Raw genomic sequence first — 72,089 nt, forward strand, 5'->3', positions numbered from 1 at the left:
AACACTGAATTCAGCTCAAGGAAGGCTGTAAAAGTACTGCTTTGGATGGCAGCGGGAGCCCGTAGAAGTCCGCTGCCATCCGATCTCTCCAAATACACCCGGAGGAGCGAGGAACACCGCGGATGGGCGTGCTTTAGAACGTTTCCTCCGGGCTCGTATGCAGAGGCGCCGGCGGGCGCCGGGAGAGAGACGCGGAGCGCTGGCGGCCGCGGCGCTCGGGCGCCACCCAGTGGGAGGCGGAGGCCGGGGCTGCGAGCCCTCGGGGGCGCTGACCCACGGGGCTGCCGGGCGGCTCCGAGAGCCGCGGTGTGTGCGGGGACGTGCTGGGCCCCGCGCCCCTCCTGCCGCAGAAGCACGCACGCCATGTGTGGCGCAGCACACGGTGTGGCTCCTGTCCCCTGCCGGCCAGGGCGGGGCCCGTCCCCTCACGGCAAAGCCGGCAGCGCCGCCGCCCCTCCCGCGCCGTTGCCAGGCTGTTGTGTGACCCGAGTCCGTGACAGCTCGGGTCTGCCGGCTGTGCCTGCCCGGGGCTGGCACGGACCGACCTGTGCCCGCTGTGTGCTTGGGCACGGGTACCCTCCTCGCCGCCTCCCCCCGCCGCCCGTGAGCCGGCAGCCCCGCCGCGGCTCCGGCGGCAGCGCCCCCGGCAGCAGGCCGCTGTTGCCGCTTGCGCTGAGGGGATGGTGGCAAATGGCGGGGCGTGAGGCAAGCGCTGTCCCCAGCGCGGTGTGTGGCCTCGGGAAATCCTGTGCGCCACGCGTGCCTCAAACCAGCCCTGCAAAAGCTCTGCTGTTGGGAGGGAGCCAGGCTGGTTGTTGGGAGCCACTTGATCCATGTGTTTCCTTGGAGGCAGCCGGTACCTGGCTTGTGCCCTGACCTTCCTAACCTGGTGTTGCCCCAGCTTGCCCTCCAAATTCCTACTTCCAAGCCCGCAAAAGCAGTTCATGCATCATGGCCCAGAGGGGTAATTGCATCATGACACTAGCATGATATTGTTTTTAGTGAAAATATCGAAGACTTTCAAAATGTTATTGCTCAACATTAGTTTGCAGCCCAACACAAATGAGTAGACAGTACTCGGAGACGAAACAGATTTAGTATTCTTCATGTTTACAAATTCTGTTTTCATCCTCATTTGGTACAATGCCACGGTAAGTTTAAAAATAAACACTTTTTTATCATTCCTTCTGTATTTTGGCATCAGGTTGTGATGCAAAATAGAGCGATGGATACCTTATCTGTGTCATTTGATGCCTCACATGCTGTTGGCTCTTCAGAGTAACTCTTGATGAGTATCAGACTTGTTCAGGATGTAGTGCTAAATTTTATGTATATTTCAAACTTCTTGCCCAGTAGGACTTGTAGTTGTGCGAGGAATACAGATTTATAGGCTCTTTTAAAAGTGCTTTAAATTTAAAAAATATTTTTTAAAAAACAGGAATGTGAGAAAAGGATTGTTTCACAACTGTAAGATAAATCATATTTTAGTATGTATCAAATATATAATAATATTTTGGGAATTTTTTCTTGCCCTTTGGAAAGGCAAGCCTGTATTTGACTCTTCTAGGTGTTTTGGTTGCTTAAGTCCTGCTTTCACAATCCAAGACTATTGAGTAAAATATAAAATATTTCTTTTATTAAAAGAGATGAACTTGAAAAGCTGCTTAGTAACTTGGTTAAGTGGATTATAACAGTAGGCAATAGAAGTCTGTCAAATATTTTATGTGCCAGTTGACATGCAAATCTGTATTTCCATGTGCTTTTGAAAACTGGAAAACAAACAAACAAATCCTGTAAAAACATCTTCCAGTTGTTCGTACAATTTCTTCCGAGCTCTGGAATGTTACTTTGTTGGTCTCAGAAAAAGACCCCTGGTATTTCAGTTTGACTATCAAAGCATGTGCCAATGAAAATGCTTCTAAAACAACTACTCTGGCCAAAGATCTGCCTGTTTCATAGAAATACTGTGATGTTACCCGAGATGCTTTTCTATCTTTTCATTAGGTATGGATTTTTGAAATTGCATATTGCACAGCCACGCAGTAGCTTTAAATAGTGTCTCTAAGAAGTGGCAATAGGAGAACAGTTTCACTGCTTTCAGGGACAGCAGCACTGCTTATACTCCAGAACGTCCTGGGAGGGGGGTTGTTACTTCTGCTAAAATGCAGTACAAAGACCACACTGAGGAGAGCCTAAATTGCGATCTGGACCACACTGAATAATGGTTCCCCGTGTAACCTAATGGATTAATCACAATAACACAGTTTTTCCAAATTAGAAAGAAACATGCAAACATTTAGAAGGCCATCATTATAATTCTTGACAACGACTCAATATCAACTTTTGCAAGTGTTGCAGTTGCTGCTGCCTTTTTTCCCACAAGGTAGCAGCACTGTAACTGTGAATGAGCAAAGGGCTTGTGAGCCCATCTCACCAAAACTCAGAAAGGCCACTTGGTTTATTTACTCTTTAGGAATCTGCAGCTTAGAATCACAGGAAAAGTTTCCTAGACACCAGGATAGGGTGCAAAAACCAATTAAAAGAATAAAAATCTACATTTACATTTTACTTTAACAGACTTATTGCCATATGTGAAAACACATTAGGTGTGTGCAGAAACCATCTGCAAAACTAAAATGCTATGTACATAAATATATTTGTGTGAGTGTATTTGTGTGGCTGCATTGCATACAGTAACCATTTTGTCTTGTTATTGCATATAGCAAAACTCTTTTAAGTGGTGATGTGCTTGTTTATGCATCCCCTTGACTCACCTGGTTTCACCACTTTTCCTCATGTTTTCAGCTGTTCTTATTGAACATCATTGTTCAAAAGTGATCCCTCGATGGAGGAGAAACCTCTTTGCCAGCACTCAGCAATTGCCAAGGGGAGATGAACTCCCCCTGTATTCTCTCTGTCCTGAATGATTGTGTAACCCACATCAAACTCTCCTAGTGTAAATATGTATGTATACAGTAATGATTGGGGTTGGGTCAGGTGTGCGCCTCGGAGGCAAATCTCCCAATTGCCCCAGCTTGGCAAGCTTTGCTTCACCATGTACCAGGCATGGAACACCTGGTTACGCTTTGGGAATATCCATTGCAGAAGCACAGCCAAGGCACTGCAGCCACAAATGGGCACACAGCCTCTGTGATCAGGCTGGAGTTGGCAAAAGTCAACCCGGGGCCAGCATGGATGCCATGGCATCAGCACCAGCTGTTTGGCCCTGAGACCCACTCCTGTCAGTGCCCACTGCTTGCTAATGGACACAAAGCCTTAGTGGCCTAGGCGGAAACTTGAAATCAGAAAGGAAATTTTTTTATAAGCTCACAAGTGGTAGCAGAGAAGAGGGACAGAAATGCTGGAAGAACAGATCACATTGCCTGGAAGATTTTTTTTTTCAAGTGAAATTGCAGACATCCTAGGGCCATTAGGCAATATTTACTGGAGGTCATGAAGGAGCATGCTGCCATTTGCAGGTGGAAACAGTAAAGCTCTTTAAACACTTCAGTATGCTCTGAAATAGCAGAGAAGCTGTTTTACAGAGAAGCTGAAAAAAGGACACTTTTCATTCAGTAAAAGAAAATACAGAGGGTGATGTGGAATATAGTGTGTACACACACATCTATATAAAGAGTTTGATTCTTTTTGAGTTTTGACTCCTAAGGAACATATACGTATACATGTAAAATATGCATTTATACACGCATATTTTTTTTCTTTTTATGACTTTTCATTTATTTTTCCTCTTTTTACCCAGTCACTCCAAGGACAATTTCTCTTTGTGAAGAATTTAGGCAGTGCTCTGGAATTACATCGGATGTAGCCTTGCTTATTTTTTCCTACTGTTGTCAACACAACATATACAAACTCTTTTGGGCTGCCAACTCTCATCTCTTACAATCAAGGAAACTGAATCATGTACCTTGGCCTAAAAATATTAACACAGTTTGTATAAATGTATTTTGATAATGTCATTGAGATGCCTGAAGACACAAAGAAGCAGGAACAGTGTGTACATTTTTTTTTCTTTCGTTGTTTGAAATGCCATGCCATCAGTGACCACTTGTACTTAGCTGAAATGGCAGCACTGGATCCTATCAACACAATAAATAAATAAACAGATAGTTGTGAGTGCAGTTGAACTAATGAAACCAGGTTTCCTATCAGGTTATAACTTGTAGTTCTGTTTGTTCACATCTGATAAAATGTGAGCTCTGTTTCAGTGTTTCCTGTCCTTGCAAAATGCTTTTCTCCTGTGTGCATTCTCAGTTGTGCACCAAGGGATAAGCAATCTTCCCCATAGCAGTGACTCTAATTCAGGGATTTCTTCTTTAAACGATCAGTGAACTCAAGGAAATTTGTTTGAGTTTCTCTGTTGAATTTGACTGAGATTGGCCAAAGATTCAAAAATACTGGGGAGGAGAGAGAGGTATAGTTACAATTGCATATGCAGAGACATAAAGGCAGAGGCAGCCTCATCTGCCCAGGGAACTGTGCTAAGCAGTATATCTTTATTTCAAGAAAACAGAAACAGTGTGCTATTACCTATCTCCTTTTAACTTCAATCGATTAATTTTTCATTAGGGCCACCGGACAACTGTTCAGGCCAAAAGCAGCAGAGAATACTGACAAGTCTGACAATGAGAGGTTCCCTTTGAGGTAAGATATAATTTCCTTTATTTCTTTGAGGTAAGATATAATTTCCTTTATTTTTATAGCAAAAAAATTCAGAAGAATTCAACCAAACTCGACAGAACAGTGATTTCTGACTCTTCTGATATCTGGACAGGATTTTTGGCAGGCTGGTTGCAAGTGTGGTCAAAGGTATTTAAGCTTTCACAATGTTTGGTGACATATTAACAATATTTGACTTTACGCCTACAAACCAACTGCTGAAGTAGTAAGTATGAATTGCTACTTACTCATTAAAGGTTTCTGTTTCTGTATCTGTTACAAGCAGCACATTAATCTCTTGGGGGCGGGGGAGGGAGGGGCATTTCAGAAAGAATAGCATGTCACAAAAGAAAATGGACAGAAGAATCACAGCTAAAGAAAATTATGAAAATGGTAAAATACAAATGCTTTCCATACAGAAATGAAACCACCAGTAGATTATGCTACGCCTTGTCTGGAAACAGCATGCATCCATTACTCACTATGTAATGGCTTTCTGATCCATTGAACACAATCACTCAATAATGTGCTAACTTTTCTAATATGACAAAAAAAAATGCTGTCCAAGTTCAAAATTTCCCAGAAGACCAGTAAACTGCCTGTCCTGGTTTTACAAAAATAGTGTTGTAAGAAGGCTGGTGCCCTGTGCAGGTGTGTCAGTGTTGCAGCACTGGTGTGCTAAGCTCATTCCTCTGCATCTCCCTGGGGCTAGGGGTGGAGGGAGGCAGGATGTTCACAAGATCTTGCCATTCCAAAGCTGCTAGCCTTCTTGAAACTACCTGGAGTGGTCTTTCAATACTTCAAAGAGTCTACAAAAAAGAGGGAAAGAGGCTTTTGGCTTGGTCAAATAACGATAGGACAAGTAGGTTTAGATTAAAAGAAGAGAGATTTAAATTAGATGTTAGTAAGCAATTCTTTCCTCAGAGGGTAGCGAGGCACTGGAACAGGGTGCCCAGAAATGCTGTGGATGCCCCTTCCCTGGAAGTGTTCAAGGCCATGTTGGATGCAGCCTGAACGACCTGTTCTAGTGAAATGTGCCCCTGCCCATCACAGGACAGCTGGAATATGATCATGATCATGGAATTTGATACCTTCCAACCCAAAGCACTCTATGATTCTACAATTCTATGATCTTGACATATTTCTTCTGTCACAACTGGCTGAAATTAAGCTCCATGTTCAGGAGCTACTGGCCAGAGAAAGTGTCATGATATGGCTTGTCAGAAGGACAACAAATAGACAACTTGGAGGCATAAACTTGGTGTTCTTAGGAAGTAAGGCTGAAAATACATTAAAAGTATTTGGGGCTAACCATTTTATAACAGATGGTTGTCTGGACTTGTTTTTTAGGACTTCAGGTACAAAGTTTCTGTTGAACTAGGAAAAATCCATATGCAGAAGAGCAGTACTTTTCAAAAAACATTTATTTCAGTTTTTTAGAACATATGTCATATTTAGGCCAATTGAATTATGTCAGATCTAGGTAAATTAATGTTTATTTCTCCAGTTGGAAAGCTGCTGTGTTCCAGCAAGTTTCTACATATATGCAATAACTTCTGTGATTCCATGCTGCTCTGCCTGGGTAAAACAGGCACAGGTAAAAAGCAAACAAGGAGTTTGGCAACAGACAGGTGACCCGATTTTCATAGTTGCTACATATCCAAGCAGCTGTAGATGTTTTTTCTCCTGGGCCATTATTTTTGAAAATAGTTCTCCTTGTCTAAGGCCTGCAGCCTGAAACGGTCACTTTGGTAAATCTTTGAAAATACTCACTTAGCTTTTTCCACCCACAGTATTTTGTTTCAGCTCTGTGCTATGTTTGCCCTCCAATTAATTCTCTTTTAAAAATCCTTTCCTGTTTTAATTGGCTTATGGAAAGATTTTGGCAGACTATACTAAAAAAAAAGCCCAAAATTAAAGGTTTTCCAACACACTTATATTACTGTTCCTGAACACTTGAAACACTATCAGAATATGGAGATTTCTGTTTTCTTGTTCCATTTTAAAATGTTGAGGGATTGTGCATCTTAAACCCACCACTTAAAGTGAAATTTGTTAAAATAATTTGAGTTTAGTGAAGTTTCCATAAAATTGAGGAGATTTCCATCCAGGGTTTAAAAATTTCAAGTTACAAACGTAAGAACAGATTATACATTTTGTTATTGTTGTATTGTAACTGGGAAACCTGTAAAATACTGAAGCAAATTTCTACCTTTGTCTCAGATTGTAGTTTGGTCTCATAATGGTAATTTCATCCTCAGGTTCTTAATGAAGAATTAGTTTAGCACTGTAATTGTTTTAAACTATATTCTTTGGAGATAAATAGACATTAGACTGATTTACAATCCTAATTTGTACTAAGACTGAAAATTCTTGAGTTCTTGGTACCTGGTTTTGGTACTTTTTTTTGTTTTCACCAGCACTCTGTTGACTTTCTAAAGGCAATTAGTGTTTTTTTTAAGAATTGTGTTCCTTTGTTTCTGATTGATATGGCTGAGGACAATTTCAGCTGTTGAAGAGCTTCTTCCATTGCACAGACACACTGGTTTCCATGATGGTTTCCATAAGCCCTCACATGGAAAAACATGAGTTTTATCTTTGTAAATGCTGGCAGGATGTTTTGCACAGGCTCTCCACAAGCCTTCAGGAAGACGAATGGTCAGAGCAGGTTGTCTGTAATGATCCTTCTTCTGTTCAAGGCCAGAAACAGGAGCCAGATCCTTTTGTCATAAAGGGCAAAGGAGAGTCTTGTGAGAGTCACCAGTAAAAGTGATCTCAGATGGGACAAAGGAGCAATACCTCTGATAAATACAAGTTCTGATAAATACACTCTGATAAATCCAAGTTCTGCCCCTCTACTCTGCCCTGATGAGACACCATCTGCAGTGCTGCATCCAGCTATGGGCTCCCCAACACAGGACATTGAACTGTTGGAATGAGTCCAGATAAGGAATACCAAGTTAATCAGAGGGATGGAGCACCTCTGCTATAAAAAATGCTGAAAGAACTGGGATTGTTCAGCCTGGAAAAGAAAACGCTTTGCTGTAACCTAGTTGCGGCCTTCCCCGTACCTGAAGGGAACTTAGAGGAAAGATGGGGCAATACCACTTACTAGAGCAGGGAGTGACAGGACAAGGGGAAATGGGTTCAGATTGAAAGAGAAATGGTTTAGATTAGACACTGGTAAAAAATTCTTTACTGTGAGGGTGGTGAGGCACTGGGAGAGATTGCCCAGGGAAGCTGTGGATGCCCCGACCCTGGAAGTGTTTATGGCCAAGCTGGATGGGGCTTTGACCAGGCTGTTCTAGTGGAATATGTCCCTGCCCATGGCAGGGGCACTGGAAACGAATAGCCTTTAGGGCTCCTTTTCACCCCAAACCGTTCCATGATTCTATGCTAAATTGCTCCAGACTTTGGGCAATCTATAATGGACTTTGGTGAAATCAGTTTCACGCCCTTAGATGGCTGATATAGCAATGAAGCTTTTGTGCCTGGACTGCCCTTTTGTCTTCCTGGCAAATGGGCGGGGTTTCTCCGTGATTTTGCAGCTTCAGGTCTCCACCAACGCGGTGGAAACACAATTTCTCTACGGCCTACAAGTAGCAAAAGATTAAATCGGTGAAATCGAGTGGCCACCAGACTGAGGACAGACACTCGAACAGGTACATTTGCTCTAGAACGGCGCATTTCGAGCCACGTCCGTGGCGGGTGCAGCCGGCGTCCCGCAGCGCCGGGGCCCGCCGGGATCCCCAGCGCCGCGGGAATCCCTCCTCCAGCGGGCAGCGCGTCAGCGGGGCGGCGGGGCCGGCGGCGCGGCCGAGGCCCGGCCCCCTCGATCCGGGTATCGCCGCCCCCTTGGCCGCGGCGGGAGAGCTGCGGGCTCCTGGGCCGGACGCGGCGCTGCTCCCGGCTCGGCTCGGCCGTCCGTACGTACCGGGGGCGGCGCTGGGCTCGGGGCCGGCGCTGCCGGGGCGGCCGGGCCGCGGGGCTGCGGGGCGGGCGGGAGGTGGGCTCCGGAGCCCCTCGGCGTGGTGGGGCTGGGGGACCGGCGTGACGCCCCTCCGGGCGGCGCTCCGGCCTGACAGCTGGGGTGCTGCCTCTCTGCAGTGGCGGAAAATCCGATTATATGAGTTTCTCGCATTAAAACAAACAAATCCCAGGGTGCCGGGACGGTTCACAGTGAAGGCTGCGGTCCTGCCCACGTGCCCGCGCCCCTCACACTCCCAAACCCACTTCTGTCTTGTTTTTGCTGCCTTGTATTGCAGAGCCTGCAAAAAGTGTAACTTTGTGTCTGCCGTTCTTCCTGCCTTACACTTTCGTGATTTCAGAACGGAGCAAGTCGTTTGCGTAGAGCAGGGGAAAACATCTTAAACTCTGTTATTGTTGTCTCACAATTCTAGGAGCCTGCAGAAATGTCTCCCTTTGAAAATAAAGGACTAATACTGGGCCTAATGGCAGGGACTGCTGGATTAAGCCTGGTGCTGGTTTGGTACCGCAAGATCCGAAAGCCCGGCGCAGCTGTGTGTGTACGTGCGTTCCGGGATATAGGTAACAAAATTAATTCTGCGGGCTTGCAAAATGAGGCTCCTAATGAGCAGGGAGCAGTAATGGTTTTACATGGAAGGCAACTGCAGATCCTAGAAAAATTGAATGGCCTGCTACTAAGCGTGGATGAACTGAAGAGAGAGGTGGAATTTCTGAAAGAAGCTATTCCAAAACTTGAAGAGCTTGTTCGAAATGAGCTTCAAGGGAAGAGTGATGTTCAGAGAGTTAGCCCATCACACAGAGCAACCAGGCGGAGAAAAGCAGACACAGCTTCTGGTGCAAGAGAAACTACCAGCTCTGAGGAGGCAGAAAGTGAAGGAGGGTGAGTTAATAATAATTTGTATATTCTACTGTACACATGCAGTGCAAGTTGCATCATTACCTATATGAAACTGTAAACAGGAGCCCTTTAAAAGTTTTATATAGATTTTATACTTCTGGAAAAAAATACAAACATTCAGATTAGCAGTTTTTAGATCAGAGAAGGCTCTTGGTGACCGTCTCTGAATCTGCACTATGGCTGAAGTTGGCTTGATGCCAAACAATACAGATTTTTGTTTTATGTTAGGAGTGTATTTGGTAACACTGATGCAGTATTGCTACATAGCTATGAAATGAGAGGCAAAGTTCAGAAGAATAATGGTGTAATTTTGAAAGTGCTTCTAGTGCAAAGTGTCTTTGACAGAGTTTGTTCAAACTGTACGAATGTTAATGTGCTTTTCCTTATAATTGTTTTTTATCAGCCTCACAGGTGAGTTGTTAGTGTTCTGCCTAGAGGCATTGCATACTATGGAAGCTATGTCTGAGCAGAACCTCTGTACAAATGGCAATGTTTATGTATATGTGCTGTTGTATACACTTTCTGGTGGCCCAAAAAGTGACCATGAGGAATTTAGGATACTGAGTCAGTAAGGCAGAAAGTTCCTAGTTTTGACCACATCTTGTAGTCAAGTTGTCGTTAATGGGATCTTTTATTCTCACTAGTTGAGGAACACGCCAGGGGATGATGTGTACCAGGAGTCCAGGAGAGGCACTGTATTTTTGTCTTGACATTAATCTCCTGTAATTACAACTTTGTTTTGGTATAATCAGATTAGATACTTACATGCAATTTACTAATACTGTGTTTATAGCAACTGAGTTTTTTGAGCCACTTCTCAGCGTGTCTTACAGGTCTGTGTAGGCAGCATTATGTCTGTAAATTGCCTATCTTATGTCAACTTTTCTCTTTAAAAATATTTTAACTAACTATCATATTCTGATGACAGCTAGCATGCAGCATATTAATGGAATTCTATATTTAAAAGTTTCTCCACATTTGCTTTCAGTTCCTCTGAGCAGAATTTCTTTTTGTGTTACATCCCAGCCCACATGGTTCACAAGTCTTATATTTTGATACCATATTTTAAGACTTGTCAGTTCTATTATGAACCAGTTCTTTATTTTAAGTATTCAGGATTGGCATTAAGTATTCAATGACATTCCTCCTTCAGCTGGTGGAGGAACATCTTGGTTCTCTTAGTTTCTTAGATTATTTCATCCATTGGTTGGTTTGCAGAGGCCTTCATGTTATGAATAAAATATTCAGAGATGCAGATAAGGCAAAGGCACCAGTTTACAAAATACCAGGTCCACAGATGCAAATTCAGGGGTTATTCCACATGTAGCATTTGAAAAATTCTGTTTTCTGATCAGGGGTGATGTGTCGCTCTTTGAGAACAGGCCAAGGAAACTTGTGTGTTCAGGTTCTTTTGTGTGACGAGGAAGTTGATGTGGTGATCCAATACAAGTGATTATAGTGTGCAAGAGCATTGAACATGTCCTTAAGAGAGGCCTTCTCTGAGAAGTATTTGCGTACAGTCGGAAGCAAGGAAGATAATTCAAGGTTATAGTTAGCATTAGTCATTTGGCTATGTTCTTTCCCAATGCTGTTTTTCAATCTCTTTTGAAAAGAGGTGGGCTTTTTTTCCTGTTAACACCTTGTACTTGATGTGCTTGTTTTTCATATCTTCTCTAAATTTGAATTAATTTGATTTCATTTAAGTAAACAAATGATAAAGAAACCCAAACCCTAATGTGTCCAGTTGCAATACGTGTAGCTTTTCCTGAGGTCTTCTGTAACTTTAATGACTGTGGTGCATGGCCAGGAGGGTCAACAGCAACACTTGGGTTTTTTCCAGTTACTGTACATCACCACTTCACATGCTGTAGGCATTACACCATGTGCATTGTTTTGTACTCTCCTGTGGTGAATTCCACACACAATGGAACATTCAGGTGCTTCTTTGTGCACTAGAGAAAAAAAAATGCTCTTTCTTACTGATAAAACATTTTTTCACCTTTCTGTACTCCCATCTAAACTGCATGTGATGTGTTTCACTGCCTCAGCAGTAATTTCATGATCTAGAAGATAGGATTTTGCTTGAGTTAAGCACTTCTGGTTTTAATTGGCAAATGGGTAGATGCTGAGAATTGACAGATTAGTTTATCTGAAGAGTTTTATGGATTTGTGTTGTATGACTACATTGGTTTCAGGTTTGTAAACTTCTTGCAGAAAAACTTTTAATACTACCTAGTTTTTTCATTAAATATTGGAAGCTGACAGTCTCTGATAAGGCTCTCAGTGCTTTGATCTGCTCTGGGCATGTTCTCAATGTCACTGTTGGTATTCAACACCCTGGGAAGAGAAGCTTTTTGTTTTGCTTTACAAAAATATATATTTCTGTAAGTGGAGAAATACCACATGTGTTTTAATACATGAACTATATTTTTACATAATGACCATCTGAACGGAAGGTGCACTGAATGGATGAGACATTAAATGGTAAAGCGTGTGGTTTCTAGTCTGTGCTTTTCTGTATACTATTTTTTTTGTTTGTTTCAGTTCCGGTAATGTCCTAGTGAAAAAAAATCAATGTTTAACATTTGAGAATGTGTAACAAGCAGTCATTCATTTACAAATACAATAAATTGTGTCTAGATGACCACCTGGAATGGAGCATGTCACCAAATTCTCCTCTTTGTGATTTTTAAGCTGTTTCCTCCTTGATACGGCAGTGATAAACCCTGGACATCAGTGTCATGCTCGGCCCCCGCCTTCAGCTGGCCCAGCATCCAAGGTCTTCAAACTGCATTTGACATCAGGCACCAGAAAGATTCACTGCAGTAAATTCTTTTCTGACAGATGTTCTATTTATAATTTTTCCTTGAAATAGTTTAGTCAACAGGAAAAAAGAATTCTCTTGCCTGTTTCTGAGTATCACTTCACTTAGCATTTGCTGATTTATTTTGCTGTTCATTTCTTTTAAATGCAACTTTCAGTTGGATTAAGAATCCAGTTTGCCAGACTTTTCCTTGAAAGCCACTTATCATTACTGATGGATATGCACTTTGCTGGATCATACAGTGCAGATTTGATCCAGATCCATCTGTGACATATAATCACCTTTCTGTGGAATTAGCCAGAGCAGATGAGAGGGTGTTTGTGTCAGCTTGTGGGTTTTTTCTAAGTTGGCAGGGAGATGACATATGATATTTGATCTGTCTAAAAGCTGAAGTGTTGTGAACAAATGGTACCTGGTTAGGCCCAGTGTCTGCCAATTTATGGACACCCCAATACCATTTTTGAACCACCCAAGTGTGTTTATACCACAGGGGTGTTTTATACCATGTAGCTCAGGGTTTGTTTTAATCCAGTACTAGGTGCTAGGATTTACTGAACTGCTTAACCACGGTGGGGTGAGTATCCAGCAGTTTCCATTTGTTCTTTGAACTTTGAACAGTCAATTGTGATACAGCTGAGTCCTGTTGGTTGATCGTTGCCCCTCACATTCTTATCACTGTTTTTTTCTTTTATTTAAAATCTATTGGTTATAAAGGTGAAAACAACTTGGCACTGCCTCCAGATATTTTTTAGACATTCTTCCATTTTCTCAAATATTATCAATGTGTTTATCGCTTGTAAATACTCACTTTTCTGTTTATTATCTGATAAAACCTCTTGCAGGAAAATACCAGGTAAAATTGCAGATTTCTATTGAATGGAATATTTGTAAAACAAACCATAATGACTGTTTCTGGTTTTCTGTTTATTTCTTTTTTGGAGTAGTGTTATCAGTCCTTCAAGTCCTGGAGTTTTTAAACTGTGTTAAGAATGTCCAGTTCTGTTTGTGTTAGTACTGATTTTAGTGCTTTAGAAAGTGTAGATGTATAAGACTGTTAGCTGCTTTGTTGAAGGCAGATCTAGCTCAACAAGGAAATTGAAAGTTATGACATTCTAGTAAATGTTTAAGAGGGTCTGTTCCACATTTGAATTCTTTGAGGCTTCATAAAGAAGGTAAGTAGAGGAGGTAGGAGAGAATTTGCCATGACAGTGGAGATGAGGGAATGGGTGAGAAATGACCCTGCTGTCTCTGTTGTTTTGTAATTAGCTCCTTGTGGGTTCACAGTCTCCCAATAAATATATGACTTGCCTGATGTCATCTGAATTCGATGTTTGGCCTCAATTTGGTGTTTTGTCATGACATTTGATATGCTGGAAATCTCTGCTGGGATTGTTTGGACTGACAGCCCAATGGGCTTGGGTGTCAACCCAACCTTGTATTTGTCATCCAGCCATTATATTTTTGCTGGGAGAATAGCGTTTTCTAATAATCATTTTTATCTGTTGTCTAATGCTGAACAGTTTTGATCATAGAAATTTTAGCAGATGTTTATGCAGCAAAGGTAAAGAATGCAACATCAACACTGACTTCTAAACACTGATTCTCACTTTCATATCTACCTGATTAGGTAGCATTTGATGCAGTGCCCAAATTCTTGTAACCGGGGATAGTGTCTTTTCTGCTTAGTTGTTGCTCTTTTATATTATCTAGTGCCCTTATCTTAGGTTGGGAATTGCCCAAATCCTCAGTGCATTTATCTTTTAATTAGGGGGAATGGAGTATCTAAACCATATGAGGAATGATGTTTTCCAAACATACTTTACGTCATGGAGTTTTGTATTGGAGCTTAAAGATTGTTCCATTCCCCAGGAACTCCCTTGTACATTGTATTAAGTTGGGGCTCTTACAAATGCAGCCATGATATGTTTCTGTCTCCACTTGAAAATAACTATGAAAGAACTATATACTCTGTTTTTAGACATGCTTCAGAAAATGAAAATAAGTGTTCTGTGACTGAATATAGTCTCTGCAAGTTACAGCATAGGATGTGTCATCAACTTCAGCATCATCAAGATTATGTAAAACAAATCCGTAGAAACATTTGAAGTTCCCCATCTCTGTTCTGCTCCATGATATTTTTTCAGTTTCAACATGTACGCATGGTCTGTGTATATATTGTTTTATCCAAGTGTATTTTGACTCCTCTTTCCTCTGTCACTGGTTAATTTTGCAGCAAAACTGTCATGCCACATCTAACACTTCTGTATCTTCACAAGCAGCTGTACTTGTTTGTTTAGAGGCTGTAAGTGTATCTGCTCTGATACACTGATCTGTTCTGAAAGCAACATATTGAAAACAGAGTATTTAAAAGTCATGATTAATAACCTTCATTTTGACTGCTAGCATTCTGCTCTGGTTGTATTTTTGAAAAAAGAAGTAGATTTTGTATATTCTGACTGTCATGGCCTACTTTGATTATTCAGTTACTTAATATGTATAGTACATTCCATGCTTTTTGTACTCATAGTAACCATTTAGAAAATCTCTGAACTTGGCAGCTGATAGGTTTACATTATTACTTCTCTGCGGAACAGTGTTTTCAAAAGAGGAAGTGCAGAAGATGAGGCTTCTCTGTCCATTTTTAGTACAGAAGCAAAAGGCTACTTTTTAACAACAATGCCATCAGCTCCTCTTCTTTGAAATTGGAATACCCTAATGTATTCTCATCACTTTGGACAGTAAGGCCACCTGCTTATCTCTGTGTGATATTTATGCTTTTGCAAATATTTCTTTGCCCTGGACTGCCTTGTCCTGAGTACTTGTGCAATAAGCATCATGAATTAATATAAGCTCTTTTCCAGTTTCAGATACTCTGAACTTCAGAATGCTCAGAAGAAATAAGGAATTTATAACAATGGTGTTATTTTTATTGGCTTGTATTTAGATCTTGAAAGTGTTTAAGAAAATATGGTATAAGTGATTGTTATAGCACTTATATTTTGGTTAGTAAGCTCATTCCTATTTCAAAAAATAGGGAAGTTGAGGTAAAGAGTTGAAGAGGCCTATTCAGGGTTACAGAGCATGTCTTAAAGCACATTAATGATTTCAAGTGTTCTGCATTTGAAACACAAGGCTACATGTGTTTCTAATATGTATCTGCATTTTTTAATGGAGTATAAGCAGCAGGACAGTATAATTACTTACCTGTTATGTTTGGAATATGATTGTGCTGTCCCTTTGAAGATAAAGGTTTTGTAATAATAACAATAAGCTTGTTATCATTAATAAAAATCCTTTAAGGTTGGACAACTGGGATAAGTTGTGCTCTGAATTTTTTGCTTTTTAATTTAACAGTGCCGTTTTTTAAAAAGAAAAAAATGGTTATTTTCTGTGATTTTAGTTACCTTACGGCTCATACTGATTCTGAAGGAGACTCCGAGGAAGAAAAGAGATGTATGAAATCACCTGGTGCCATGGTGAAATCAGAAGAAGATGAAGACTTATTTAATTTTTTACAGCAGGTGGACGGTTTGCACAAGGGTTCAGAGGATGATAAAAGGGAGGGCTTCAGACTGCTGCTTGAGAAAGAGGACAAGGTATTGTGGGTAAACTTAATGTTATGTTGATATTAACTTATGCTTTGCACTGCTTTTGAGAACTAAACATAAGCTTTAAAATGCACATAGAAATGGATGATGAAATTTCAAGCATGTTTTTAAAATACAGTCAAAAAGCAGTATTTCGAAGTGGTGTCAATATTCATGTTGTGTGGGCACAGGAGTTCTACTATTTTATATCCCATTCTAATTCAATAACTTTGAGGCTTTGTTTGACATAGGAATTCTTGCATAAAACAAAGAAAAGTCATGGGCTTTCTTGGATGTAAATTGTACTTCTGCTGGTTTTGGAATAGTCTGTGTGAGAAAATCCTGTAGAATTAAGCAGTAACCAGACCTACTGTTCTTGAACTATGAGCATCTAGTCTGCTTGTACCTTTCTAATATCCTTCATGTGAATTTTTCCTTTGACTTTACTGGCCCATATGTAACTCCAGATAAAATTTAAAGGTGGTTTGATGCTCAAGTCCGTGAAGCATTTTATTCTGGTTTGGCAAGCATTAGTTCTGATTGTATTTTCATCTGAATATTGGAACACCAAAGAAGGTAAATGAGATAATGTGGTGCTTATGGCTTCCCTAAAGAAAATACACATCACTTTGTTCAGAGATTTGTTGTGCTTTACTGAATTATCTTGTAAATGGTTATATTAAAAGACATTAAAACTGGTTTTTAAAATAAAACTTCTTTAGACAGTCTAGGGTGTTTCTGAAAGCTGTATTCTCTTTTGTTCATGGAAAATTGGTCAATTGGTTCTCAAGCAAATTAGTTCTAAGCAAAAAGTAGTATGTGGAAGGATGGAAAAATAACAAAAATTTTGCCATCTTCTGATTACTCGCTTTAAGCATGGTTTTAATTTTAAGCATTGTGGAAATAAACTGTTTATATCACATTCTGATCACTTAAATTATGTAGCTGTCCTCTACTTTCAGTATGAAAACTGTGTGGACTTTCTTTGGAGGCTTGCACGTGCTTATGGAGATCTGTTTGAGATGACTACTGATGCTGAGGAGAAGAGGAAATATGTAACTGATGGTAAGAGGAAAAATGTTTATGAAGAATGCCATATGAATGTAGTGAAACATGCTTTAAACTTTGGTTAAGTTTTCCAATATGAGGAATTTGCACTCCAATAAATGGGAGCATTTGTACTGTAATGATAATGTTCGTGCAGTATACCACCACAGTTTACAACTTCATTTCATTCTCCCCACAATGAGACATCCAAAATCAGTGGCAGAAAAGTATTATGGGTCATAATTGAAGGCTGTTGTCTCTGCAGATTGCCTTAAAATCCTGTATTTTGTTGAGAAACAGATGGATGCAGAACGTGAACACTCCCAGATGCTGTCAGCACAGTTTCTTAATTGCATCTTTGGGAGAGCAAGAGGAATAAATAAATGCTGAGGCTGGGTCAAAGTTTGTTTTTCTGCTTTCCTGTGGTCAGGGAGCACTCCTGCATATCAGCAGCCTCTTTTGTGGTGATGATGGGGATGAAACTTTGTCAGTCTGGAGGAACTGTTGACCAGAAACAGAAGTTGTGTGTGACAATTGATGTTGCTTCCAGACATCTCTCCCCATATGTCCTGTTTGACAATTTAATCGCCACAAGATTTTAATTTTCTTCATCATAGCGCTCTTTTTTTGATTGCTTTTAAAAGCATTGCCCTTTCTTTCACTGTCTGGATGGATATGGGCTAGTTTTATTTTGGGCCTTCTTTTTATTACATTAAAACCTACATCTTCTCTACACTGTGCCACTCTCCTCCAGTCAAGGCACTGTTCGTAATCCTTTTTGCCTTTATCTCAGAGCACTTCTCTCTTTCTTCTGTCTCTCCATTGCCCTGTCCTTTTTTTGCTGCACCAAATCAGGTTTTGTAAGGGTAGCCCAAGTTTGGGTTATTTTGTCTTTTGTGACACCTCTCATTGACTTTTTGTTCTGTTTGCAGTGACAATGTCACTGACAAAGCAGTTTCAGCTATCCTTTGTCGTTCTTTAAAGGCAGTGTCATGCTTTCGTGCTGTTGTAACTTATTCCAAAGACAGCCTCAGTTGTCTGGGTCCTTCCTTTTCTTTCCTTCAAGGTCCTTCCTTTTTCCGATCCTTTTGTCATCTAAATACTCCTGAAAACTTGCACTGTCTTAGCAACTTAATTGATACTGTCTTTGCTTTAGTAGCAACTTGACTTTGTACATAAATCCTACAATGCAGTGAGGACTATGACAGAAAGTAAATGAAAACAGTAAATTCTCTTGTTGGATTGTTTGCATTTACCAGTGGCTGGACTTGAAGCTGGCCAGGACTGTGGGAGACAATAAAAAGTATTTCTTCAAATGTATCAATGGCAATAGGCGGTGTAAAAATAACATGAGCCCATTACAGGATGAGTGTGGTCACCTCACAAATGGGGACATGGACAAGGCAGAGATGTTTAATGTGTTCTTTGCCTCTGTCTCCAGTATGGATGATGGAGCAAGGTGTTATCAGTGCCCTGAGCTGGAGGACCATGGCTGCAAGAATGATCAATTCCCAGTCAACCTGGGAATTGTGTAGGATCTGCTGCTCCAGCTGGATTCCTAAAAATCTGTTGGGATTCATCCAACAATGCTCAGAGAACTAGTTGGCGTCATATGAAAACCTCTCCTGATGATTTTTGAGCAGTCTTGGGAATCTGGAGAGGTCCAGCTGACTGGAAGTTGGCTGACTTTGTCCTTATTTTTAAAAAGGGCAAGAAGGAGGACCCTGGAAACTACAGGTCTGTCAATCTAATTTCAGTGTCTGGTGAGGTTATGGAGAAGATTATTCTGGGAGGTATAGTAAAACATCTGGAGGACAATGCAGTCATTGGTCACAGTCAGTTTCCTTCATGAGAGCAAAGTCCTGCTTATCAAACCTGACTTCCTTTTATGGCAAAGTACCCCACCCAGCTGATCAAGGGAAACCAGTTTATGTAATATTTTTAGATATCTGTAAAGCTCTGGATACTTTCTCTCACATGATCTTTCTCACAAAATGTCCAGCACACAGGTGGATATACACGTCATGGGATGGGTGAGCAGTTGGCTCACGGGTAAGGCACAAAGAGTTACAGTGAATGGGGTGACATCAGGCTGGGGACCTGTCATCAGGGGTGTTCCACAGGGCTTCATCTTGGGTCCTGTGCTCTTCAACATCTTCATAAATGACTTGGACACAGGGCTGGAAGGGAAACAGAGCAGGTTCACAGAGGATACAAAACTGGGAGGAGCTACTGAGTTTCTTGAGGGCAGGGAGACCCTGCAGAGAGACCTTGGCAAATCAGAGAGCCGGGCAATCACCAACTGGGGGCAAGGGAGGGGATTGTCCTGCTCTGCTCTGCACTGGGGCAGCCTCAGCTCCAGTGCTGGGGGCAGGTTTGGGTAACACAATGTAAAAAAGATTAATGTTAAGCTATTGGAGAGCTTCCAAAGGAGGGTTACAAGGATGGTGAAGGGCCTTGTTGGGTAGCTCCTTGTATGAGGAGCAGCTGAAGGCACTTTGTCTGTTCAGCCTGGAGAAGAGGAGACTGAGGAGAGATGTCACTGCAGTTACAACTTCCTCATGGGAGGAAGAGGAGGAGCAGACATTGATCTCTATGGTGCTCAGTGACAGGACCCAAGGGAATGGACTGAAGTTGTGTCTGGGGAGGTTTAGGTTGGATATTAGGAAAAGGTTCTTTACCAGAGTGTGGTTAGGTACTGGGCTCCCCAGGGAAGTGGTCACAGCAGCAGCCTGAGAAAGTTCAAGAAGCATTTGGACCATGCTGTCAGGCGCATGGTGTGGCTCTTTGGCGTGGTCCTATGCAGGCCAGGAGTTGGATTCAATGGTCTTTGTAGGTTCTTTCTAACTGAACATATTCTGTGATTCTGTAACTGCATGTAACCTCTGCTGATGGCACAGCAAAAGACAGGGAGAAATAAAGAGTGATGGAATGAAAGTGGGTCTTAGGTGTTGAGTAACCAGCCTAGTTTGGCTCCTTCTCATGAAGTGGGAGTGGTGGCAGCCTTTTCATCTCAGTTTTTGGAAGTGCTGCCAAGGGCTTGAGACTGCAGGAGAGCTGGCAGTAGCTTCATGGTTATTTTTCATTCCACTGGGTTGGAGGACTGTGTATGCTATTCTTTGTTTTTATGAAGTTAACTTACACTACAGAAATGTCAGTGCAGCTTAATTGGTTGCAGCTGAGACTCTGCAAACAGCAAGCATCTCATCTAAACTTCTTACTGGGAGCGTGGGTTTGATCAAATCACCTACTGTCATCTTTATTCAGTTAAAAGTGGAACTTAAGGGAAGGCTTTGTGCTAGAAAAGAACTTCCAAAGGCAGGAAACAGCTTTGCTGGTTCTTCTGACAGGTGCTTGTCTTACCTGCTTCTAAGGCTCTTCAGTCTCACAGACATGATGCCTTCCTTTGGCAGTCCAACCTAATCCTTATCTGATTTAACTGTGTCTGAATTGGATTTTAAAGGAAAATACTAAAATTGCATGTATAGTTTACATATACTTATATGTAAGTGTATGACTATGTAAATGAAGTAAAGCCAGGGTGTTACACTGTTCATCTAAATGTTTCTAAGAACAGGAAGCAATTTCTTTGCTGCTACAGTAAATCAGATTGCTTTGTTCTTGGGAGTCACCTAAAACGTGGAAGAGTACAATAAATCCTTTCATATACTGTACTCCATTTACAGGAAAGATTAAAGCTGAAAAGGCTGTTCAGCTGGATGCTGGGAGTGCTGAGAGTCACCAGTGGTAAGTTTGAGAAAGTTTCTACAAACTTGTGTGCATTTATTAAGTTCGAGAAAAAAATTCCTAGTTTCATTAATTAATATTAATTCATTCATATTTTAATTAACAGTAAGTTTATTATTTTATTAATAATATTAGTCATTAATATTTTTCATACTTTTATGAAACTCAATTATCACCACTTGCTGCTAAAATTGCATGGAAATATTCTGTGAAGCATTTATTATAGCATGTAAAACAACTCAATAACCACACTTCAAATAAGTACCAAGAAATGTAGATAAGAGTATTTACTTAAGCCACTATTTTATTGGTTGGAGAAGCCATAGTTTTCCATTTACATTCCCTTTCAACAATTCACAAAATAATGTCATTTGACCTTGAATTTTGTCCTTTCCTTTGCTTGTAAGAGCCTAAATTGTAATAATTAAAAATAGACATAGAGGACTGTGGAAATTTGAATTAACTTCACAGTTTTTGTTTTACAATATAGTTTTTCTCCAAGCGTGACACTTAGTTTAGTTTTGTAGACCTTGCCAGAACTAACAAACTCTGCAAATGTAAATATTTTTTTATCAAATCAACATTATCAGGTAAAAGATAATTCTGCTGAATTCTAGCTGATAGTTCCTCATCATAGTATTTTATAAGTCAATTTTGCTGAGCTCCTGATTTCTTTTCTAATATTATTAGCTTTTCCTTTCCATTTTGGTTTCTACAATCTTCATTATTTTTTTCTTTGCACTTGTGGGGTGGGTTTTCACTAAACTTTTGCATATCTAAAACAAATACTTTTACCCCAGGCTCCTTTCACAATCTAAAAAGAAGCAACTGCTTCTGCAGTGCAGATCACTGGAGTCAATTTTGCCCATTTACTCTTGCATGAGGGTGAGATGAATTTCTCCTGAGGCTCAGTTGACAACATCTCCATTGCCTACAAAGAGAATACATGTCAGCTATCTCAGGTTTAGATACTTGATTAGACACAGACATTGTCATTTAATTAGGTAATTCTATGTCTTGCTTTCTCTCTTTCTGAAAGCAATTTACAGCCATTTCTGCTCTTTGCTTGACCACAGTCATGGCCACTTCCTCAAGGTAATGCTGGTGTACCCCTCTCAGCTAGAACTCTGTGTATAAACAACCACAAAATCACAGTCAAGTATGAATCTGCGCCTTCCTTCCTTCTCAGCCCACAAGACTGACAGAATATCCCAGTATAAATACAGCTTCACTGGCAGAAACTGTGCTGATAAACCCTTACATATAGTTCAGGGAGATGTAGGTGGTCTGCTGGACTTCACAAGCGAGATCCTGTCCTGGCAGGCACATCTAGCAGGGGAAGAATTATGAGTGTAAGGAGATGTGTTCCAGAGGTTAGCTCAGAAAGCTGAGTTGAGAGGCTTAAGAGGAAAAATCTTGCATTTTTTAAGCTACTACTTCTTGTAACAGGCAATGGATTTCTGTATGGTTTGCTGTTTTCATCCTTCATGCATGCATCTGGGTTGCAAGTGAACATGAGGTTTTTATCAGTTGTTCAACTGATGTCTTTCTAGACATAGATGGACACTATAGATTAAAATAGTTTGGTATAATTTTTTTTCTGAATATATTGTCTGCTTGCCTGTATTTTCTGACTTGCTGCATGATTTTTAAAGTGTGATCTAAGTGTAATGGTTGTGCCAATCAAACTGAGGCTCTAAATACTGGGCAGAATGGACTTCCATGCTCCAGAGGGACCTTGGTATATAAAAATAGTTGTTCAATCTGTGGTCCCAGTAAATATTTTTCTGCTGTGCTGCTACTTAACCAGTTGGACTTGTTTTGTAACTTTTTAAAACTTGTTTTATTCTATTTGATTCTTTATAAAGTGTTTTACACACATTTAATTGCTTTCATATTTATTTCTGGCCATTTTTCAGGTTGGAGGCCATTTAGGTTTGTAAATGCATTCCCTCAAGGATTAACATTTTATTTCAAAAGTGTTTTTTTGTCCTTTGGGTTTTTTAAAATCATTGGCTTGATTAATGAAATTACTGGAAGATAATGGGCCCAGCACTAAACTTTGAGTGCTCAGGTTCACATTAACCTGGTTCTGCAACCATCTATACAGGGGATTTAATCTAAACAGTATTTCCATGATTGGTTTTTTGAGGAACATCAGGTAGGACAAAGTCAAAGGCCGCATGAACAAGTACATCTCATTTGCTGTGTTCCTCTCACAGTCCAGGCTTTTTTATCTTGCGAAAATTATTTTTTATACAGTTTGTTCACAAAAATCTCGTGTTGACTGCCTTGTATGCTTATTCTCCAGGTTAGGCTGGTTTGCCTGTAACACTTCTTCTTCTCCTTCTCCCTGACAGCAGCCATGTTTGCCTTTTTGCTTGCTGTTGAGGCTTTCTACATTACCTATGAGACTTCTGTAGTCAGTGTGTCAGATCTATATAGTTTGGGGCTAATGCAATTTTTTCTGGTTTATCTAAACATTATTTTACATGTTAATCCCCATGAACAGGAAATAAGACTTCAGGGAATCTTCCCTGTAAAAACTGTGCTCTCAAAGTTGTATTCTCAAAAGGTATTCTCAAAGAGAATTTTGCCTGGGGTTATAAAAAGACTGTGTATAAACAGGTAACAGTCCAATCTGATTAAGTCGTGGGTAAATAGTACGTGAAAGTAATATGAGATCCATAGTTAATAAAATATTTATAAGAGAGAAAACAACTGCAAAGAAAAGAATAGAACAAATATTTATACAAAAAGATGCTAGGAGCCCTAGTGGGTGGTCAAGATCAGAGCTGAAGGGCAGTACCCAGCTCCAGAGGGACACCTATATGTTGTCTGTGTCATCTGTATCTGCATGTGAGCAAGGGCCTGATCCTGCACTTATGGGGAATGGAGAGTAGAAAGGCAGCGTGTGCCATTTGATGTGCCAGGGTATTTGCAGAACATGACAGATATCACACAGGACCTTTGAGGTCTCTACACTTCCAGGCCATCATGCACACGTGGTGAGAAACCCTAGGGCATCTCCAGTGGCAGTAGGCACCTGTGTCCAGGCAGGGATCCTGTGAATTGAATAGAGTCTCTGCTGGCTGTAATAGGAGATTAGGTACACAAATGAGAAGCTCAGCATGAGTGCAAGCTCAGTATGAAAGCAATGCTGTCTCAGACCAAAATCCTTCCTTTTCATCTTACTGCCAACAGAAAATTTTCTAAAGCTGTACAAGGTAAATAATCTTAGCCTCTGTAAGATGAGCCCATCTGTTTGTTGCATGTTAAGGCTATGTCAGTCTGTATCAGCTATTGATGACCAAGCTGTTTTTCTGACCTTGACTGAAGAAAGTTTTTGTTGATTTCTTACTAATTTCTGAGGGGTTTTGATATTTCCAATCAGCACAACTGAGGTTTTCACTCATGTTTGGTATAGCTGCTATCTATGTTGTCTATTCATACATTATTTCTAGTGTTCTCTTAAACTGTTTAATATATTATGGCTTACCTAAATGAGTGAGGATTAAATGATAGCCTATTCTTTTCCTGGTCCTGTACCTTGCTCTCTACTTACAGTTAACCCTTGTGGAGCAGGGGAGATATAAGTGACGAAGAAATTGAATTCAGCCTCATTGGTTTCATCTTTTGTCATTATTTCCTCATTGCTAATCATTCTGCACTGTCTTTTTTTTTTTTTTTTTTTTTTTTCCTTCTGGTGTATTTATTGAGACTTCTTATTGTCTTACCAATATCCCTGGCTTAGATGTGTACTCTTCTTTTCATTTTTAGAGTCAATTTATTTAGGGTTTTAAGTTAGTTGATAATTCCTCACAGGAGCTGAATTGATCTTTAAAAATATTCCCTGCTATGACTAAAGAGTCATTAGCAGCTGTGCTGTTGAATATTGTCTCTTACTAAACCTTCTATAGAACTTTCTCTAACATGGCATTTCTTAACAATTTCATTTTTCCCATTAAAAATGTACACTGTGCCTGTCATGCAGGGGTTAGGTCTATGGACCATTTGGAAGTTTCTTTGGGAAGCTTATCCCTGCTTGCTTGAAAGCTCTATTTACCGAATAAACGAGTTCTTGTGACACCTTGACCCTCATAATTGTCCTAGTGTAGACAGAGTTATACAAGCAAAAACATCCCTTTTCCAGAGCAGGTATTTTTCTGTTTCATGGAACTGCCATAAGGTGTCTGTGAGACAGAACGCATTTTTTGTGTCCACCAGTGGAATTTAGCGGAATGGTTCCATGAGCAAACTTGCTAATATAGGCTTAGAGTTCAGCTATCTAGCCTTACTTTTGATATTTTAGAATAAAATATCTTCATTTAAGAACAAAAAGATGCCATGTATCTTCTTGTGTATCACCTATATTTTTCTTTAAAATTGTATGATAAAATAGGTCAACACTCCAACTGTTCAATTTACTGACTAGAATACTGACAAGTAACCAGTATTCAGCCTCAAATTAAATTTTAGGAAACATATGCAGAACAAAGAAAGCAAAATATCTTGAAGTAGTTCAGTTGGTTTTGGTAATGAATTGCAGCTGCAAATAATTTTCATATCTCAATCCAGATTTTTGAAAACATGTGATCATACTTAATCTCAATGAGATCAAAAACCTTCAGATTTTTTGAATGCTGACCTCTAAATAACTGAAGTAAATGGAAAGGAAAAACATGGCTTTATTATTTGTATAAAAACCCTAAAGAAAGACACAGTAAATATTCTAAGTGATTTGTGGCTTTGTTCAGCCAGTGTCAGTTTTTCAAGTTGTGGAGGAACTTGCATGCAAACGTTATCATCAGCCATTGCAGGTTCTCTTGTTTTTTCCAGGCCTCAAACAAATTCGTTTTGTGGGTCAGTGATTTCCAAGGGACAGCTGTGAATCCTCACACCTCATCTTGGATCATGGAGTATCTTTATCACCCAGATTTTAATTAGAAGTGCTATGTGAACAATTTGGTGCTACAGTTGCTTTATAGTTGTGCTGCTTCACAACTTTATTTTACAAAAAACAAAATGTAGATGCATATGAACAGTGCTTTTATTTAAAATGAAACAATGACTTTTAAATTCTTTTGCAAAACCAGTGAATTTTTTTGTTTGTGAGAGGTTTGTTGCTGGTTTTTCTTTAAGAGTTTGAGGAAGAGATCTGGAAGTTTTCTCTGCTGTTGTGCAGATCCCCACACTTCCTTTTTTTGTTGATGAGAAGTCATTACAAGCTTTGCAAAGAACAAAATGTTACTGTTATGGCAAATTTTCAGGACGTTTACCTAAAAAGGTCATTCTTTGAGTTGAGCTTTGGTTTGTTTGCCACAAGCAAACTTGGTGCTGCTCTTAAGTTTGTATTACTCTCTAGAACTCACCTGTTGGTGGGTCATACAGATGTCTCGTTTGGGTGCAAGTGAAGTTAGCAAGTGGAAACCTAGTAGCTTTAAGGGAAGACACCTCCTGAACACAGCAGCTCTCAGTGAACACACCAAGAGTTTTCTCTGTCGTGTGTAAGAGTGTTAATCAGAAGCACAGATATTTTTCCCAAGCCCTGGGTTTTCCATGGAAGGGAATTCCAGAGCTTAGGGGCAGTGTCTCACTGGCAGGCAACACTACGGAAGAGTAGTACAGGTTGGTTCCATTGAGGACAGGAATAATCATTGTCATTTGGGTATTTTGGTGATTTTATACAAACTTCCCACAAAAAAAGTGGACATTCCATCTCAGTAATAGAATTCTAAGAGATAATTTTTCAGGTTTGTAATGTGTAATGGCATAAAAATAATTTTCCAGTGAAACAAAACTCTTCAAAATTTTGGAATATGTTGTAGGGCATGGTCATACTACCAAGAACTTTTAAAATTAAATCCTCCCCTGTTTCTAACTAAATGCTTGTTACCTACTGCCCTTAATTATCCCTTATTTAAACTTAGATAAGGCAGATAATTTGAAAGCAGCAAGAATCTATCATGCAGTTGGATTTTTCAGGAGTTGATATTTTGTGCAGAAATACAAGGCTTCCCAGCTAGTAGTTGTTTGCCCTGTATTTGATTAATGGAAAGACCAAAGAAATTTTACAGCAATCTTTGTTCTTAATTATGCGTAATCAGAGTCAGTAATCTTTGAATTATGTAATTGGGTTTTTAAAAATAATTTAAGATTTCAAATTCAGGAGGCATTCCTCAAAAGCTGTAAGTTGTTCTAGGTAAGTGGATCAGTGAAACACTGCAGCATACTCATGCAATTGCAGAGGAGGAAGGTTTGACATGTGAAAAGATCTGTTTACTACAAGCTTTTTGCCAGAATGCTCACAAGGAAATAATTCTAACAACCTAATGATCCTTATTACATTTCTGTCAAGGAGATTTGTTGTGTTACTGTCTCTGAAAGCTATTGTTTCACCCTGTTTTTACACTTGTGAAGACTATTGTGCTAATTTCTTCAAGATTGTCTTTCCATCTGTAACAACTGTTTGTTATAAAAGTGAAAGTTAAATTTCTGGAAATAGGAATTTAACACAGTTGTGGATTTCACACCCTAACGAATGCAGAACATGGCATCCACATGTTCTACTAGTGAACTTCTGTGGATACACATTAACAGCAGCATTTCCCTTGCTTTGGTATACTGCATGTGTTGCAGTAAATTAAGCCAGAATTCTTAAGGTCCTTACCTTTGAGGTTTTTTAAACCAAAGTAGGGGTTTGTTTCTCATGTTTTTGCAAGTGTTACCAAATGAGTGTGTGCTACATCTGATGTTTCCCTGGAGCTCAGCTGCAATGCTCTGGTGAATTTTTAATATGAAAAGTGCATTTCAGCCAATTTCTACAGTGTGGACTCAGTTGTATTCCAAGAAGAAGGAAAGGGAAATGAAATCCCCATTAACAAAAAAAAAATCTCTGCAAACAAAAAATCACCTAAACGTTTCACTTTGCACATCTTACTTGGTGTGTTGGCAGCTTTAGACATTCTCAGCCACTGCTTCCATATCCCTATGAGGATGATCATATCAAAACAATACTTTACCTTTCCATGGCAACTTTGTGTCAGATGCATTTTTGTAGATTAAATATCTTGGTAGCAAAGTGATACAATATGAAGTATGCAAAACTGGGATCTCAGGAAGGGCAATGCAACAGGGATCATAATCGGTAATTTAAGTTTCAAGATCTCCCTACGCAGAAGTTGGTATCTCACTGAAATCATGTCAAAAAGAAGTCCTGTGAGTCTCACTGCATTGCAGAGACTGTTGGAATGTGTGTGGGTGCAACTGGTGAGTGAGGGAGTTGGGGGGCTAAAAAAAAGATAGCATCCACAGAACTGAGCCCTGCAGAGATGGGGAGATGCAAGAACACATTTAGAACTGGAATGGAAATGAACTTTCTTTTCACTGGGCCTCTTGTGTACTGCCCACGGATTAGCCTTTGTCACACGACTTTACACGTTAAGTATTTCTCAGATAAGGAGGAAGGAGTGAAAACCAGTTATGAAACACATGCATTAAACTTTGGTGGTGGTAAATATCACAAACTCTCCTCCCATTTGCAAAGTCTTGTTAAATACAATTAAGAAAAATTGATGTTTTTCTTTCCTTGGCATCCTGGGATGCCAAAATGGACATCTAGATTTTTTTACATGTAAGCCCTGTACCCACACATTTCCAAAGTCTACATGACATAAAAGTTTTGTTTTTTTTTTAAATTTGGGACATATGAAAGGGTACATAGAACAAGGAACAAGTCTGGGAAGGTGCATGTTATTTCAGATTTTGGCCATGTGAATTTTATCAGGGAAAATATAAGAAAAGATGTATTTAAATGCCCTAGTGTGGCTTAATCTTCATTTGAGACTTCAAAATCTTTTCTGTAAATCTGTCTCATGTAGAATAAGCTGTGGATGACAGAGTTTGAAGTGTTGCTATCATTTTTGATAATAAAATTCAAATTAGCTTGATAAAATTATTGGATCAATCTGCTTCTCTTGTTTTTGCAATAGGTAAGATATGCCCCTCTCAGTTTTGCCTGGCCTGAATACAGAATAGAAATTCTGTAGCACCAGAAGGGAAAATGTTAATTGACTTTGATCAAGACCTTCTGTGTGAGGGCTACATAGGTACTTGGTATCTATCTCTGTCAGAGTTTCTTGCAAGTCTGAGTTTCAGGACAGCATTTGTAACAGAGGAACATGGTGCTGACCTGTTATATTGAGTTTGCTTGATTGTGTTTATGCTTAATAAAGGTTTGTTAATTGTGGTGATTAATCATGTGCTTCTACACTGCGTTCAGTAATTTTTCTTCCATCTGGGAGTAACTTTTTTTATACCAACTGAAGTACTGTGTCTGTCTTAATGAGGTAATTATTGTTGTGTTTGTCTAGATGAATGAGTCTGGGGCTGTTTTTTTTTTACATTATCCAGGAATAACATCAGCTCAGCATTCAGGTCATTCCTGGCAGCTCTTTGCTGATACAATTTTCTCTTTATTTTTCTCTGTGAAAGCTCTGTAAAGCAGTACTATGATATTCAAAGGGTGTGAGGGAGGTGAAGGCTGTGCAGAGAACCAGTATCACTTGCACTTCTAATAGACATGAGCATTTTACCCATTTCATTAGATACTTGCATGTTGTTGTGTGATCATCTTTTTAGTATTCCCCCTGTCACCACGAGATGGGGTAGGTGACCAGGGAGCGCCGGGGCCGTGAAAAGAGCGACACAAACCAGATGGAAGTGTTTTTAGTTACTCCCTGTCTCGTTTTCTTTGGTCATTTTCTTCACCGTGAGAGTGGTGAGGCACTGGAACAGATTGCCCAGGGAATGGACAACCTTGGAGGTGTTCAAAGCCAGGCTGGATGGGCTTTGAGCAACCTGGTCTAGTGGAAGGTGGCCCTGCTCATGGTAGGGGGGTTGAAACTCCATCTTTAAGGTCCATTCCAGCATAGATCATTCCATGACTGACATTACCCTTTTCACTATTAAAAATAAAATTTTGCCTTGTGTTTTAAACTCTTTGAAAATTATTTAAAATGTGTAAAAATTCTTTTCAGGAAACAAAGGACACATTTTCTGTTTTGTTTGGGGGATTTTTTAGAAATGAAATTAATATCCAAAATGCCATAGAATTTCAGAAATGAAGTGCTTAATTTTTATCAATTTGCTGTCTAGTGCATTTCAAAAGTATAAAATTTAAAAAAAAAACCCAAAGCAAATTAAAAAAATAACCAACACAACAAAAAGCCCCAGTAAAAACATGAAAGACATTTTTATTTTTTTATTGGAAAAATAATGGGTATTTAAAGTTAGTTGGTTAGCTTACTTTTAATTCGGTGAAAATTTCATCGGGATTTCCCTCCCAAGAGATTTTAGCTATAAGTAGAAGTTTTTCTTTGAACTAGTTTAAGCTAAGGCCCTCTTTCTTGTCACGCACAGACAGGGAAATACTGCAAGATGCTGGATTAGCTTGTTCGCTTTTCATTGTTTTCTTTTGTAGCAGCAATCCGTTTAGCTATGGTATGCTGAGTTTATCTGATTAGCACTTAATGAGTGAAGGGAATAGGGGCAATGTTGCCTGAGTTACTTAACCCTAATAAAGTTTTCACTGCCTCCCCCCTCTTTCTAAATACCTGAACTTTCCTGACCCCCACCCCTTGCCTTTTCCCTCAACTGCAGCGCATTCCCATAGGAAACGCACTCCGGCTGCAGATCTGTCAGCAGTAGTGCTGCCATTAGCTGGATTTTGTCCAGTGCACATTGGTCACAACAAGCACCCTGCTCAGTGTTTGACAGTCTGGCTGGAGCACTTAAAAAACTCAACTGCTCTTCTGCTGACTCCATGCCTTACCTGGGAACTGACCAAAAAATGCAACAACATGTAGCATGAGCATTTCTGACTTCAAACCTTTAGGTATAGCTGTAAGGAATAAAATAATTTCTTGGGTTTGTTAGCAATGACATTTTAATGAGGATTCTCTGGAGCTTGAATAATTGCATTATATAAAGAAATTCAAGAAAGCTGATGTTTAATAGTGCTTAAAAACTGTGTGCTGTACAGATTGTGGTTGTGTTACCATAATTCAATAAGCTTCTTGCATAACTCATTTTTTGCTCTTCAACTTGATTTCCCTCTTTTAGGATTTTTATTTTCATTTGGTGTTGCATTGTAAAACATTTGATTAAAAAAGCAAAATTCTGAAAAATAGTAGAAAAATAATCTATCTACATGAGATTTTGCTGCTTGGCTATTTCTTTGGTGGTTCAGTTAGTTATATACAGACATAGAAAATTGTCTTAATACCAATGAAAATAGGTCCAAGGAAACTACAGTTGATATCTGTGCAAGAGATTCCTTATGCACAGAGGTTCTGTAACTGTTGAAAAAATAAGAAGAAAGCAATAGAAATGTAGGTAGTGTCAATAAGATCCTTGTGTTGCTTAGGAGATCTGAATCTTTAGAGGTTTACTGCTGAAAATATTTTCACTTGTACCTGCTTAACAATAGAAATTATCTCACATTTCTTTTACCACTCGGTGTTCCCAATTTATGATAATCATAGTAACAATAGTAATAGAAATAATAATGGTCTTAGCAATAGACATCTAGTAATGGCAGTAATGATCCTGTTAGAATCACAGAATGTATGTGTATGTTTTCAAATTTTAAAGATACTAGAAGGATGTCAGAAGTGCAGGAATGCTCTGGGGTACTTGAGAAGGGTAGAAGGCAACTGTGGATGTTTCTGAGGTGTGTACAGCTTCGTGCTGGGCACACCCCGAGCATTTGCCTTCGTGGGTGAGGTTCTGCAGCTGGTAGTGCTCACATTCCCAGTGAAATGCAGAGCACAGTGTGTCAGGGTAAACTGCTGTCAATGGTAGAGCCAGTCAGGAATTGTCACACTCTGAACTAAATGGATGAAATTTGGGAGGAGAAATCTGGTTTTTCACTTAACTGACCACCCAAATAGTGCCATTTAAACTTCTTCTTGTTTCCATTGTTTTGTTTTGGTTTGTGTTTTTGTCTGTTCCTGAACATGTATAGCTCATGCCAAACTTCCATCCAGCCTTCCAGATGGAAAAAAAACCCAGGTGTAAATGTGTGCATTAGGTATTGAAATATTTTGTAATTTGATTCAAAGATTTATTTAAATCACAAAAAGTATGTGTGTGTGTTTTTCTTTTCCCCTCTCAGGTTTGCAATTATGTGTGGCTATATGTCTCAGTTTGAAAGTGTACAAAACAAAATCAGGAATGGTTATCTCTTTAAGGTATGTTTTTGTAGGATTTGGGGTTGGTTTTTTAAAGCTATTCCTTTAAGTTATTTCCTTATATAGTGTCAAAGACACGTTTTTCCAACACAGTAATTCAGTCTCACAGGTCCATTTTGGTGCTGAAGTTAAATCAAAAAGGTTATTATTATGTATGCAAATAAATTATATGCTTGCAAAATATAAGAATTGAGGCAGCATTCTGGAACAGCAATAAGATTTCTGATTTCCTTTGTAGTCAAAGGGGGGAGGAAAGGCAATAACAATTCTGTTTAGAAAATCAAAACATATGAAATAGTAAGTGAGGAACTAACACAGTTCTGCAGTCATCCTCCATGTTGCCCTTAAGTAGTGTTTGTTTTAACACTGTCCTTGCAAAGGTAATTGTGTTTTAAACACTGTCCTTGCAAAGGTAATTGTGTTTCTTTTAGAGTTAGCTGTTCATGTTCCATGTGCTACTCTCCTCCTTGTCTCAGCATTGCTTAGACACTTTCCATCCATCCCTTGCCCTCCGAGCTGCCGTCCCCCCCTTTCTGGGTGACAGTGAAAGGTAACAGACATGTTCCAGTCCCTGGGATGGGCTCCTCTCACATCATGTCCGTGTTAGGACTTGGAGTGTGGCGGAGCTTTCCAGTGAGAGAGCATTAATTACATCTGAGCCGTGCCAAGCAAGCTGAGCCCCGAGCACTGGGACAAGCTGGGAACAAAGGGAAAATGACAACACAAGTGCTGCAGCTGTTCAAGGATGGGGTTTTAAAAGAGTCCACGGTGTGAGCAGTAGCTGTTTCAGGGAGGTTTTCCTCCTCACAAGTAAATCCTGAAATCTGTTGATCTGGGAAAATGGTAGTATGAAAACGTAGCTCCTATCTGAATAGTCTGTGGATATGATAATATAATAGCCTCTTATATATGTGTAAGTCAAATACTTTTGTGACCGGCTTAATTAGGAAGACAGATATGTGGCAGGGGGAAAGAAATGTTTGAATGAAATTTATTTTGAGAGACAAAGGGTAGGGCTGAAATATTTATTTTTTCTTCCAACTCAGGTTGAACAAGAGCTTTCTTTGTAAATTAAAGAGAGAAATAAAGGTATTCGTGACCCAAAATGAAAATGGTTTTGGAAGAAGGACCTTATTAGATACTTCATAGGTTTTGTAGTTTCACTATAAACAGAACCATTTTATTTTCTGACTTTCACATTATAAAAACAGTTGGTTGTGTCAAGTACCATTTCATTGGGGCACATTCCAAGGTGGGAGGAGCTGTGCTTCAGTAACGGGTGCTGGCATGTAAGATCTCTTTAAGAGTAGTTGCTTCCTCACTGATTTGATCTGTGATGGTTTCCTACTACTAACTGTAAATGAAATTAATTTAATTGAAGTTGTTGCCTTTTAAAGACAAAAGTTCTTGAATTATTTGACTGAACTTTAGAGTTATTTAGTCATGTTCTAAATACAGCATGCCTTCTTGCATTATGTGCAACATTGCTAAATAATTTTGTGGTTTCCCTCTGTGAGGAAGGGTTTTGCTACTCGAAATATTTTTAGGTTGTTAGCAGGCAATTGCAGCAGAAGAGAATTTCTGAGTTTGTTTCTGACTTGCAGGAAACTACTTAGAATGTAAACACACTTGCCGAACAAACAACTAAAGTGATACTAATTTTCTTTCTAATAGGAGCACCTAGACAAGGCAATTGAACTTAAGCCTCAAGATCCCTTTTTATATTACCTAAATGGAAGATGGTGCTATTCAGTAAGTTGTGTTTTATTTATCTAACGTATGAATCGAGTATACTAAAAAGTGATAATTAAATAGTGGGACTTAAGACAAAATAGGTGTTTAATTAAGTAGATGTTTTGAGCTAAATGAAGCAGAAATTTACCCTTCCTGAGTTCACTATCAGATGCATGATGCTCACAGCTGACATACCTGCGATGTAATTCGGTAAGCTGTGCTTGTATGACCCTCCTTGTATTCGTGTTTGTTATCTGAATGAATGAAAAGTAACTGATACTTGGAAGGGAAGAAGGATGACCTCTTGAGGTCACTTCTTTGTTCTACCATAAACTTTCTGAGTTAACCTGGGCTGGTAACATAGCCTTGAGGTAGCTTTATTTCCCATCCATAACTTAAGTTAAAGGCACTTGCATGCTGCGGGATTATGTCTGTGGCAGCACGGCTATCATACTGGCTTGGTAATTCCAAGGGAATGTCCAAAAAATATTCATGCATAAAAATCTGTAATTCACCAATGAGTTTTGCAAGAGATGCAACTTGTGTCATACCAGTTCAATAGGTGCTTTTAAAGATTGTTTTAGTTATTTATTTTTATTTATATTTTATAAAGATCATATTAGATTGTAGTGGATTCTGTAGTGATAAGTACTCATCCATGCAAAAATAAAATAATTGGTTTACAAGATTAACTGTTAATAAATTTTTTAGAAAAATTGTGCTTTAATAAGAGAGTTGTCTTTTTGGTCATCCACATCTTCGAGGGCTCAGCTGTCTGTCCGTACTGGTTCGTCTCTAGTGCTTTGAGGAATCTTTTGTTGGAAGAAAACATTCTTGCCTTGTCTATGCTGTAAAAGATACTGTGAGTCTTCTCAAAAAAATGACTGCTAATGCACAGTGAATCCCAGCCAAGCTTTTTTCTTTCAGATACTTCCAGTGCAAGTCACTACAAAGTGACTGCAAACTGGAAAGAAGCATTTGCTGTGACACATTGCAGACTTTGTCTTTATCTGCAACAAGACTTAATGCACAGTAATCTTTCAGCAGTTTTTCAGTTCATGTATTTAACTTTCAAAGAGCTTTCAACAACCATGTTTTTTTAATTGTTGATTTGAATAAGGAATGACACCAGCTTTTTCAAGGAACTTGGCTTTTTGCTTTTGTCAGAATGTACTCTTGAATACCAGCATTAGCTATGCAAAAATAAGTTGCTGAAGATAGTCCTATGGTATGCCTACTGTCCTGCCTGAGAAGCATCTCTCTCACCAATGATTCCTTAAGCACTTTTGTACTGTGCTGTGCCCAGCAGCTAACTGCAGCTTCCATTTATGCAAAATACTCACAGATGTTTTTCATGGCTTATTTTTTATGTGTGCTCCTGCTTTTTGTAAACACACAATCTCAGTATACCTCACTTTGTTCTTATTGCACTTTTTTAAAACTCTTTTTATCATTTTTGTGATAATCACCACTTCCTGACTGAGTAATACATGTGGTTTGTTGTACTGTATCATTACAAATTCATATCCCACACTTGCAACATCTATGCAGGGCTTTTTTACTAAACATTGAGACCACAGATTAGCATTTGCTTTAGGTTATGACCTGACCTGCATTTATTTAAGTGAAACAATCTACCTAAACAGATACAGCCACTGAAATATGTAAGGATTGATTTTAGACTTCTGTTGTTGGGGTTTTTTTTTTATTCTAGCCTTCTGTGACTGCCGTGACAAAATAGTAACCTGAGACACACGGAACAGATTTTCATACTCTTAATAAATGCAAGTATAGGACTGAATAACATCGTGTTCAACTTCTGGGGCTGTCAGCTCTTAAAAACTTTCTGTCTTTGCACACTTTCAGTAACAAGATGAGGTCATTTGGAAACATTCGTTTTGAGGCATTGTTTTTAACACTAGCCCAGTGAGATCCTCACTAGTTTTAGCAGAGTGAGTTCGTTTTTGTGCCACTAACCCAGGTTTTGGCCGTGCACGTGATATAGGTAGTCATTGGAGCTTGTGGAAGATCCGCCAAATTCCTTGCTCCTGTTCTACAGACTGTGAAGTTTCATGCTGTGGCAATTATCCCAAAAGAAGACTGTTGGCTATAGCATTGATTCCAAATACTTTGTCAGGGTAGAGATTATGATGGAGTGTAGAAAAATTCCTTTGTCACTCATCCATACCAGTACATGTAGGTGGAGTGATAATGCTCTTCTTAGGTGCTCTGTTTTTATTGTTCAGTCTCACTGTTGTTGAGGCTGGGAAGCTGTTGCCCAATGTGAGAGAATTAAAGTAGAAAAGGGATGATTCAGGCAAAAAGGTTAGTTTTTTACATTTAGCCTAGTTCACTTTGAGATCAAGTTAGGATTGGCCACAATATTTGTTCTTTCACAGGTATTGCTTCCAAGGGTATTTTTGTCTAACTTTGTCACATATTCTTTTACTAAAGCAGTGTAGTTAAAAAAGGCTTTGATAGCAGTTTTGTGAAATCTGATGTACTTAAGTCAGATATTTCCCATTCACTCCTGATTTGATGTTAGGGGATCTTATTACTATTGTCTAGCATACGCTTTGTTTGGATGACAAACAGGAATTGCATAAGACACTGTAAATGGGGATGCTTCAAGTGTAACTCGGGGTTACAGTTAATTTTCACAAATGAAAATCCATTGAAAAAACTTGGAGGTAAAAATTATAGAGTCATAGAACTGTCAATGTAAGAAGAGACCTTCAAGATCATCATGTCAACTGTCAATCCTGTCACCCCTAAACCAATGGAGGCAAATGCAGATTTATTGAAGGCTGAAATCTATATGCAAAACCTGCATGCTCTACTAGCAAAAGCTATTTAATTTGTGGAGTTTAATCTGGCCTGACTGCCATTTCCCACCTTCCTCAGTGTAGTGCAGTCCTTTGCAAGGAACAGTGGTACAGCACTGCCAAGTTTCTTACTCAGCAGTTATCCTTGCTGTGCCAGAAATGAAACTGATGCAAGGTGTCATAGCACCATCCAGCAGAAAGGGTGAGCTGGGTTTTCACTGCCTCACAGCAGCTGGGGTTTGTCTGTCATACAGAGCCAGTGACAGCTGTACACTACCTTGTCTAAAAATCAGTTTTTGCTGTTTCTTATTTCTCTTACCATTATAAAGTCAGCAGAACTGTACAAAAGAGAAGGATCATAGAATCCTATCAGCTCTGTTGGAAAATTACTTCTGATATCATAATCAGGTAGGCAAGACTTTCACCAGTCATTTCATAGATGTCATGGTGGGCAAAATTTTGCCTGTGGGACCTGCTGTGTATACAGTAAGTGAATAGATCTATGGTGCATGGTATATAAGAACTATTTCCTTAAAGGTTTGGGCACAATTATCTCATAATTCTTTCTAATTGTGTGTTTGTGGGGGGAAGGTGGGAGGTTAAGTGTTTAAATGTTTCAAATAGCTTATAAAACTATCTAGTTAAGACTTAAGTCTGCTTGCCATTACAGGACAAGCACAGAACAGCTAGTATCCAGTACTTGTGAAACTGGATCATAGTCCCTAGTAAATGCTAGTAGTGTGTTAAAAATTAGATGTCCTGGGATTTTCTTACATTTTCTTTTTAGCAGGTTACATGCTATGTTTTGGATTTGTCTCTGGTGTATCCCAGTATCTGTTTGGGTTACATCAGGGAAGAAACTGAACCAGTTCCTTTTTGTGCTAAGTGGGCTTCTTTTACTGGAAAGTGAAAAGCCCATTTCAAGTTGGATAAATACCTAAATGCCTGTGCAGATTGTCTGGGTTCCTCTGCTGGCAAGAAAGAGAATATTTTTGTTGGAAGCCAATATTTCAAAATTGGTGTCCAGTTACTTAATCTTTTCCAGAAGTCAAAACACTGCAAAATGATTTAATACAATTTTGCATTAATACATTGTAATGAAAAAGAAAAAGAAACTCTCTGGGGATATTTAATTAGGTGCCATTAATATTTTACTGAAGCTGGATCAATTGTATGATCTGTCTGGAATACAGTTGTGTGATATGTCTTCAGTGAGCTATTAGCAAAGAAGCACTGGAAGAGGATGTCCTTTAGGGCTGAAGGTTATCCCTGGATGGTTTTGCAATTCAGGCATATTAGTTCCTTCATACCAACATCCTGGAATTTGAAAGGAGCCCTCAGAGATACAGGAGCCTGATGGAAGAGTGCCGAGTGTGAATTTAAAGTTCAGCTGCAGTTTAACTCTAGGAGTACCTTCCTTCCGTCCTTGGATATAATAGAGATTTTCAGTAGAATAAATGGATGACAGCTTGTTGACAGATCTGTAGGAGAGATTGGTTGAGACAAGCATCTCTATTTGCTCTGGGATACTGTAGAGTGGCCTCCTCTCCTTGGCAAAGGCCAGGCTGTCAGGGTGACCCCACTACCCCTCGGCTCTAAGGGAGACCTGGAGCTGGCTGATGGTTCCTTAGGTTTGTGGTTCTTGAGTGGGTGGGACTAGCTCTCCCTATGTATGGCAGCTGGGGAGTGATGTTCCTTGAGTGACCCAGTACATTAAAACCTGATATTCTGTGGAAATAGCGTTCTTTGCAGCACTTCTCTGAATTTTCAGACTTCCGGCAGTACGGACATCAGGGTTTAGGAGACCTAAAAAACCAAAACTCACTTAACATTTGGAAATCATCTGTAGGGCAATGCCAATCTTCATTCCTTAATTTTGTTGTTGTTGTTGTAGCTATTACTTGCAACAGTAGCTTTTTGCCTTATTACCTGCTACTCTCTACCACTCTTGGAAGTGAAATCATGTTTCTGCTGTGGTTGATGACAGTTACCCTCTCTTTATGCTTGATTTTGTATGGACCTCCAGATACACTTTGCACTATTGCAGTAACCTTGACTGTAGCAGTCGATTCTGCACTACACTAGAGGATGTTACACCCGGGGTTCCGTTCTCTGTGCTTGCTCACAGATAGAAACTGATTAATAACTTGGTATAGTAGAAATGAGGTTTCCATTTCATTAAACATGGTGTAAGAGTTACTCAAATAAAGTTATTTCAGATTAAAGACTTTGAGGGCAGGGTATAATTTCCTGTTCATAATTGCTGTGGGACGCTATTTTTTGTATTGCATATAACAGGTCTTTTATATTTGTCCCACTTCAGTTGTAGAGGGATGCAGACAGACTCAGGTGGGACACAGTTAGCTGTTGTGATGGGATTCACCTCAGCTACCTTTAGCTATCCCCAGGGTCTGTGCTTCTTTTGTAGCTGAAGGAAAGAGAGAGAAGAAAGGTAGGCCTGTTCATCCCAGGCTAATGTAGCTGAAGAGGAGTTGTCTAGTGGAAGTGCCTCTCTGCATTGACCATGCCAGGAACCTGGACAACTTGTATAAACTAGGCACTTCATATATGGAGGACTAGAGTTGCTGCAACAAATTCATCAAGCCAGTGGCATATAAGTCTGACTGCTGAAACTTTCAGAACTCTCATAGAACTCTCAGATTGTGTCTGGAATAGTCAAAAAGTAAAATGCTGGATACGGTGCACGTTGAAAAAAACTCACTATTGCCATAGAATCATAGTCATTAAGGTTGGAAAAGACCTCTAAAGATCAAGTCCAGCTGTTAACCCAGCACTGTCCTGTTCACCACTAACCCATGTGCCCAATGCCACACCCACACATCTTTGAACACTTTCAGGGAGGTGATTATATCACTTCCCTGGACACCCAATTCCAGTGCTCGACCCCCTTTCAGTAAAAGAAATTTTCCTAAGATTCAGTCCAAACCTCTTCTTGTTGTAATTTCCTCTGGTCCCATCACTTGTTACCTAGGAGAAGAGAAATTAAAGAACCTCTTACAACCTCCTTTCAGTGTGGCTGTTTTTGTGTGAATGTGCTTACATGCACTTCACTTTTAAACATTGTTTTAGCTTGATGGGATTTGTGAAATAAAAATGGCCAACTGTGTATATGTTTGGGCTTTTTAAAAGTTTGAGTAGTGCAAAGCAACACCCGAGCCAGACAAAATAAAGACTAAAACCTCAGTAAATCAGTTCTGATTAAATCTCATAAGAAAATAAAGTAACTGCCAGGAAGAACTTGTGTTTTCAATAGTTAATTGTAACTCGGCATGGAAAAACTGCAATTTTGTTTCCTCAGTATTGCATAACACCAGACATGCGTGTGGTAATTGTATCTGTGCAGTGTGTATCTCCAGGGAATTGTGTGTTCTTGCAGAGAACAGTGTAAATACATTCCCTTTTTTTTTTTTTTTTTTTTTTTTTTTTACTCCCTCTCTTCCTCCCTCTTGATGTGATGGACCTAGAAATACAGAAACCCCCTTCCTCTTCCAAAAGAGGAGAGAACAAGGCAACAGTAGATTGACATGAAGAAAACAGCACTTTGGCAAAAATTCTTTTAATAACTCTTGCAGAATATGTCTCATAAACTATACAAGAGTGAGAGAAATTAAAGAGGGAAGGAAATTATATGCATACCTACAATTAGAAGTTTTAAACAGCATGCTGCATTTTGTAACACAGTGGGAAAGCACTGCAGGGCAACATCTTGTTGCTTCAATGAGTAAGAACTCCACAATTGCTGGAGAGGTTTTGTAAAAAGCGTATTATTTTCTTAGAAGAAGCTTGAAGAGCAAGATATGTGAAAGAGAATGAAAACAAAAGCTTTATTTTTGTAATATTGTTTCTCTCTGGGTTGTAATTTTTGCTTTTGTGTAAGACACTTACTGACAACATGTAACGAATAAGGTGTTGGGATGCTGCTGAGCAGCTAGCAAGACTTGACCAGGATGCCTTCTGTCTCCAAACAATGCTGATCTTATGTAGCTAGAGACATTGGGGCCAGATGAGAAAACATGATCCTGTGTGTTTTCCTGTTCCATGCTCACCTGTTTTTCTGGTCTTTGCAATGGTATTTTTAGGGCAATTTGCAACAAGAAGTAGGTAGAACTTGATTCTGTTCAAAGGAGAAGCGTCCTGGTTGGTAGCTGTGGATAGTTATGAGAGAGTGGATTCTTGTATTTTACAATTAATAACTGACATCTACTGGATAATTGCTGGATATAGGTGGAGCTGGTAGGGGGAGCAGCAACAGCCCTGCAGATACTGAGAAGCTAGGGAATGAGGGAGGAATAATCTAAAACCAAGCAAAACCATTTTAAATTTTATAGCAGTAGGAGAGATTTGACTTCAAGGATGAACTCTGTTATTTGAATTGCAGCTCCTTCTGAAAAATAGATGTCCCTATGTGATTCATATTTCATCTCCAAGTCTCTGATGAGAGGCTCTCTTTCTTTGCCTGTGTGTTCCTCTTCTCTGTGTTGCCTCTGCACAGATCAGGCCAGAAAATACAGAACCTTGTTTTTTACCATTTTTTGACTCATCTGCTCTGTGACAGGAGCCATCAGTGCTGTGGTTCAAAGACTGATGTGAAGGAAAAAAGTCTTGAATTTTCTTCTCAAGTGTGGTAGAAGTGTCCAAAGGAAAGTGGCTTCACTTCTCCACTTAAACAGGCTCTTCTTTCACATTGAATTTCTTAGCAATCCTTTGCTAGAATTGTGAGGGTTGGGTGATGGAGCCAAATGCCTTATGGAAGTAACCAAAGCAGTTTCTTGTCAGGTGTCAGTGTATGTAAGGGTAAAAACCATGTGCTTTGTGTGGCAATATGACAGTTCCCTGAAGTCCTTTTATAGCAGCTCTTCTTCCTGAAATGAGAAGAGGTCATTGGCAAATGTTATTTGTCAGACTGGAAGAGCTAAAAATGGAGCCTGTTTCATAGCAGTGGTTGTCACCAGCTTCTCTGTAATAAATGGCTTTTTATAGAAGCTCCAAGAAACCTCACATTTTTACTGCAGCAACAGCTTTTTGTAACGTAGGAAAGTAGTCAAGTGCATAGATAATGATGCAAATCTGTCTATCTCATGAAAACCTTAGCAGGTTTCAAGCACTGTTTCTAGCCTTAGGTTTTTTAAAAAGGCAAGACACTATGAAACCTAAAATGTACTTTAAGCTTTTAACATGGGACTAATCTTATATTGAGGATACTGGTGTTTGGTCACATACTCTAAAATCCAAAAGACTGCTTTGATCTGGCCAAATTGACACTATAAAGCATTTTTTACAGGTGCTTTTCTAAAATTCATTGTGTAGATAGTACAATACAAAAGATAGCATTTACTGCAAAACTGAGAAGCAACTCCAAAGAAATCTGACTTTTTTTTTTTTTTTTTTTTTTTTTTTTATTCTAGGTTGCTCAGTTGTCTTGGCTTGAAAAGAAAGTAGCTGCTGCTCTCTTTGAGACTCCACCAACTTCAACAGTAGAAGAAGCATTGCAGAATTTCCTTAAGGTAAATCCTAGCCAAGGGTTTTCCTGTGTTGCTGTTCACTAGCTCTTATATATGAGTAGTGTCAAGATGTCTGTTCAGTAGACTATGTTCAGTAGCTATAAATTCAGGACTCTTCTAAACACCACTGAGTTTTCTATTAAAATAATTTTTTTCTTTTCAGTTTTAAAATTAGTTTGGACATGAGTGGTTAGCACCTTTCTTTTCTTTATTTAGTTTCAGGAAATTCTCTAATTAATTGCCATGGTTAATAGTTATTGAATTGAATGTGATATGGATATAGATTTGTTACATATGCTGTTGGAAACAAAGGAACCATAGTGATTGTTGCTGATTTGCCTGTTTCTGCAAGAGGGTTGACATAGGCAAGGAAAACTGTGACATTGTGATGCTTCTCTTTTATTCTGATCTGAAACTTTTTTCCATTGAATTTCAGTAGAAGCCTTTCCTATTTGTGTCTTTTGTAGTGAAGTAGAGAAGAAAGCTCTGTCATGTTCCTGGACATTCTATTTGAGCACAGTTATGAGAAAGCACCACATGAACAAAATAAATCTATCTTTTTGTGCTTTCCATATGAATAATTTCTGCTTCTGGAGCTCAAAAGCATAAAAAGCTTTTCACGACTGGATTCAAAGCATAAACTTCTATCATTATAATTACTTTCAGAAAGTTTTTCAAATAGATTGGACAGGCATATTTTTCTCACTATCAAAAGTGCTTCTTTTCTGTGTTCTTAGTATATGTAAAGATTGAATGATCTCCTGAATTTTGTACAGTACAATACATTACCATCTTCCCAGTTTAAGAGATTTTATCTTGAAGGTCAAATTCCAAAAGTGGTAGAAATAATTTGAAACATTTGCTTTAGCTTCAAGGCATTTTGTGGTTGGCTGCAGTGTGACTGTGGTTTTTAGTCATCTTCAGCAACAAAAATCGAATTGCTGTCTAAAAGACAACAGTTTGGATTTCTTTTTCAGTTGTTTGTTTATACACAATTGTGGTGAAAGCAGCATTGTTTTGGTCCAAGGATTACAGCTACTATAAATTTCACTGATGTAATTTTTCCCTCCCAAAAGCTGTTTTTTGATTAAAAGATGCTTCTTCATTAGTAGGCAATTAGTAAGGGTTTTAATCATCTTGCAAGATTCTATATCTTTGATTTGTTTTAAAAAAGAAGACATTATTGAACTCTTTTAATTACCTGAACTTTTCAGAAGATGAACATTTGAAAAGAAAGGTGAACCCAGAGCTAGAAGAAAGGAGTCTGTGGAAGAGAAATAATCGTAAAATTGATAAACACTGTTCTTTGCTCATTACACAAAGTGTGAAAAGTGTGAACGGTTGGTTGCTTTCTTATTTCTTTGATGAGGAAATAAATATTAATAATCTCGAAACTGTAATATCTTTAAACCTACCCTGTAAGTGAATGAATCCAATAGATCTTGTACAGAATGACCCTAGATCTTTACAGAGCACTTAGGGAAAGAGGAGAGCAAGCAGTACAGGACATTTTTATGTATCCACTATCAGCATCTCATGTGTCTGGTTTAGGGTTTGAGTTTTGTATTTTCTCGTTTTCTTGATTTTTTTTCAAAAGACTGCATTACACAGAGTAGGAATGATTCCATCTGATGTTTGAGGAAATGTAGTGGATTACTAAAAATGTTATGCAGACCACATCAATCTCATCATGCAAGTTTTATGTCACTTTTCTTTCCTGTTTTTTATTATTTAGGCAGAAGAAATGCATCCAGGATATTCCAAATGCAATTATGTGTATTTGGCAAAGGTAACCAAGTTCTTTTAAAAATAATGATTTGTAGACTCTGGTGTTCTTACAGTGGTCTGATTTGAAACAAAATGTTTTTTCTTCTCAGTGCTACAAAGATCTTGGCCAGAAAAACAATGCATTGAAGTGCTGTGATTCTGCACTGTCAATTCTCTCAGTTACTAATGAGGTGGGTATTGAGAGTGATAACTTGTTCCCTTGTGACTGCTCTCTTGTCTTTGGCATCCATTATTGCACTGCCGGTAACAACATAATGTTTCAGTTTTTCCTCTGAACACAGAACATTCCTTTTTCCTGCACTCTAGGTTGGCTCATTACAGTTGTCTGTATCAACAGCTTTAAAAAAATCTTTGTTTGGGGAACTGTCAGGGACTTGTCTGTATCAGAAATTGAATTGTAGTCTTTGTAATTCAACCCACTTCATTAGATCATCTTGAGCATAAGCAGTTGAGTGTGTCACTCTAGCTATGCTGAAATTTTGCCCCAGACCTATGTTTTTCTCTGTTGAAAGCACTCTGGATTTTTGTCCTACAATCTCTGTCTCTGCTCCTGAAAGCCTCTGGTTTGTGAGTCTTGTCAAGGGCAGTATGTTAACTACAGCAGAGGCAGATGGATTATTCAAGATTGGCTTTTTCATCAACCACAGGGCAGTTAAAGAGGCACAGTTCTTCAAGTCACATCTGCTGGCATATAGTTTGTTTTAGGAGATTACTAGATTCCTCTTGAGGCCCATAAGAGTATTTTAGGCCCATTAGAGTATTTTTGGTATGTGGACACAAAATTTTTACAAATATTTGAGAGATTTTAAGTTGTATAATTTCTCAAATATAAACCAAGTCATGGCTAGAAGGTTCACTCTGTCTGATCTCATGTAGAAGCAAGTTCCATGACTGACCTATGACTGGAAACACCTTACCATCTTAGAGCATGACAAGTTCAAACCTGAGCTTTTTCAGCCTAAGGGACCCCCTTTGAGCACAACAGATGTGGTATGGAGAAAGAGAGGTGGTTCCTGAGAGGAATTGGCCTCCTCTCATTTAATTCTTTGAAGTTAAGGAAAAAGACCATTAAATAACTATAACTTGATTGACAATAAATGCTGTGTGTGGAGCACTAACGTGTTTCTGTCAAGTGTTCCTGCTGGGAAGAAAGACCCCTGCATGCCTCACCAGCCGCTGCTCCTGGGTGGCCTAATTTTTTGCCCCAGTTATAGTATGTACCAGTCATAAATTAGGTAATCACTGCTTAAGTTCAGTGTCTCTTTAAATATGTATTGATATTGATATGACATTAACAATGATTTAATTCTCTTTATTCTTTACTTACTGTTAAAATATACCTTCAGCTTGCCTATTTCAGAACATAGGAAAGGCTGCTATAAATTATCTGTTTAATATTCCATCACATTTCTGAAGTATCAACAGACCTCAGAAAGAGAAGGAACCCTGAGGTGAGAGCTGGAATTCAAGAGGAGTCTGAGGGATAGGTGTATGTATTCTGGCAAGCAGGGTGGTGATGAGAATGACACTGATTTGTGAACAGGAAAGCAAGTGTCAAATGGGCCCCAAAAATTTCTTGTCCATCTGAAGAGGACAAGACGATTTTACCTCTCCTGTTTTGACTAATTCTATAGATATCACAGGTATGTCTCCTTTGTCTTGTTTACTTGTGATGTGTTTTGAGTTAAATTTAGGAAAAAAAAAAAAAGAATCCAGAAGAATATGGCATTAGGGCAGTAGTATGTAATTCAATTTTATAAAAGCCAACCAAGTGCTCAGCGCAGGGTAAAAAACCCCAAGTGCATGCTGAAAGAAATTACTGTGAAATGGAGATCTGGAACGTGAACTCTGCTGTTGCTGGCTGTTACCTCAAATCCCATCTGAATTCGAATATTACATGTTGTTTTGGTTATTGTGTTACAGAAAGACTGTTACTGATTTTTGGGAAAATGTGTTGGAAGTGAAGTGGTTCAGGGCTTGGAGCTGTTTGTAGGAATAATGTTTAGTGAGATTAGTTTAAGAGGGGAAAGAGACTGTAATAAGACTGAAGAGGCATTGGGGAGAGAGTAATAAACAGATGCTAATAAAGTGCCTGAATTGACTACAGCCCTGTAGAAGATGGGATTCATGGTCTGAAAAAAGCACACAGGTCAGCAGCAGTCTGAGGATTTCTTTCTGTTTGCCACAGCTCAGGATCTCAAGGTTGTCAGCAGTGTGGTATTTTGTCACAGTCATGTGAAACCCATCATTCCCAAGTGTAATCATAGTTTCTCATATGAGTTTTCTCTTTCTTCAAGCAGGGGAATTCCTTTATTGTTTTTAAATGTTGGCTTCTACTGAGAAACATGTATTTGTGTCAAGGCATAAAATCAGGAGCAGACTGAGAGACAAAGTTGCTGGAAAGGTGCCACATTGAGGAAATGTATAGTATTTCATGATACAAATCATCCTGCAGAAAAATAATCATAGACAATTGTTTACTTTTTATTGCTTCTGAGCATCCACAGTTTCCAGTGACTTCTGGGAATCAGAGGTGCTTGGAATCAGTCAAGTAGCCCATAGCTCATTTTAATCCTCAGGTCAAATTCTCAGCTGCTGTAACTCAGGACACTTCTTTGACACTTTTTCTAGGATTCATTTAATGTAACATTTCAAGTTAAGTGATATTATTTTTGTCTTGAATGTTATGTCACATCCAAATATCCCATCTGTACATCTGTTCTACCATTTACAGAATTTGTTTTCATTTAAGGGGTAAAGAGACTTCCAAACTAATAGCTAATTCTTGTTAAAGGAAAAAAAAAATCAGATGGCCTGTTTCAAACATATTCTAATCTTAGAAAGGATACACAGAAACTGTAATAAAATAAATGAGTTCTGATTGAGTGAGTCCTGTAAATTAAGAGTTACAAGAGGATTTTTAAAAATAGGACAATTTTTAAAAATAGTTTGGCACATTTTTAACTTACCAGTCTACGCAATTTTTTGTTTGTTTTTTGTGCTTTAAAATGAAGTATGTGAGATTTGGTTCAAATTGCATCTGGAAAAACAAAGCCGATATTACAGTGCAATTTTAAAGGCTTTTTTTCTATCCTCTCTAAATAAAAACTTCCAATGAATCATACAGTCAGCCATAAATAGTGTAGAGTGGTACTTCACTGCTGGAGGTACATGGGACATTAAGCTGTCCAGTTTTTCTCTGTTTGCTGCCCAGGTGGATAACCTCAGGGTCCTGGGAAACATTTGCCCCTTCAGTAAAAGAGGTCCCCATGTTCAGGGCTGCTGTGAGTTATTGTTAAGTGTTTAACAGCTGCTCTGTTCATCTAGTGGATGTTGCATTACCCTTACTGAGACTCATTACTTTGTAGTGTGCTCAAAGCCTTGCTGAGTGTGACTACATGAAGGGCTCTTGAAACCAGATGTGGTGGGACTATTGTGGTGGAACAAAATCACTTTTTTTAATTTGAAGACAAAAATGTAATTTAATTTTGAAATCATGAGTGTCTGTCTTGCATACAGAAAGAACAGGTGTGTTTGTGTGTGTGTGGTTAAACACATGTCCTTTGCTTGTAAGGGGAATAAGACCCTAATTTCTTGTTTATAATAAAGATTGTTGGAAGTTTTCAAGGCTGGAACTCATGGAATTTCAAGTCTCAATGTAGGATTATAAAGTAAAATAGTCAAAGAATTATATTTTCTTGTGTCTGGAGACAAGTGTGAGCATGAGAACGAACTCTGTGCTTGTAGGACCAGTAAGCTCACCGCAAAGGAGTTCACAGCCTAGCAGAGAAAGAGATAGAAATTTCAAGGTTCTAGTCTCTATTACATTAAAAAAAAAAAATCTGAAAAGCAGTAGTTGCATTACAAAAAGTGTAGTCTTGGAAGAGATGAAGACAGGAAAGCAGGAAAAATACAAAGGAAGTCTATTTGCACTGAGTTACTGAAAGTCTTACTTAAAATGTAAAACTTTCCTAAGGCTAAGAAAGTGTTCTACAAAATCACTGGTGATTTTGTGCACTCCATCCTTCCCAGTAATTAGAAATGATGGCATTTCAGAGTTGAAATTAACAAGTGAGAGAGATTTAGATATTCAGAAATTCATGATTATGGCATTTACTTCTTACAGGTGTAGAATGGCGGGAAGCAGAGTCTTGTTAAAGACTGCCTTCAGCCTCAGTGACATCTTAAACTCATGTGGAGGAAGTGATAAATGTAACAATAGGCAGCAACAATGGCTGAATGTTTACACAAGAATGCAGTTGCTGAGGAGAAATTATGCTCATACAATTTTCTTACACTTTTTACTACAATGCCATAATTGATTTCTCTGGCTATTAATTTAATTTTTAATGTTGTCTGTAGGGAAGAAAGTGAGAGTTACAGAGGGACAGAAGAGAGGTCAGAGTATAAACTTTAGCACCCATCAGCTGTTCTGTTCCAACAGACCATTTGTGTATCTGGATTTTTAAGATTTTCTGAGAAATACCCACTCCAGCTACCATGGATTGGTCATATGAGTAGACATATGAGTCTTGATGTTTCCAACAGATCTTCTTTGAAACTGCTATTGTAATTTGTCCTTCTAAGTAATATTTTGAGGAGAAAAAAAAGTAATTTATTCTTGCTTTTAAAGTGAAGGTTACAAATTATGACTTATTTTTGAAAAAACCTACGCATTGAAAATGAGTAATTTTGGCTAACCTTATAAAAGTGTTTTTGTTTTCTCATCAACCACAGTATTTTCTTTTCACATCTTCAGCTCAAATATGTCATTCTTTTCAGAGAATATTTGTTGCTTTAGATTTTTTGCACATTTGTCCTCCAAGTGGCCAGCCAAAAGTCAATGGTGTTTCAATTGAAAAATAATGGAAGTGTTCATATTTGTGTTCATTTTGAATTCTAGGCTATTGTCTTCCTGCTAGTACTGGTTTTGGAGTTAAACAAGAATTTCCTAATAAGTACCACCAACTCAAAGCTAAAATATTTCTTGAGTGTGCTTTAAAAAACTATTCCTTAATTATGATTTTATATACAATGAATGGACTGCTTCAAGCTCAGAGAGTGCACTTTTAAAAAACTTATTATAAAGAAATCAAAATTCAAACTAAAATTCGAGGGGGAAATGAGACATTTGTTAAAGAGTTGCTAAAATAATTGGAGACCTCCCATATTTTACATTATTTTGCACTTTAAAGAATAATCTATTTTTCTCTACCTTAGTGATCAGATCAATTTGCTATTTGCATGTTTTTGAAGTCCTTGAAAAAAAGTTTGTTTGCACTGTATACTTATTTCTTCTCACCCTCTGAAAATGATTGTGAAAAGTGATGAAGATATTTTTTGGTGGTGTCACAGTTTCATACATAAGCATGAAATTCATCCTGATAAATACCAAGCTTATTATATTTATGATTAAACTGACTGTCACACAGTATTTATTTCAACATCCTATCAAAGCTAACACACCTTTAGCATAGTTCTTTAGTCCAGCAAGACTGGTCAGCAGCCAGTTTCCCAAAGTATGGAGTGTGTCTCCTCCACTGGCATTCTGATGATGCAGAGGCAGAGTGGAAGAAGTGTTCATAGAGGTGGTGGTCCACCTCTATGGTGGCATAGAAAACAGATTGGCAAGAACCCATTTTGAATTTTTGTAGAGTAGCTGGGCCAAGTCAAACTCCTGGGATTTTGAAATACATTGTCTTGGAGGCAATATACAGGGTGAAGGAAAGCCTTGACAGGCACTTTTCTGAAGGGGCTGTAACTGGGTGTGAGTGTGTTCAGGCTGTTTCAGCAATGCCTGTGCAGAAAGAAAAGCTGTAGGTCCCATCATGGGAGAGGCAGTAGCTGGACAGAAAGGGGAGAATGTCTTCGACACCACAAGCGCCACATTGTATACAATAGTGAAAGAGAACGAGATCAGAGGTGAAATTTAGTCTTTCAAGTCAGGAAAGAACTAGCCAGTTAAAATTTTACATGGCTACTAGCTATTCTGAATTGTATTCTGTGGTTTTGTAATTTATCAACAGTAGTCCTTGAACAAGCTGAACTGTTTATTCATATTCTTCTGGGTTTGAAAGGGTATTTTTCCTGCTACTTGAAGTAATATCCAAAAATCTGTAATTATTGACAGCTGCCTATTTTAAAGCTGTGCTTACCTTGATCCTGAAAGCCTTGAGAAGTTATGGTTAATCCCCAGAGAAGATAGTGATAATATGAAAGAACACAGAATGCCCCGGCTCGTGACATACAGCAGTCATGTAGAAGGTGGCATGTGGATGATTGCATTGGTGTATTGCAATATTGAAGGAGAAAACTAATGGTATTACACAATTGTTAGTGCACACTACAGTCACACCATCTGTGAGTCTGTCAGGAAACGGAGAAGGGATAGGGTAACATTTGGCTTGGTATGATTTATAGTGTCCCCAAGAGCTATTGCTCTTTAACAACCCTTGTGCATGTTTGAGAGTCTCTTCTGCTACAGTCCAGGATTTCTCCTGGAGCTGTGAGGGAATGATACAGCTGTACCCAAAGCAGGAGTGTCTCTCAGCACCTCATTGCTGTTACTGCGTATCAGAGTACAGCTTTGGACCACCCTTGCAGCCCAGCTTATTTAATATACCATGCTGCCCTGCAGAGTTCAGTGAAACCCTACAGGATGCATGTCAGCTTGGGATTTGGCAGTGGTTGCACACAAGTATGTTTTCGTTGGCTGGTGTAACCATTTTGGTTGTGGCCATGGGGGTGTATCATTCTCTGTTGACAGTTGGGACTTTGTCAACAAGTGGACACATGTGCAGTGCTTGGGTTGAGTGTGTTAGCACATAAGGAAATAATTAGCAGAGATGGAAGGTAAAATCATTATCTTTCTGTCTTGGCTTTAATTACCATTTAATTTTTACATGCACATTTATATGTGTAACTCTCCATGTGTATGTATCAGTACATTTTTTTCAGCAAAAATGAACTGTCAAATTGTGGACTACTTCCAGTTTAGCTAACATTCCCTTTTTCCCACCAACTTTCTCTTCCTTCTAGCTCTTGTTTTCAACTCCTTCTCACCCCTTGTTCAGTCCCTGGCCTCCCAGGTCTTTTTTTTTTTTTTTTTTTTCCTGTGCATATCCCCTGTGAATGATGAAACATAAAAGTAAAGCAGCAAAATAGGAATAAGGCAAAATACAGTCCCTGACCCTGTAATTTGAATACCTTTTGTGTACCAGTTTGCAGAACATTTTGAACTCATATTCAACTCTTATTATATAAGGAGTGTTTAATAAATGTAAGCCTTGACAGTAGAAGGACAAGGTAGAAAATGGCTGTGTATTCAGTCAGTGCTGAATGAAGCCTCAGGGTGAACAAATGGGATTGACAAAAGTATATTGCATTCCTCGTACAACTTGCTCCTCTTCTTCTGCTTGCCCCCCTCTAAAGAGAGAGCCTGCTGTCTGGAGGGAAAAAAATAAAAAAGAAAAAAAGCTGACCTTATTGTTAATTTTCAGAAAGCCACAGACACAGGAATCAACAAGGAAGAGAGCTAGCCCAAGACAGGATTTATGGCTTTTTCTTTCCATTAGCAGTCAAGCTTTGGACAATAATGAAGTTTTCACCCTTAAAACCAGAAACTAGTACACTGAACAGAGTTGTGGCTTCTCTCTCCTTTTAGCATGACATCCTTGTTCTGGAAGGACTCTCTGCAAAGGTGACATAATAGTTCCCTTCATTGACCATTCTCAGCTTTGTTTTTAATGCCATTACTGATTTTTTCAATGCTTTTGCCATACAAGTTCTTACTGACTGGAAGCTGCTGGCTCAATTCATGCAACCCATTGAGCAGTTTGCAACAATAAGTCCTGCTTTGACTGATGTAGTCCTGTTTAGAACTGGCAAACCAGAGGTAGAACGCTTTGCACGTTTGCAGTTTTTTCTCCAGACAGTTCTTAGAACAATCATGGGTTTGTTCCGTTCTTTTTCCTAAGCCCAGAGGAAGATTCAGGGAAGATTGCCCAATATTTTCTGGACCTTTGCAAGTTGTAAAGCTCATCGCCCAATATAATCCTTTACTTCTAAAGAGAGAGACAATTATCCAAAATTGTTCGGAGATATATTTTTAAAATGCTATATCCTGTGAAATGAGTAAAGAATCCCATCAACTCATGAAATGTTGAGCACTATTCAGATATGAGAAAACCTGCACCTTTATAATTTTCATCTTAGGAAAGTGTCATAAAAGTACAACCAGATACAATGAAACTTTCCCATTTCTTATTAGCTTGGGACAATATCTGGCTTTTGACTTTTTTTTGTTTAATGGACTTTAGAGTAATTTTCATGAGTTGACCACAGCCAGTACAGAAAAGAGTGTATTTTCCCTGAATTAAGGGAAAATTTTGAGTTTTTCAATTTTTGTTGAAAGCAACGGCATGGTGCTGCAGACAGCCTGTAATGACGTGGAGTTTAAGGGGTGCTTAATGCCATATGACATTTCCTTCTGTTAGACAATTTTGGCAAGAGTTTACTGGCTTTGCAGTGTGTGCCTTTTAAGGCCTCTGATAAATGATTAGGCAGATAGTTTAGCCTATTGTTGCCAGTAGGAGTAAGGCAGTAACTCCAAGAGAAGTGTCCAGTTAATGTATTAATGCCTTAATCCAGACCAATAATATGATGTAGTTTGACATGTCTGGCATATGGTTTCTATCATCTCAATATTCTTCTCTGTTCCTCCATGACATTATAGACAACTAACCAAAATAAAGAGAAGCAGGAATTTCTTCACCCATAAAATATATTCTAAAATGTTCTGTATTTTGTTTCAGCTCTTTGGTTGATTGGGTAATGAAGTGATCCTGAAGTTTAGTGATTACTTCACTGACTGTCTACAGTATTTTCTTTCAGAATATCCTGTGGCATTATCATTACTGGTCCCTGTCTTTAGAAATACTTACACAAAATCTGTAATGTGCAGGCACTTTTCACTTGCACTGTTACATAGCCATGGTTACATATGTTGAGTGTTTGGACCCTTACGAGCCTGCAGGTATGAGGTACTGACATTTTAGAAATGTGATTTTAAACCAAGCATTTTGCAAGCTAGAAGTTTTGCAGCAGCAGCTAAAGGAAGCAGATTATATCCAGGGGACATTTAAAAATAAGTAGAATAATGGAGTTTTTGTGCCGTGGTTGCATGCTTATGTGCATGTGCCACTTTCCAAGTAGATTGTACATAGAATAGCCAAAACATATGTCATTGGGTACCTGTGACAGTCTTAGGCCTGGCTTAGGTTTAACATCCCATGCAAACTGTGCACTTAAAACATTGGCGTCAAAGGAGCCTTTTTCTTCTGCCCTAAGAGTGCAATGTAGTGTTGGCTCTGAGCACAGCAGGTTACTTGCCTCTTGCTCCCACGTTGGCCCCCCACTCTGCTGTGAGCCTGGTAGCATAGGCAGAGCCCTGTCTGGAGGATACTGAGGGTGCAGTCAGCCCATGGTGGCTATTACAGGTTGGTATGGCTGTATGCACAATCTGACCTATGTCATTATTTGCATTTCCCAATGTTTTCTTCTTAGTTGCATAGCAAATCGTTAGCAAACATCAGAAAACATCTTTAGAGAAACTGCATGTGGTCGGGATGTAAGATTACGTCAGGTATAAGGCAAGGCAATACTTTATGCAAAGTACACCAATAAAAGCTATACCCCAAGCTGAAGGGCTTACTGGTCTGCTGAGAAGGCTATTTGTGGGCTAACATTTTAAATGCTTTAACAAAGCTGTAAAGGGAGGGCCTCCATCTGGCTCTTGTTTTCATTTCAAACTTTATTTTTGTATTCACTGATAAATTAACTTATTACGCAGTCTTTACATTTTGTGGCTGTTGCAGATGTGTGTTATGTCTGTTGTTAGTAAAGAAATGTGGATAGGCACGTATTAGGCAAGTGAAGGGATTTATCCTCTCTAAGTTGATGCATGGTTGTCTGTTTCTTTCAGGACAAAGAGGCCCAAAAAGACTTAGAGGCTTTACTTCTTACGCTGAAGCTCTGATGCTACGTACTTTTAACTCTTCATGCTGTAACAAAATTGCAAAACTAAAGTAAGAATCTACAGTGACTGGGAACTGCGGGTGAATTTCAGCTAAGTCAATGGAAAAACAGTCATTGATTTTGGTTGACTTGGATCATGGCCTTTTAAGTGTCTGGCAATTATGGTATTAAAATAATACATTAACTTTTGATTATTTATAATCTTGTACTGAAGTTTAATTTCAGATTTCTGACACTGTGAGTCTGATTCTCTGAACATGAAGTCCACTGCTGGCAATGGACATACTGGGGGTTAGAATGCAAAAGGAATAAATCCCACTCTTTGAAAGATTAATCAACTAGTACGTGATGCCAGCATAGAACTGTGTGTAGCATAAACAAACAAAAAATGTTTCTATAGTAAATTATATTTATATCAACTAATTTACACAGATGTGTATAGAAGAAAATCATGACTATTTATGTTTACACATTTCTCTACTCTTAAAAAAAATTACAATCATGTTGAAGTTAAACAAAGCTGTTGCCGCAACAAAGCTCTTTTTACTTTAAACCTATTGTTGGTTTTACAAAGAAATGTGAAAATTTTATAAATTAAATATTATAATTTATTTGTAACATCAAGTACAATATTAAAGATCAAACCAATTAAATGAGGTGGTTTAGATTAATCTATTACAGCTGTGATGTTTAATGGATTTGTATCAGGACCTCCATCAAGTTTGTGAAGCCTGGCTCTCGGTCTTTGAAGAGTTGCCTAATGTGGTTTTATCAGTGTCTTTGAAGAACCTAGTCCAGCATGTGTCCATCACTAACCTTTTATATCATCTATATGACATAATCTGTACATAAAAATAGACTACTAAAGACCTACTACTTCTGTGTTGTACAGCAGTGTTTTCAAGAAAATGTAGCAGAGGGGGAAAGAATTTCCATGCACCACTGGAGTGATCCTGAGAATACACCAGAGTCTGTAGAATGATAGAGGCCAGTTGTGTGGTTGTGATTCAGGATCTTACTCTAGACGCTGGGAGTGTATCTGGAAGAAGTAGGCATTTCTGTTAAAGAACATATAAGAATTGAATAACGACAACTATATGTTCCCTTGATCTGTTTGATGTGTAAGATAATGTGGGCCACTTTATGGCAAAGACAGGGAGATCTTCACAAATACGCATTTTAGATTTTTCTAATGTTCATCCTGTGGAAAAATAGTTTCCATGTGTCTTTCTCAATTCAAGAACTCTTTTTATTTTTTAATACATAATTTCAGAGAAAAGGGAAAATATCATGAAAGATTAATCCTAACGGTTCTTTCTGTGACAGAGGGTTGTGATTCACACAGAGTAATTGACTTGTGAATTGGGGAAGCTGGGAAGGTGATTTTGGTAAGGGGCTGTTGGTAAAGTCTGCTTTTGACATTTTCATAGCCAATGCAGGAAGCATAGTTTAAAAGAGTCTACAAGAGTGATTTTTATTTAGGGTTGTTGTTAACAATTCACTGTCACCTAGGAAGATGTAAAAAGGAGGCCTTTACTGAAAACAATTTTATGCTAATTGACATCCTTTATAAAATAAATTGGATTTTGCAATAGATACTTCATTTACAATCATTATTGGTGATAAAAGCTGAAAGTATATTGGAGGAATAGATTAGAACAAGAAGTTATTTATGTTAATTACTGAAATTACATGATGTAAGTAGGATTTACTTCATTAAGGGCAGATATAAAGTCTTGAATTGAAGTAATTAACAGAAAGAGATTGGAGGAGACCAGATTAGTTGTGATTCTGTGGAAAAGGACATGCAGATTCCAGTGAGTGGCAAGTTAATCATGGGTCAATAATGTTATGTTTTTGTGAAAAAGCAAATTTCATACTAGACTGAATAAATAAACATTCCCCATTAAATTCACATGAAATAACCTTTAACTCTAATTAGGCCTAATAAGTTCTAATGAGGTCTGAGCTGGTATACTGTATCTGGTTTCAGGCACCACACTTGAGGGAGGCTGGGGGTTAGCTGGAAGGAGTCCAGTGGGGAGAGAGACAAGAAGGATGAGAGTGCTAGACAACATTATTTTGTGTGTAAAACATGAAAGAATTTGGTGTGTTTAGTCTGCAGGAGCAAGGACTAAAGGAGTATTCACATTTGTAAAAAGCTTTTGCAGAGAAGACATTAAAAAAAAGAACCCCAAACCTGGTTCTCCAAATTCCATATTTTTCCATTTCTCCATATTACATATTCATAGGACAAGAGGTAATTGCCTACCTTCAGTGAATTAGCCATTAGGAGAAAATAATCCTGATGGTAACTTTGCAAAGCCCTGCAATACATTTCCTGAGAACATTATAAAATCATTTATTTAAGTTTTAGTATAAAAGTGAAATCAGATTTCATACACTGGCAGTGTTTAAGGCACAGTTCATCCTCTGGCAGAGGTTGGACTAGATGACTTGTTAAGATCTTCCTGGCCTTGCTGTCCCTGGGGAGTGCTCAGCTCCAGCTCCCTATGAGCCATGGGCACTCCTGCAGGGGTTCAGAAGTCGGTGGGCTGTGTCTGCACACACTGGCTCAGCCTTTGGGCCCACCTACCAAATGAGTTTGTACTCTGAAGTATTTATTAGCATGTTTCAAGACTTGAATTTAAAGATGTGCATCATGACTGCCGTTGACTATTTATTATAATTGTGGTTTTAATCCACATGGTTACATTTTTAAAGAAATTTATTATTTTATAAATAAAATCGCTGATCTTTCTTTTCAGCCTTCTGAATTTTAAGCCCATTATTCTGGGTTTTTTTGCTCATTACTAGTGTATGTGTATAATTACAAATTAACATGTGTGAAAGAAAAGGCTGGGCTTAATTATTTCATTCTAAATTGTCTTTAGTAGTTTGCAGAAATATTAGTCACACAGGTAAGAAAGGGCTAAAATGTTTTGTGCTTTTAAAAGTTTTTACTAATTAGTATACATGAGCATTCTCAATTTTTTTGTTTCTGACTTGCTAATCTGAGAACTTTTTAAATTGAAGCATGTTCCCTAGATTGTTCCCTAATTGCTCCTTGGACTAAAGCTTTTGCATTTAGTTGTAGACCCAGGCTATGTGTTCTCTGTGTCATACCAGCTGGAGAAAAAGCAAGCATAGCTCCAGAGGGCCATATGTTTTCTTTTTTGTTTAAAATATCCACAAGCAGACAGTCACTTCCGTAGTTTTGTCTCTGTGGAGGAGCTAGATCCTGTGATTCTGTATTAACCCCCTGCGGGTTTGAAGCCATATGGAACAGATGGGGCTGTAGGCTTCTTGAAGCCACGGTACCTCCCTCAGTCCTTCTACTGTGGCATCTCTGCTGCAGTACATGCACTGTAAATCCTCTGTGGTAATTTGTCTCTTTACATACTTGGAAAAAAGTGAGCTCAGGGAGCCTTGACCTGGTAACCAGCATTTATGTGCTTCATTAGAGTTAAGACTACAAGTTCTGACATCTGTGATGATTGAGGTAAGTTTTATTTCTTATGGTGAAACTAAGGTTTCTGTCACTGAATCCTAATCCCTTTGCAGTTGTCCCTTTGCAACGCACAAAGCAGAGGGTGATACATTTTTTTTTTGTAGCAATGGCACAGACACACTGTGGAAATGGTAACAGAGATGTGCTTTCATCTGCTTTGTTTAGAGCACTGTCTTTCCTTTGGAAGAGTCAAGGTGAGATACGCATTTCTGTGTAGTAATAGCAATACACTGACTTTTGTAATCAGTTAGAAAGCTGCCCACCAGTGGTGAGTAGCTGATGATCTGGAAAAGAAAGTGACAAATCCTAAGTCCAGTTAAAAAAACCCCTCATGTAAAAATCCATGTCTACAACTCGGTTATTGTAATAGTAAAAGCCTGAACTAAAAAACAAACAAACAAACAGAAGACACACAACCCCCAAAAGCAGAAAACAACACTGAAACCAAAGCAAGGACAAAAGAAATGCAATGAAGAAATGGCTACCAGAGATCCAGCCATGTTGAACCCAAACACAGCAGCTTATTTGGATCTAGTTATCTTCAGCCTTTACTACCTCATCATATTCTGCTTGAAGTACCTAGAACTGTAGGGTTGCATTATGAATTCAAGCAAGATTGGTGGCTTTTCTGAAATTTTCCTGGACAATCCGGAGGCTAGTCTTGTGGTGTTTTTTTCAGTGGGCACAGTAGTGCGTTACACCTATTCCAAATCAGAAAGTCTTGTGGTAATGTGACAAAATTGTATTGCAGCATTCATCCAGTGCAAACTCAAGGAGAGACTCTGAAGGGCCAACATTATTATTTGCCCATTTTTGCTTCTGCACATAAGGTTAGATTCTTTTATTCCGGCACTTTTCCTTCTTACAGGCTTCCAAATTCCTTGGAGAAGAAACAAATCAAACTGTCTTGACAATACCAAAAGAACTAAGCTTTTCTGGCCCTGTCTATGTTTGTGTAACCCATGCATGTGTGATGCTGGGAAATGAAGAACTGGAACTAAAAATGTGAAACATTAATAATTTAATTTTTTTTGGAAATATTTTACTCAAATAAACAACCAGTTACTCTAGAAGTATCTGTGGGATCCAGTGTGAACTTGAATATGAACAATCTGAGCTCTGTGCTTGGTAGTGCTGCTGACCCATGATGTGACTGTGGGGTTAAGCTACTTAGCTACATACCCAAGTTACACACACGCAAACACTGTCTGTCCACTCTTCATATGTTTTGTTTGTTAAGATTAATTATGACCTGGTTTGAATTGCCTACGTGTATAAGCTAAAAATAGAGCCACACAATATTTACAGGGAATATTGTAACCTAAACATGTGTTAAGGATATGGGCATGAAAATGGATGTGCTTTTTCCAAACTAAGTTCAGGTTTCTGATTCATGGATAAAGGTAACCAACATGGATGTTGAAATTTCAGTCTCCAGAGGGAAATGTTCTTGTTTGTTGTTCAGAAAAATGTGGCAAATCAGCAAAGTGGATTCAGTGATTTATTTGTGTTTTCCTAATCTTGGAAGAGAATAATTTATGAAGAAATGAAAATTCATTTGTAAAGCTCCTGACTCTGGCTTAAGGATTACTGTTTTGCAGAATGTTAGGCCAGCTTACTTGGTGCTCTATAAAATCATATATGAAGTCTTAAAACAGTAATAAAATACATGTTTTTTTTCAAATTAGAACAGCAGAGTACATCTAATGCAACACTTTTAAGTGCAGTGAGGGGTTCATCTAAAAGCACTGCTAGATTGTGTGTTGATTTTGCTACCACCAGTGTATGGGTATTGGCAGTTTCAAGCACAACAGTGTTCCTGGTGCCTTCACCATGAATCCCTGAGCAAGAATTACCAGTGCACACTGGCACAAAAGACCATAATTGAGTGTGTGATTCCACAATCATCTGACATCTTCTTTTAGAAGTGTTTATCTCACGGAAGAGCAGTTTCACATGACTTGTCCTGTGGCATTCTGGTGCTATTGAGAACATGGCAATACAGCCTGTGGACATCAGTGAGTCCCAGGCTTTGTGCCAGGATGAGATTTTTAAAAGTACCTGCATGACCTTGTGTGACATTTGTGCCTGTACATGCTACTACTCCATCCAGCTTGTTCCAGCAGTGCACTGCTTTCATGGCCTTTTACAGCCAGTCCTACATGTCCAAACAGGTTGATTCAGGAAATGAGAAGGCAGGTGTTTTCAGCTGTCATGGGAGAAATTCGGAACAATAGATCAGGGGGAAAAAAACCCTGAACTACTGGACCTGGACCTGTATAGTCATTTGAGCAATACTTCTAATTAGTTATCCACCACACATGATTTCTCTAAAGGTCATTAGTTTATTTTCTCTAGAGGGGGAGTTTTGTGACTGCTCTAGCCTTATGCACACCACAGAATTTTTCCTTCCTCCCACAACTTATGTCCCAATCTAAAAAAATGGGGCTGACAAGGCTTCCTTCACTCACGAAGATTGAGGATGGTTTGAAATAAAACATGTAAGAAAAACACATGGAGAATGCACAGAGCAATAAAGGGTAAAATAGCCTTCACTTTTTGGGCCTCTTTTACTCTTTCAATCAGCCCCCCAAATGCTTTTAGGGAATCTGAAGCCTTGGGAAGCATTTGTGCTGGTTCCAGGCTGGTTTGGAGCATGTGGAAAGCCTGTGCCGCTCTGCAGGCACGCAGCTGTACCTCTGGCATTGAAGCGTGTGAGAGAGTGGCCCAGCTGGTGAGCAGCAGGCAGCCAGCAGGAGAGCCAACACACCCGGCTGGGCAGCTCTGAGGAGGTTCAGGTGCGCCGTGGCAGCGAGGAATCGCCACATTTGGTGCGTGTGATGAGTGGCCGAGCGCCCTCCGGGCCGTGCGCTGGTGGCCCGGGAGCTGTGCTGCTGCAGGACGGCGGCTCGGCCTGTGCGGGCTGCGGGGCTGGAGGCCAAGGAGGGGTGAGTACGCGCTCCGTGGGGCACCCAGCTTCACCCTGCTGTGTCTGTGTCAGCAGTGTGTGTGGGATTCGTGTGCTGGGTACTCTAATGGCGGGTCTGCTTGTGGCACAGGCCGGCATTACGTTAAAAGAGAAAAATTGGAAGCTGTCCCTTGGCGAGCTAACCAAAGGATTTGGTAACTCCTGTGGGAAGGCGTGTTAAGTCTTGAGCCTTACGTGCAAGGCTTTCTTCTGTGTGGGGCTTTGACTCCCCTCGGGCCTGCCATGAGACCTGAGGGGTTGCACCAGGGCTCTGTCGCCGCCTTTCGCTGTGGGGCACTGCTGCATGTGGCAAGTGACAGTGAAAATGGTCATTTTCTACTTGTCTTGCTTCAAAAGACGTGTTTGTTCATGTTCATCAACCTAATTTTTTTCTGGAAAAACGTAAGGCGGAAAAGACTGTTCAAATGCATTGCCTGTGAGCGGCCGTTTTCCTGTGGTAAGAGCTTGTTGCTGTTAAACGCGGGCTCAAATAAAGCCACGGCAGCAATGTGAAAAGACTGCTGTAGCTCGGGTTTGTGGGTAGGATGTATTTAAGTGCCAGCAGTTTCTCCCGTTCCTCCATAACGGGTCAGAGGACTCGGTTGAAATCCCCCGGCCCTGCGGGCAGCCCGCCGGGGGCGTGAGGCGGCTGCTGCCGGGGCAGGGCTCGTCCGCCGCGCTGCGGGGGCAGGTCGCGCTGATCCGCCCGCTGGGAGCCGCTTCAGCAGCTGGCAGCCTCAAGAGAAACCAAAGCCCTGCCGAGTCTTTCCTAAAGGGTTGGGGGGTTACTTAATCCTTAAATTCAGGCTAGAGAGGGAAGTTAAATGAAGGAGCTTTTCTTGTGTCAGACCGTGAGCAGAACAGAAGCAAGTGTTTAGTGTGTCCGCAGTGGTACCGGCTGAGGGCAAACAGGCTGACTGGCTTCACCTGCATTGCAACCTCCAGATTTCTGTGTTGCACTGGATTTACTCTGCCAGAATTGCTACGGATTCTGTCTGGTTTTGAATGCAAATTGTAATTGTATGGGCAGAAATTGTATGGAGACCACAGCTTTTGTGTCTGGGTGTAAATACATTAAAAAAATACTTGTGTGGATAGATGTATCTATAAGTTTAATAGAGGAGTTAAAGTAGATATAACTTGCTGTGTTCTGTAGTTTCAATAAGCAATTTGATTACTTTGTGAAATTTCTATCCACGTGTGAAGTGAAAACTTGAGAAAGACTCTGCCTGCACATCCTTTTATATCATAATTTCTAAATGCAGAGTTAAAACATGAAAGGGAACTTCCACAGCACATATTTGGACCTCCCTCTGAGAGTAAAGACAGGAAAAGTATCTGTTGAACACAGGATACCTTGTGTGCTGGAGAGGAAATGCTAGATGATAACCCTGCAGGCTCATCTTTACATAGAGCTGTCAGTTCCTAATGGAAGTGTCTTATGTGTTCAATTTGGGGCAGGCAGATGGTAAAGAAAAAGGTAAAAGATTCTGTAAATGAATATATTAACTTCCTTTGCCTTGCCTTCTCCAACTGTGAGCTTGTGAACTCCATGAAGGGGTTACTGAGTCAGTGGGAATCAACACATAGTCCATCAAGCCTTTCTCTGTCGTCTGGATGATGGTCCCCAAAACATCTTATCTGCTTCCAGGCAGTCTGTGGCTGAAGGAGAGGATGAGGATCAGGGGAGAGCATGATGTGTTGAGGTGGGGTTTGGTCTTTTGAGGGTGGATTTTTTTTGTACGTAAGGATTATGGTTTGCAGAGAAACACTCAAGAAAGAGTGTTTAATACCCATCTGTGGTACGTTTGACTTTCTTTGGTTTTCTGAACTCAGTACTTGTTCACCAAAAAGTGAAGTAAATCCTGTGAGAGTAGGGAGGGGATAAAAATTTCAGGCAAGGCTGAAGCTGTCTTAGCTCTTAAGTATGTGGAGACTGAAGTGCATCCCTGAGTGGCTCCTGCTGAAATGCTAATAACTGGTCTGCTCACCCCTATTATACCGAATCTCTCCTGGCTTTCTTGCCAAAATGAGTGGTATTTTCAGTTATATTCCAAGTAAGGAGAAGTCAAAATGTAACCTTAAACCAGTGAGCTTTAGAGGCAGCTTTGCAGGGGCTGTGAAGTGCTTTTTCTGCCAAGTGTAGGGGCAGAACTTTCAGCAGGAACCACAGGCTTGTCAGTAGGTTTGACCTGAGACAGTTGGGGCCCTGTGGCCAAAAGGGAAAGCATCCATAAAAATTAAATCTGCAACAGAGCTGTGTACATCTCCAGGAGTCCAGTTTCCATGGGTTTTGACAAATACTGTTTTATGATGTTGGTTTTCTGTGACTCCTCCTCTCTGGAGCTGGATTTGATTTTTATTCTGATTTTTTCTGACACTTGGCAGTCAGAAACAGAGGAATTTGGAATCTTAGTTCAGCATTTTATTTCTGCACTGGTATCTTCATTACTGTGTACAGCCTCCAAAATACTTAATGCTTAGTGCATACAGTAGGTATAACTGAGGGGGGGGGGGTAATGCTGTGTTTACTGAGTTACTTGGTCATATTTTTAATTACTTACCTGTTTTATCAGATAGGGTCCCTTCTCATGTCTAGGATCACATTTTGCAACTTGAGTGGAGCATCTCTTTTTTCAGAAACTTACAAAAGCTACAAAAAAAAATTTTTTTTTGCACCAGAGATGTGGGAAATTGCAATCAGTTGCTCAATATAATTAAAATAAAATACAGGTGATGTGGAAACTTGGGTACAAAGCAATCCAATTGCTCAAATCCCCATTTTCTTTTTTTCCCGTGACATAATTGATTTTCCAGTTGTCATTGGCAGATTTCAGAAGGATATATCTCATATTCACACAGATTGAGTAATTCTTGATACTGCAGGAACTGGGGCAGCCTTAGAGAGACTCATGGTCTTTCAGCCCAGATGGAGTTTGCTGTTAGATTTTTCGCATCGCAAAAGCTGCAATTTCTGAACTGTTGTAAACTTAAGGGGTGGGAGGAGCCAACAGGTTTTCTGGTGTAGGAAAGATAACAGTTTTCAGCACAATGTTATCATAGTGATAATACATAAGGACTTAAGAAAAATCATACTAATACCAAAATGCATGTGTTAACTTTGAGGTATATTTTTCTTATTAATTAACCCCTTTTTGCCATCGTGAAAGTAGCTTTAATGTTTCCTTGAAATTGATTTGCAAGGAGGTATGTCCATAAATTACATTTTTAAAGAAATATATAAATGCACCATGACTACACTTTCATTGGACAGAGATCACAGGGCAGCCAGTAGTTGTATCCTAATAAGCAGATCAGCCTGCAAGGACACACATGAGGGAAACAGTGATGCTGGGCAGCCACCGAGACACCTGCCCTGTGCTTTCCTCTCTGTCAATGTGCTGTTTTGCAGAGGCCACATCCATTGTTTCAGTTGTTCTCGTTAGTCACATTCAAGACAGTGCTGCAAACATTCAAAAGGAAAGGCAGGAGAAACCCTGACATGTCCCACAACTTTTGCTTTTAGTTTCTTGTGTTGCCAGCTGTCATTTGGCTGGGACAGGGGGACGCTGAGGAGACTCAGCCTCACTCAATGCTGGGCAGCAGTTGCTGAGGTGCCTGGGGCACAGTGCTTGTTCCAGGAACACAGAGTTTTCTTGATTCCACAATTATGCTATGGGATTTTAATTTGCTCTTGACTCATTTTTCATTTCCTTAATTTTTGGCATTCAGATGCAATTTTGTTGAAATGATTGCCCGGGGACATGATACACTTTCCTGGAGCTGAAAGTGTGATTAGCAAAACACTTCCCTAGGATCTCCTCCCTAACACCCATCGCTTTCCCTAGGGAAGAGCTGGGCCTGCTCTGTGGGCTATGAAATGCACACATAAGTGTTGTGTTATAGGAAGCCCCAGAGAGAGGTTTGGTGAGGGGCTTGGCTGCACTGATGCGCTGGTGTTACAATTCACTCTTCTGTTCCTCGATTGTGGACTGAAATCCATGAGCCTGCTTGGGATCCCAGGCAAGGAACAGAAAGAATTCTCAGTCCATGCTCTAGACCTGGCAATGAACCCCCTTACTGGGGAAACTGATGTATCTGCCCTTTGGGAATGAAGAGACTTTCTGCCCCTAAACCCCATGACTGCCCTTGCCTTTGGTGTGTAAGTGCTGCCATGAGTTTGTATTACACCTGCCTTTTTGTCAGACATTGCCAATGGAGTAGAATTTAAGGGATTATATTTAACTGTTGGAGACTCTGGGTTGGTCCCAAACAAGGTGGTCTACCTAAGTCACCCTGTGTTTGGGAATTGCCCCCAGCATTATTAACTGATTCCTGAAATGCAGGGGAGAAACATTTCTAACGTGCATCTGTATGGAAGATGCTTGGCAATATAACATTTTTCTGGGAAAACTCCTTATTCAATGAATAAATATTGCAAGGACTATGTAAAAATTTTGTTTTCCTCCTGCAACAATATGAAACTGAGCTGTGGCACTTGTATCTCCTTACACGAAAGCTTTCACAGAAAGATTACGGGCAAGCTGTTGTCCTCCTTTCACGTGGGAGTTAGGTGTCTAAAGGACTTGCAGGGCCTGTTGTCTTGAAAACTTGAGAACTCCACCCTGAGGTGAAGCAGAAATATATTGGAAGCATCTGGTATTTATTGTGGTTAGGCATAACCAGAAGTTTTGTCCTGCTAATGTAATCCATCTTCTGTTACTGTAAGGACCAGCTGAATTTCCTTGGTAACAAACACCCTTTCTCTACTCCCAGAAAGCTTGGGCTTACTCACAACATCTGGAACCAAGGAAACTTCAGATGACCCAACTCTGGAGTATCAAAATCTCTGTGTGATCTGTTCACACCAGTCCTACTGCAGTATCCGGCTGCTTGATAGGACATGTCTGTCATTTTCCAAATAGGAGTGAAATATGAAACAAAACATAAATCTGGCCTTTTATTTCTGCAAAGGGAAAAATGTATAAAAGAGTCTGGTGATCTCATTATTCCTATTGTTTCTTCATTGAGAAATAAGGACAAAGCTTTTGTGACCAGAACAAGGTCTGTCAGAAAATTTGGGCATCCCAGCTGTGAACTAGGACATAACCAAGACAAGAATGGTTAAGGTTTTTCTCCTAGCCAGCTTATTTTTATGTACAAACTCTGCTACTCCTTGGAATGTTGTTATTAATAAGAACAAAACCACGTGCTGTTTTTTTGATTTACCATAGACTAATCTCTCAGGTTTCATCTTGCTGGCCAGACTGAGGAGCAGGGAGATGTCTGGTTGCAGGTGAAGATTGCTCTTTGCTAGGGGATGCTGAGGTCTGTTTTGAAGGAGACCATAGAGGGTCTATTTCTTATATACTCCTGTAATTGCCTTTTGCTGTCCCTTGTGCCTTGCAGACCAAGATATGAGGGGCAGATCAGTGAACTCCAACCTCAGCTTTGCTTTTAACAGCAGAATGTCTTCTGCTGGTCATAACTCAAATTTTCCCTCTACAAGGGTGACTGTGTGTGGAAACTTCTAATGCTGGCTGGGCTTCTTGAAGCTGAAAGCCCCAACATGACTACAGGGTTATTGCTTTGCACCTGGCTGTAGATTTCTACTCTGCAAAAAAGAGCCTGTAGGCTCTAATGCTGTGGGTAGCCCAGCATGAGGGAGATGTTTCAGCTAAGCCTTGCTCCTTGATTATCAAGGGTATGATACATCATTTTGTGTCCAGGTGCACCGGACTTGGAGCCAAAGATGGAGCATGAGGCCTCTCTTCCTGGCCTACGTGGCCACATCACTTCCAGCAAAGGTGTTGCTCCCTCTTGTGTAGTCTCTGTACCTTTCCTTGTCTGAGCTCTCCCCTGGGGTTTGGTTGGGCAGGATCCCAGGTAGTCTTGCCTCCTGAAGGTGGTGTCCTAAGATGAATGAATGCGTTTGGTTTTGCATATTGCAAATTTCTCAGCAGATTCCCAGGCACAGATGTAGGACAGCAGGTTCATGTCCCAGCTTTTCTAGCAGTTTACCCTTTAGACACATATGCTGCAGGGGCTCAGTCTGGTGTCCCTGCAGCCCAGGGGCCTGTCCCCTCTCTCTCAGTTTTTCTGTCAGTGCAGGATCCCTTCGTACACAGCACAAACAATTAATCACAGGTATTGAGAGCAATACAAGAACAGCTGGATGGCATTCTAGGTGCTGTGCTACCTGGGAAACTGCATTTCATGTTGTCATGGCCAAGGCCATAGCTGGATAATTAGAAGGAGAAGAATTTGCTAACTAGGATGCAAATTGAAGTTTTCTAGGCGTTTAAACAGTTTACAGGGTACTGCATTTTAATTGATGTAAACCCTTCCAGCAAGGAGGCAGAAGGGGATTTACCAAGCTTGGAAATAATTAAAATCATGCTGAAATTTTCGTAACAGGTACTAAATGTGACATGGTGTGTGGTCTCTCTGACAGGGTTGCTTTTCCCTATAAATGGAAAAGTTCAACATCAGACATTTTGATGCATGCACATAGATAAACAGTTCTTTTATGACATATTAAGAACAGTTTGGTTTATGGCTTTTTAGATGTATCTTAAAATCTTGTTTTCTAATGACTTTAGCAGAGCTGTCCAATTTCCAAGATGTGCTTCTAAAGCAGGATGAGGTTTGTACCTGGTTTTTATTAACTATATTACCAGCTAAATAAACCAAGTTGCAGACAGCTGACAGCAATGTGTTTCATTAAAAATAATAATAATTCTTGGGGGCATGGAGGTAGAAATCAAGCTTTTTGTCTCCAGGAAACTGGTTTGCTCATCTGGGAGAAAGAAGAAAGTAACCTGACAGTCTTTGAAATTTACTGATATTCATTAAGATCACTGGACTTTGAATGGAGCTTTAGCTAATTACGAACTTTAACCCTATGTTTTAATGTATTCCTGGACAAAATATGTGGCTTTGTCATGCGTTGTAGGCTACTGGCAGAGAAGTTCTTCGGTAGGGTGTATAAAAGAATCCTGGAGTTGTATGTCAAAAGTTGAAAACTGCAAGTGCAGAATTACAATAAGGGTGGTCTGGTTTTTTTTTTTTTTTTCCTTTTTTTTTTTTTCCTTTTTTTTTTAAACCAGCATAGGGATGTGGTGATTGTCTCTCATTTATTCTTTACTCATGTCTGAGTGTCTCTGTGAAGAAGAGACCCAAACTGACTTCGGAGTTAAAGTTTCAGTGGAGGAATTCATAGAACCTCTGCAGGAGTCCAAGCCTGTTACCGAGCACAGGTTGAGGGCCAATACCTTAAAAAAACCAGTATTTAAAAAATACATAGTCTGGCCAAAGCTAGACAAAGGAAAAGAAATATTCTAGAAAAACACTGGGCTACTTTCCAGTTTTACTGTGTAAGCCTGTGCTGCTACTGAAATTCATTTACCCTAGAGTCATATGTCATTGAAGCCTGTCTTTTCAAATAGTGCTGCTATTTAGCAGTCACAACTAAAAGGTAATAAACCACATGCATTTAAGCTGAAAACATGATGTACCTCCTAATAAATTTGGAGACCACTTCTGTGGCACAGTTTAATCATGCTGGGTTTGGTGAACATCTGTAAACACATGTTTTTGTGTGTTGGATAAAAGAAAGACTCTAAAAATTTGAAGTAGAGTTTTGATACCTGTTTTTGATCATTGAATAGAATGTTTTTGGAGCCTGGGAATGCATGTGTTCTGCAAGGGATTTTGACCAATATCTATGCAATAATAAGAGAGCAATGGAAAAAATTCCAACCCACAAACCAAACACTGGAAAAGAAAAGGTAGAGTTCTAATTTCTAGTTGTTCTTGAAGTGTATTCAGTGGCCTGAATGCCCTTGTCCAGATTTGCATTGGCATAAATTGCAGTTTGTTTCCTATGTTTAAAATTTAACTTTCAGTATGCAGTAAATTTTAAAAAGTCACTAAAAGGTAATGGCCAGATGAGGGACTTAGGTGTTTGCAAATGTGTTAATCTGTAGGTTTTCCTCTCTTAAAACCTGACCACAAAGTCTGACTGAAGACATGCTATGCATTGACTAGAGTTGTATTGATATTTGAAAATGTGAGAACAGGTAACAGTATTTTACAAGGTATTTGTTTTTTTAAAAACTAAGGGGAAAGCTTAGATTCTTTGATTACAGGATGACCATTACAGTAAACACAGACTTCTACACTAGAACTCAGTGAGCTAACAGGGCACTGTTTATTATCCATGAAGCAGCAATTGCATGGCTGCTTCACCTACTGCCATAGGTAAGTTTGCTGCCTGTAGGCTTAATTGATGCTACAAGTATAAAAGACACTGAAGTGCTGTTTAGAAGTTTAAATGGATTAAAGTCTTTTGAAAGTGAGGGGCATTTTCAACAGGTGTTCACCCGTGTGTTCTCTTCCCAGTGATTTGGGAGTGGTCCTTTGTTAGAGCCTTCACTTGGGAAGAGCCCAGCCTGCTCCTGCAGGCGCCTGGTTCCTGAAGTCAAGAGGGGAATTCCCCCCTCCTCTGTGCTGGCCCAGATCTTCAGGGAGAGCCAGGAGTACATGTGGTTCCTATTAGTTCAGAAAACAGAAACATCTGGGGAAGACGTGAATGACTTACTGGCTCAGTTCAGCAGGAGGAGTCTGACAGTTCGTTCTGGACAGAGAGATCCTCTCTATGATGTGCTGAACCAGGGAGCGAATGCACAGGAGCAAAAACAGCAGGAGATAGGCACTCATCCTGTCTTATATGGCCTTTCTCTCTTCCTGCCTATGGGGATGCCTCCTAAAGAAAGTGAAGGGAAGGATTTTCTCCTCCAACAAAACTGGGGAAGGATGCTGTGGAAGAGCACTTCCTAGGGACAGCAATGCATTTCCCAGGGTGATGACCATATGGGTTTAACTTTAAGAAGAAATGAAAGTGAACCAGTGGTGAACATATTTGCTCTGTGTTTACTGTAAAAATAAAGCACTGTGGGGAGTTATTAACATGAAGGTAGAATAACTAGACCAGCTCCAGGAGGCCCTGCTTCATCAGAGTGTCAGGTCAGATGATTTCCAGAGGTTCCTTCTCATTTCCACCATCTGTGATTCTGTGACATCAGGAGGTTGGGTTAGATTGTGCCACATGGCTTAGCTAAAATAGTGTAGCTTATTTCCTCAATCCCTGAGGAAATACGTCCCACCAGAATAAGAGTATTGGTTTTCTCCTAACCTAACTGCGCCATCAGTGATGTTCTGTAGCTTAACATTTCTGTTTCTAAGCAGGGCAGAACAAAATACAGTTCTCTTGCATTTGGTGTGGGAGTAGCAAGGGCAGGACATGGCACATCAATAAACTGAATGTGTTTGGTATGAGCAGGTTGGCTGTGCTCCCTTGCCTGGGGAGGTAAGAGGGCAGATGGGATGAATTGCCCTTTTCAGAGGCATATGTGTGCCACAATCACATCAGTCACAACCCGTGGTCCCTGGGGAGCTGTTGTACATGGGGATGGAGCAAATTGCCATCAGCAGCTGCTCATGTTCTCTTCCCTCACTTTCATTCTCCTCCATAGGATAAAATATTTCTTTCTCTTCTCTTTGGCCTGTTGCTTCTTCTCCTCTGATGTGTTCTCTTTCTCATTTCTCAACTGTCCAAATTTTTCCTATACTTTTTCCTCTGAACACAGAAAATCTTCTTTGCTATTAACCCTGGAGAACAACTGCTTCTGTAAGCATATGATCAAGGTTTGTTGGATTTGCCCAGAGGCAGAATGACTTTATCAGAAAAATAAAAATTAGTGTCTTTGGCTTGGATTAAGTGAGATAATTGACTTTTGCCACCTAGAGATGTGTGTATTTCAGGCAAGTTTCTGAAGAAAAGAGAGGGATGACAAATCCTCAGGGAGGAAGTTGTTCCTAATTACATAAAGACCTTGGCTGTAAGGATGCAGGAAGCTGTGCTAGCTGGATCTTTGCTAGGGAAAATGTTATATGCTGATGGCTACACTGCCTAGAGGCTATAAAAAAACTAAAGAAGTCCAGTCACTTCATTAACTGACTCTTCATAAATCCTAGGAAGAGCGATCTGTCCTCTTGAGAGCAAAAGTTAACTTTAGTATCCAACCCTCGTGCATCTCTTCTGCTTTTACTGTTTCAGTCATTCAGCCAATTGATGGAGCATCCATTTATTCCGGAAACTTCCCTTGCTGTTCTGCTGAGCAGTTTTATGACTTTATACCAAATAAAAACTACTGCACACACTTAACTCTGGGAACAGGCTACAGCTATTTACTCAAGCAGAAAAGTATTAGGGTGAGATCCCTTGTGAAGATAGGAAAGGAAAAAAAATCTTGCTGGCTTTAAGTAAGGTGTGAAGATATTTGAACAGCATTGTACAGTGAATACATTACGAGACAAATGTTTTGTATTCTGTCTCTGCTGATGACTTCAAGAAATTAGTACCTAAACCTTCAAATGCAGAGAACAAGATTGTGAGTGTGCTGTGAGTCTGCACACACAGGTGCCAAGTATCTCGGTGTTAATGCCATCAGGAGTAGGGGTTCTTTTGTTCAAAGTTTCCATTCAGGTATGATGTCACTGGAGGATCTGCCTTGTCATTCTGTGGAGAACCTTCTCAATTTAAGCGTTTATTTATTCCAGGTTGTTTTTTTTTTCTTTCCCTCCTTTATGGGAATTCTTCCTTTTTTGATTTTTTTAAAGACTATTTGTGTTGTTTCTGACCAAAGCCCTGCTGGCTGATCTGCCCTCAGCTCACTGTGGCACTGGTGCTCCTCACGTACTGGAAAGATGCAGGCTGGGCAGGATGTTAGGCACATGAGAGAAAGAATTCTTATCCTGAGAAAACTGGTGGAAAACACCTCTCTTGTTTCTGTGCCACCTGGAAGAGTTGCTCAGAAAGCTTCCCTGCAAGGCATATTGTTCTGTACTGTAGGTACAGCTCTGCCTCTCTTCTGCCAGAAACACAGAGAGGAACAGAGTTATGGAACAAGTTGAAGCACAACGCTGTGTCCCAGCAGCAGTGCCCATAAATGAAGGGAAGGAAAATGAGCTTTGTTACGAGATAAAGGTTCACTGAGGAGTGTCATTTTTTCATTATGGTAATTATTGTGAAGTTTAACTTTACTTTTTTGGTGGCACTTTATAAAACTTGAATTCCCCAATTTTCCTGAACCACAGAAGATTAATAGCCTCACAATTTATGCTTTTCCTCTGTAGAGTGAAAAAGTGGAATTAAAAGCAGGATATACAGTTGAATTAAATTTTTGAACTGCAGCTTGGAAATACTTCACAGAATACAAAGCAAAAAAGAAGCATGGGGTATTGATGCATGTTCTTCTGCAGACACTTGAAAACCATACTTGCTTTGTGAAGTCAAACCTTGTCTTGCTTAGTCAGTCTTGCTTTTGTACTGCGAGCAAGGTGTCCCACTCCACATGTCCACTTTTATTATGATGAGCAGAACTATTTCAATCTAAATAAGTGGAGAATGTTCTGTTATTTTTAGCAGACAAAATGTGATTATGTGAAATCCCATTTGTTATCATGAGAGGTTTAGAAGCCCGTTTCTGCATGGGTAAGTTATGCTCTTACCAGAGGTCAGGTTGGGGGGAAGGGAAATTGTGGAAATAAAGCCTAGTCTGAGCCACCACTGAAAACATACCAATAATACCAGAGATTAAGCCCAGTTCTGGAGCATGCCACAA

The 72,089-nt window shown here is 39.6% G+C and overlaps 1 protein-coding gene across 1 annotated transcript; it reads left to right on the forward strand.

The window, feature by feature from the left end:
• Positions 1–8,899: 8,899 nt before the first annotated feature.
• Positions 8,900–54,576, forward strand: RMDN2 (regulator of microtubule dynamics 2). Its single transcript, XM_066315916.1, has 10 exons — positions 8,900–9,544; positions 15,787–15,982; positions 16,936–17,038; positions 20,707–20,767; positions 31,944–32,019; positions 33,694–33,771; positions 42,005–42,103; positions 43,836–43,889; positions 43,978–44,058; positions 53,871–54,576. Exons 1-10 carry the CDS (start codon positions 9,090–9,092, stop codon positions 53,922–53,924), a joined length of 1,257 nt encoding a protein of 418 aa, XP_066172013.1. The 5' UTR covers positions 8,900–9,089; the 3' UTR covers positions 53,925–54,576.
• Positions 54,577–72,089: the final 17,513 nt, after the last annotated feature.

The sequence above is a fragment of the Sylvia atricapilla genome, chromosome 3 (assembly GCF_009819655.1).
Source record: "Sylvia atricapilla isolate bSylAtr1 chromosome 3, bSylAtr1.pri, whole genome shotgun sequence".
Lineage (NCBI taxonomy): Eukaryota > Metazoa > Chordata > Aves > Passeriformes > Sylviidae > Sylvia > Sylvia atricapilla.

Excerpts from the sequence above, each read along its gene's own strand:
- RMDN2 (XM_066315916.1), top strand. The coding sequence starts at position 9,090 with ATGTCTCCCTTTGAAAATAAAGGACTAATACTGGGCCTAATGGCAGGG. Across the intron at positions 9,545-15,786 it reads GAGGCAGAAAGTGAAGGAGG|TTACCTTACGGCTCATACTG; the intron begins GTGAGTTAATAA and ends CTGTGATTTTAG. Across the intron at positions 43,890-43,977 it reads ATTATGTGTATTTGGCAAAG|TGCTACAAAGATCTTGGCCA; the intron begins GTAACCAAGTTC and ends TTTTCTTCTCAG.